Source organism: Dreissena polymorpha, chromosome 7 (assembly GCF_020536995.1).
Source record: "Dreissena polymorpha isolate Duluth1 chromosome 7, UMN_Dpol_1.0, whole genome shotgun sequence".
NCBI lineage: Eukaryota > Metazoa > Mollusca > Bivalvia > Myida > Dreissenidae > Dreissena > Dreissena polymorpha.
The window spans coordinates 84,854,378-84,926,466 of NC_068361.1; the positions used below are offsets into that span (position 1 = coordinate 84,854,378).

Consider the following 72,089-nt stretch of genomic DNA (forward strand, 5'->3'; position numbering starts at 1 on the left):
GTGAAATTCAAAATTCTACTTTAAAATAACCAATATAATTTTAGATTTGTTAACAATTTTAAGAAGATTTAATTAAGATAATTATACAATTTTATTTTACCTAAATGATAATAATAAAACACAAACTGTAATTTATGAAAAAAATTGTTTTAATTTACCAAAATTATGGTATTTACAAACAGCGAATTATATCAGACACATGCATAAATTATATTAATGATCAACCTAGACATTATTTTGATTATTCTTTTTATACATAACCTGTCATCATAGGTATTTTTTTAGTCAATACAACAATCGGCAATGATAGTCTGTATTGCATACATATTCCATTGTCCGTGATCGATTCGCTTCCTCAAACTGAACACATATTTAGGGTTTACATCGCGAAACGTAATGCATCCAGTTTCACTTTCGGTTTGGTTTGTGTTGTAAACACTGTAATTCATTTTATAAAGTGGACAATAACGTGATTAAATAATGTTGAAAAAGTAATAATTTGGATAATAGGTCAAAATGCAACACAAATGAACGTAGAAAGTGCTCTTAACATCTACGTTTCGGTAAGAAGTTTGGCGCTAGTTCAACCTTAACAGCCTTTTAACAATAGACTGATAACCTTTGTGTAGTAAAGTAATTATACAAGGCAAGATGGCGACCATTAAGCACGAGGTACAGTAGCTCTAATTGGGAACAACTCTTGAAGAAAATAGACACGGTTATATTGATAAAATATTTAAATAATAAAATTCAACTGACAGGAGCATGTTATGATATGCCGGAGTAGAGAGGTTTCTATTATTTTATCATACTAATACAATACGCTCAGTAACAATATCAGTTGAATTATGAATTTACAGCAAATACTTTTTCGTAACATTTATCCTTCTTTTGAATAAGTTTTAATAATCTTAACGAGTGTAATTTGTTTTTAATTATTATTTTGTGAAATCTTTCTGTACTGCAGTAAATTGCATTGCATTCATCTTACACTATTATTATAATTTCGAATCAAAACAAGTATGTACGGATAAATGCAGAACACACAGGTGTGCATTGATTCATTGAATGGTCATAAGAATAGAATTGCGTAAGTTCTATATAAAGCATTCGGCAGGAAACCTGAAGTCTTTACCCACGATGTATATTTATAACAATAGTGATCTAATTATAGTTAACTGGGATTCCTCGCAAAGCAAAAACGTAAACATTTGGCGCGATTAAATGTAAAGTAAACTTATCGATTTATAACGTCGTAAACATTTGATTATGGGAATTAGCTATCATTACAAAAACAGCTTTAAATGTTCAGACATCAACATCAATCGCTTGTCAATTGAACAATTAATTAATTAATCGATCGAGTGCTTAAACAAAAAAAAAAATAACACGAACGAATAAATCAATACATCAGTCAATTAACATTTTGAATGGTAATTTATATTAAATAAATATGTGTTAAATTAAAATACTGACCATTCAGCTGAAAAATACTTGCTCACCAGTATACCTAATCGGCTTTCCAACGGTTCATTTGTCAATAAAATTGCATGTATACCAATTATGTTTTGAATATGTTTTGAAATACATGTTTCGTTTAAAGCTCATGCATTCAGTTCCAAATAAGAGCTTCTGTGATTATCTGATCTCTTCGGCTGTCGCTGTACGCTGTGCGGCATCGTCGTCAACCAATACCCAGTTGCAACTCTGAAGGCCGCATGTAGATAATATCTCGGCCGAGTTCGTAAGTGGGTAACGCATTCAAAAATGAGGTCAACTGGTAAAATCTGAGGATAAGCCTACTTCTGGAACCATTCCAGAGGCCATATTTATCACTCAGTGTTGATAAATCTTGGTCCACATTTGCATCTAGAAAAAATATAAGGCTGAATCTGATTCTGGGAAAGGTGCATTTAAAAACCAGGTCACCACGTCCAATACTAGAAAATTGTTGTTACCACTCCAGAGGCAGTTAGTTGTAAGTAAGTTTTATTCATCGCGTTCATACACAAAGTCTTCCGGAAAATAAATATCCGCAACATTCGTTTCCTTTGGTTCGTCCTTTAGATCATTGTGGACTTTACTTGTTTTCAAATAGGAACACACAATCTTTTTTATAGATTAATAAGTCTCAACCAGCACGGCTTGCTGAGCGTCTCAAATGCAGAAGTCATATAATATGTGGCATCAACAATTCAAATATCGACGACATATACAGATTGTCATTAAAACAGGATTTAGTGGAGATGGGCCCATAATTATACAGTCAGTCAGTGTAGCTTCATGAATAGATAAACTTTATGCGTATGAAACAATAACATGAATACACTGTATGTTAGACCAGTTTGATATAAACCCGGCTTATGAGTTTTGTAAATGAAATTATTTTATTGTAGATGGCGAATGAATACCACTGAAAGGGTCATTACTCGAAGTCGATGTTCAAAAGAAGAATCCGACATGCACAGTAATTAACATCGTATTTATGCCTTCTCATCAACGAAATCACCACTGAGCGGTGGATGTTATTTGACCTGGATGGCCTCCAACACCAACTTTTTTACCGACAAAGAGACCAATAACTGGATCTAGGCTTCCATAGCACTCAATGTGACGAAGGAAGGACTAGCTAACTTTCTAAACACAGAATTACAGAATTTACACGCCGTTGTTGGAAGATGTTGTGGAAACTGTTCAATTCAAAAACTCATACAATGTCCAACAAACCCATATTGTAACAAGAGGAAACGGAATTATTGTCCTTTTCACAAATCACAGAAACCACAGCCATGCCCAATATGTGATAATGTAAAATTTAATCTCATATTACAGCACAGATACGGTAGTCCTTCCTGGAGAAACATTTGTGCGGAAAAGTTGGCGTCAGACTATTGGGAAATAGGCAAATGCTTCTTCCCTCCGGATGGATATAGCAACGTTTCTTCGGTCCAAGAATCAGACTTTAATGGCGTTATAAGCATCATGTTGAATTGCCTACATTTCCAGACATGTCTGTCTCCCTTATGTTTATTTCCTTCACCGCCTGATAAGCAATGTCCACTAGAAAAGGTAATATATTGTAAAAGCACGATTTAAATGATAACACAGTTGTGTATTAATTTATTAACTAAAAGTCATTTACAAAATCGGAAGCATAGTTCGTGTTATTTAATTTTCTTTAATAAGTTTGTAACACTGCATAACCGAGTATATTGTCATCATATGCAATATTTGATAACATTACCACTTGTTCATTTACCATGATATTTTCTCATAGGTACGTCAGATCGGCCGAGAGATACGTCACACAGCCAACTGCAAGATTACAGATGCTGACCTGCAGGACTATTTCCATACACTGACAACGCTACTGGCTGACCCAATCTGCTTACAGCATGATCCCTCAGCAGTGATAGCATGCACGAGACTAAGAGATGTAAGTCAAATGGACCCGTTTATATATTTTCATATTCAAAACAGTTTGTGATATCTTTAACAAATAAAAGTTAAGTGCACATTATTTCACAATATTAAGAATTAACACAGAAAAAACTAATGCGTTACAGATGTTTAATGAAATACGATTATTTACCACCAAACGGGAGGCATTATAAACTGCACTGGTCTGTTACATACGTAAGGCCGCCCCGAAGCTCTTTCTCTTTAGCTGATGATTTCACTTAAATATTTACAACTGAATGACTTAAATGTTGAGATGATCTTAAAAGACTATGTTTGGCTAAATGTCGGTCTATTGTCTACCATAACGTATATAACTAAAACAAGTTTCTACTCAAGCTCGTTTTCTCAAGGCAGTTATCGCGAAAACTTTTGCTGCAGAACGACCCGAATGTATCAGTAATCTATATGGACTGATTGTATCTGCAACACATTTTGTGATTAGGAGTTTATTGATAAATGTGTCGACGCAAAGTGATAGATGCACACAAGCAAAATGTTCACAAACAATATGTGTATTTTCTGTTAATAACACAAACTGTTATCATGTAAAATTACTATAGAGGCAACTTATCGACTTCGATCATTATTCAAATGTTCACACATTGATGTTAATGTTAAATCATATTATTGCTACATATTATTGCTACATATGTATATATTCAAATTTATATTTTTGACGTGGATTCAAATGCAAAAATGATATGAATGATAGCTGAAAAAAACGTGAACTGTATGAGACAACTAATCAAATGATTAAACGGTCTCGCATTTAACAATTAAACATCAATCAGTATCGTGAACACTATAGTTGGTCAGGACAGGAACAACACAATAACATTTTGGGTTTGCTTGCAGTTGCAGAGTGATCGTATGTCAATCACAGAGGTGGGCGATCTGTTTAAAGAGTTCAATCAAATGCTTAATCCTTCGATAAAGGCGGGTGGAAGTTTTATTGAAATGGCAGAAAGATCAGTGCCAAAAATTATAGAAAAAAATGTATATGCTTTGGGAGCAACGTCTTGAAAAGGAGACTCAGGCTGGGCAACAACGCCTTAAAAGCAAGACAAAAGTAGGGGAACATCGCCTTGAAAGGATGACGCAAATTGGAGAGCGCATGAAACAGGCAGCGAATGAAACTGCACAAGCAGAATACGAGCGAGATGAAGCAGGTTCGTAAATAGATTTGGTTTGCTACAGACTTGTCTCAATATAAAAAATACCCTATATGCATGTTCATTCTACAATTTAAAAAACACAACGAACCCTTTTAAGACTCAAAGTTTGACAAATTATCTTCAGTGTATGTATACAAAGGCGTGTCTCGTTACATAATAAAGCTTATGTGATTTGCTTTAGCAAAACTTTTCACATGTTCCTCATCGTTATGTTCTGGTAAAGTTTGTTTTGTTTGTAAAAAATGAATATGTATGCAGCTACTGATGGTATACCTTTTGAACTTAACATATGCCCATTTGTTAGGTAATTTAAAAAGGGTCATACATCCGTTTTGCAATTAAGCAGAATTGTAACCTTTTTTAAACCGAGTTAACACTGATAAACTGTTTTGGCAAAAAGTTTATATCGCTGTATGTAGGTGTACCAAATACAAAAATACTTTGTTGCAGCTTGCATCCTATTGTGTGTTATTTTTGTTAAAGATCACCAACCAAATACCATACCATATTGGAGAATTGAGTCCTTGTTCTGTTAATATATAGGCTACATGTTCAATATTAAGTTCGCAACTTATCAATGGGCATGAAATTAATCAATACTTTTTGTACATATTAATTTGGCTTTTCACATCTTGAAGACTACCAATGGAAACTTCATTCTTTTTACTTTAAGATGTAAGTTCGATCACAAAACAAGTGCAATCTATTTTTAATAAGTCAACATAATAATATATGAGCCTGTTTCATAGGAATCACTTAATGTCCGACAATTTTAACCTTGAATATTCATCGATGCGTGCAAGCTGTACGCCCGTCGGTGAAATACTATGGTTGAGGTTTGCATCCAACAACTCCATATCTCTGCAAATAATGCATGTATTTAATTCAGACTAAGCACCTTTTCTCTGTTTTGTAGCTTTTACACTTATATTATTATTGTTTATATCAACAATGAAATCCCAACATTTCGTGTTTTATTAGTTCATGTGCGCTTATTAACAGCCTTTTAAACTACTATTTAAGTTTTGTAATGGTCATATCACGGGCAATAGAGATCTAGCCACGCACTAGCTTGTTCCGCTTAAATTAGTCTTTTCAATTGATGCACCCAATATCTTTATGACATACAAATCTATATTTAAGGTACACGTGACCTTGCTCTCTTTCTTTTTTTAAAACTTTGTATCTCATTTTAAAATTGCATTTGATGACCCATTTAACTATTCTTCCACATGCCTATTCTGGTGAAATTCTAAGTTTTTTTTCTCATTTGGGGCATGCACTCTACATTTGATACTTGATATTTTATTTAATTGTGGTTTGTATTTATCAGAATAAGTTCATAATACGTTGGTGTTTTTATATCAGGATCTGTTCACTGAAGGAGTAAAATGTCACGTCTTTATAAGGGGAATCAGTAAAGGAGGCGAGAAGGCATATCTTAGGCTAAAATAATTTTTTCATGAAAAATATGTGTTTCAAATAGTAATGAGCAAGATCTTTTTATCGAAAACAGTATACTTCAAAATAAAATATTGCTGGTAGATATATTGTTTAATAATAATTTAAAAACCTACATGTATTTATAACTCTTTAAATAAAATCCATCGCTATAAATCATTCAGTTTGAAACGTAGATATAGACGACGTTTGTATGTACGATCAGAGAAAATCTCTCAAAATAGTAGATGCTGGGAAAATGAAGCCGTTAAACGGGCCCGAATTCAAAAAAACTTGATCATGTTAAAATATTATCTAGTTTTATCTTTTACAAAACAAGCTTTCAAGATGCTGCGAATTAACCATTAAGTAAACATTTAGTTAATTGAGAGGTTGTTTGTTCGAAAGTCATTTAGTCTAGTCAAGATGTTGTTTCAATTTCACGTGTGCTTGTATATCGCGAGTACCATATTTGTTTAGATGCTATTGCATATGTTATTTCAATACAATAGTTCCAATTATGGAACTATCTGCATATCGATACTATTAAATGTCAATTGCATGCAAATCGTAGTTGAATGGACAAACTGCAAATCTTTAATTAGAACATTATGGTATTACGCAGAATTCTAAAGAAAGTTAGCGTTAATGGATTGTTTACGAATGCTATGTTTGCTTCTTTCATGTATTTACATTCATCTGGTTCATTTTAGAACAGAGACCAAAAACGACATGCACTCATACGGAAGTTGAACACGAAATCAAAAAGATAGACAAACATATTCATGATGGCAGGCTTGTCAAGCTAAGTCCAGCATATGTTGAGCATGTGAAAGACTGCTTGAGTGACCCGGGCTCTATCGAAAAAGGGGGATATGGAACTGTTTATATATGTGAGTTGTTCATACAGATTTCAAATAGTTTAGAAAAAGTACATTTGCTGAGTGCCACTTATTGCATACCATGATGATCTCAATAAAGGGTAAATAAGCATCAGTTTTACATATAACATTATGCTTTAAAATAGATACCATGTATATGTTTCTTATCCACTTGAAATGCATTGTATTACTCATTGAGTAGTTTGTTTATCAATTTGTTTTTCTTTTAAAGAAAGTACTACTTCATTGCACCATATCTTGAGAAAGGTGATTTGTATGCAGCAATCCAATCTGACAGAAAATTGTTAGTAAAAAGCGCCCATGTTGCTGAGTACATACCTGTACTTCATTGGAAGCACAGACTGAAAATAATGTACCAGATTGCTTGCGCTATTGACTATCTTCACACTGGGAATTCATTCCGGTACGTTTCCTTTTCCTTTACTTTGTTATTAGCTCGTCTATGTTTTGATTTTTTTTATGAGGTTTTGTAATAACCTGAGTGTCGGCGTCTGCGTCGGCGTTCGGTTAAGTTTTGTGTTTCGCTCCATTTTTCTCATTAAGTATCAAAGCTATTGCATTCAAACTTGGTACACTTGCTTACTATCATGAGGGGTCTGGGCAAGCAAAGTACGAAAACTCTGGATGGCAATTTGACAGAATTATGTGCCCTTTTATACCTAGAAAATTGAAAATTTGGTTAAGGTTTGTGTTTAGGTCCACTTTATTCCTAAAGTATCAAAGCTATTGCTTTCATACTTGTAACACTTACTAACTTTCATAAGGGGAATGTGCAGGCAAAGTTATGTAACTCTGACTGGTATTTTGACAGAATTATGGCTCCTTTATACTTAAAAAATTGAAAATTTCGTTAATTTTTGTGTTTTGGTCCACTTTACTCCTAATGTATCATAGCTATTGCTTTCAGACTTGAAACACTCGCTTACTACCATATAATGCGACTATACAGAACAAGTTGCATAACTCTGGTTGGCATTTTGACGGAATTATGGCCCTTTTTTGACTTAGTAACGTTGAATATTTGGTTAAATTTTGTGTTCAACTCCACTTAACTTCTAAAGTATCAAGGCTATTGCTTTCAAACTTCAAATATTTTCATACTATCATAAAGGTACTGTTCCTGGCAAGTTGAATTTGACCTTGACCTTTGAATGTCCTTGACTCTCAAGGTCAAATTATTAAATTTTGCTAAAGTTGCTATAACTTCTTTACTTTTGATCAGATTTGATTCATACTGTGACAAAACAACAATTACCTTACATAACTCAATAAACTCCGCCCAAACCATCCCCCCACGCGTCACCCCAGAATCCCCCCACCAAAAATAAATAATAAAAAATCTTTATTTAAAAAATAATAATATTTTTTTGAAACACGGTTAAAAACACACAAATATTTTTTTGTATTTTTTTTAAAAAACCATCCAACCATCCCACCCAAGAATTCCCCCGTCAAAAATTGTTTTTTATTTCATTTTTTTGTCATTTTTGAAAGATAATGTAATAAATGACCACACCATCGCGCTAAACACCCCTTTTCACCCCACCCCTTTCCCCTTTTTGATTGAAGTTTTGAGATAGGTTAATTCATCTTTAAAAGAAAAATAGATGAGCGGTCTGCACCCGCTAGACGGTGCTCTTGTTTTAAAATTATAATTATAGTCAGATGAATTATGTAACGTTTAAACAAAATGATCTGAACTCACGCAGACCATTCGTTTTTCTTTGGCTAAACCAGATCGCATGATGTTGTTTTCCGTATTAGGTCATTAGCTTTTTTATATTAGGTCAGTAACGTTAAGTTATGTCACTGCAGTAAACAAGATGATCTTATTAAAAACAGTAGGGGTATCGTTCTCTCATTGTTATGTTGATGCAGGAGAAAGAATGGTACTTAGTAGAATACATTTGTTAAACGGCCTTTTACAGATCCCGCTCCTCTTGATACAGGAAGATAATTTTATATTGAGCTCGATCTACGTTCTTACAAAATAGTATTATACTGACCCTGCATGAAATTGTAAAGTGTCATGTAGCAGCCGTGTAACTTATATCGCGTCTTAATAATTTTATGAGTAGGATGTTCGTGGATATTTACGACATCGGGAATATACATTTTAATAATGTCCAATGTTATGAAGATAATCGCTTGCAACCTGATGCAATTGTCAAATTGCGTTCTTTTTGTTTTACTTTGTGTGTGTGCAAAAACCTAAGAACATTGGACTTTATGTATATATTTTTACCCATCGCTCAACGCCGATCAAACAACACGATCGTTATAACACACCATAATTACACACATAGGGACATTGAGGCATGGGAGAATGGTGGTCATTTATGATATACAGCTTGTGTTTGCTAATATTTGCATCACAAAAGCTATTTGATATTCTAAAACGTATGTATTAAAATAATGTTACAAAGATCAATAACACATTCTGCTTTTATGGAAATGGAAATGATGCCGATTGACGCGAAACTGGTTGTCATTTGTATATAAATTTGTATAGAAACGTGACCTATAATATTTTCTACTCTAAAGGTCTTTTTAAAGTGTGTTTCAATCACATGCCTTGGGTCTCAGAAGAGCTTTATACGCGAAAATCATTTGAAAATCTCAAAAATATTACCCAAGTCAACAAACCAGGACCTTTTGTTAAATAATGTGTGGACACAGTCTTTTTTTGTGAAAGAGACTTTATTTACCTCGTCCATAGGTCGAGGCCATCCTGCTCCATACCGTACAACAGATTATGTGTTAGTAGCACAAATATGGGTTATTATTTTCTGACAGACATTGTTAAAATCATACCACAATAATTCATTGTATTATAAATAAATTATATGCGCAAATAACACATATCATTTTTAACAATCTTGTAGGTTTATACAGAAAAACATTGCAATTATACAAATTTGATAAAAAAATAAGAGAGATAAAAAAAAGGTGTGACACCTGTGTGCTTAAAATGTATATTAAATAGTACATATGTTGTAACATTCAATTATATTGGCTTGGGTTCATTCAACGAATATTCTTACAACTGACCAATTTGGGAATATATTATTTTGGCGAGTCGTCTGTTTTTGGATTTCCCATGATAATAGTAGAGTTCTCTTAAGTCCTGGAACATTTGGGATTGTATTTGTTCGTTTACACATAAAAAAATACCTTTTAATTTCAAGGAGCAATATATTGATAGGATTCATTTTTTCTATTCAAATTCCTAAAAGCATGTCTTGGCAAGAGAGTGTTGTCATATTGACATTATTTATATTCAATACATTTGTAACCTATTGAACAATGGTTTGGATGTGCTCACAGCTCCAGAAAAGAGTTAAAGTTTCCTCATGATTGTTACAAAATGTGCATATATATTCATCAACAATTTTCATTTTTTATAGCAAAGATTTAGTTTCTAAGATTCTATGTATTATTCTAGTATGTAACCTTGAAACTTGAAACTTGCTAATTTGATGAAACGCCTATTTATATAATTATATTCAATGGCGTTGTACAAAACATATATAAGTAAGTAAGTAAGTAAATAGTTTATTATAGTGACATGTGCATTTCGTATGGTATAAACAATAATATATACATATAAAAAACCACCCGGTCCATTGGACCTATAAGTCACCTTAGCTGTTAAGCTCAATCTACACGTAAAGCATATTTATACAGTTCTATGTCATAACAAGTGATGTACGAGTGGGACTGAGAAAACAGATAGCATATATACAGCAAATATATACAGCTTCAAGTGGTCCCGATGTCGTCAATGTTTAAAATATTATAGTTATTCATAGCAAAAGCAGCATAAAACAATTGGGTATACTGTAATATCAAAAAGCTAATATACTTTTATCAATAAGAGTTACTGCACTGATACAGATTCAAATTTACAGTGGATACATTACGGACTGCCTGAGCAAATATGCTTTAACAATGAACTTTGCAGTCTTCCTTGGGTATACATTTAATATATGACAAAACCTTTGTTCTGGGTTAAGATGGATAAAGTCGTGATTTATGAGAATATCACCAAACACGTCGTTCCTGATATTGTTATATAAATCACATACAAGTAGGAAATGTTTCTCATCTTCTACGGTCGTTAGATCACAAAACCTACATGTTCGATTATCAACTGGTTCACCAGCGTATCTTCCTGTCTCTATTCTCAGTGGTAATATTCCCGATCTAAACTGACATAGTAATGAGCGTTCATGTTTTGAGAGGTTCATCCTCACATAGTCTTCACACTTAAATTCCGATTTGAATGTTGCGTATGTTCTCAGTTTTGGCATGTTCAACACGTCTTGTGACCATTTGACTAAATAATGTTGGGTCATCAAAGATTTTGCTGCATCCAGATCGATACATGATTTAGCGTGAAACCGATCGATAATCCCTAACGTTGATAGTATCTGCTTAACGTCGCTTGACCAATTATTCACACATTTGGTATAATCAAAATTAAACACTTTTTTGGTGAGTCTATTGTCATCCATTTTAATTAGCCTATTCCAGAACCTGAGGACACATACCCATCTTCCATACAAGGTTGGTTTCCAGCCAGAGTCTTTATAAAGTGCCGGTAGTGGGGTAAATCTATGCACGCCCATGAAATATCTTAATGCTCGGTTGTGTACATTGTCAAGTGATTGATATGTCTTAGAGCCCCACACCGAAGCACTATATTCAAGAATTGGTGTAATGCATGCGGTGTATAGTTTTTCAAACGATTGGAACCGGAAGTGTTTCATGTTATGAATCTTGCTAATTAAGCTTCCAAGCGCCCGACCTGCACCCTTTGCCAACGCCTCGCAGTTCGCACTGAAGTCGTTTCGTTCATCGAAAATCACTCCAAGGTATCGGTACTGCGCTACTGTTTCCAGGATGTTTTCACCAACTCGGAATTCCTTATCCGTCCGCGATGTTCTGCCCCGCCGGAAGTGAACGGTTTTCGACTTATTGGTGTTAATTATCACGCGCCAACGTTTGCACCAGTCGTGGAGGATATTAAGCATGATTTGTAACTTTTCCTCGTTGTTTGAAACTAGCACAATATCGTCCGCATACATAAGAATGGACACGTTTGCCTCTCCCACTGAAATACCTAGGTCAAGGTGATTGATTTCTTTCACAAGGTCATTAGCAAAGATAGCGAACAAAGTCGGCGATAAACAACACCCCTGTTTGACCCCTGAATCGCAGCTGAACCAGTCTGTTAATTTATTATTTATACGTATACACGATGTGGCACTTGTGTATATATTTCGTATGGAGTTATAGACCTTTCCATCAATTCTATGTAGCAGCAATTTGTAGAGCAGCATATCGCGGTCTATAAAATCGAAGCATTTTAAATCAATAAAAGAAGCAAATACCGAGTTATTGTTCCTTATAATGCTGCTCAAAGTGTAAATGTGGTCTTCGCAAGATCTCCCAGCCCGGAAACCATTCTGCTCGTCCGCTAATATATCATCGTTATCCAGATATGTTGTAATTCTTTTGTTCAAGAAAGCACTATAAAGTTTGCTTGTGCATGTCAGTAAGCTTACTCCTCGGTAGTAAAGCGGCACACGTCTATCAGAGTTGTGGTCCTTGAGTATAGGACAAATAATGGCTTTTCTCCAGCAGGACGGAATTAAACTGCTATCAAATATCAATTGAAATAAGTGTTGCAATGTAACTATGACCGCCGGGAATTTAAGCACTTCATATGGTATGTTATCATGACCACACGCCGAACCAGACCGTGCGTGCATAATAATAGTCGTTAATTCTTCAATACTTATGTTACGGTGCATTTGTTCATTGGACACATATAGGGGGTCCTGCATGTTCATTTCCAATAGATGTTTATGAAGTTTCGCTCGGTCATAATGTTCCTCATTAAAATCGCCGTTGTTATCCCCGTTGTACAAATTACTAAAGTCCAATCTCCATCTCTCAAACACTGTTCGCTCATTTCTTATTATGTTACCATTGTCCACTATTTCTATTGGTATGGAATTGTCTTTTCTAGGCCCAAGATTTTGTATTTTTCGCCAAAACTCCGTAGGATTGTTACATGACATATCCTCTATTTCGAATGCTTGTGCCGCTCTATATACGCGTTCTGATTGTCGTAATTGTTTGTCGAACCTGTTTCTGGCATTAACATAATCTAACCGAAGTATCGATTTCTGTTGATTATTTCCCTTGTACTTCACAAACGAGCGTTCTTTGATGCTCAAAACGTCCCATAATTGCTGTAACTCGTCACACCAGTATGGCTTTGATACTTTTCGCCGTTTATTAGTCTTTTTACTGGCATTATAGGTTGGAATATGAGCCTTCATTTCGTCTGTGATGGCGTTACACAAATTGCTATATATCGAGTCTATATCTTCCTGGTTTTCTCGTGCACTTTCGATCTGTGAGATGATGGAAATAATAGCTGTTGCCACCCTTTCATTTTGCATAAAGTCTGGTGGTATGCAACGCAGTTTAAATCGCACATTATCGGTTGGAGTAGGATTACTATTGTCATTGCTATTCGTATTATAATCCCTACATTGAAACTCGGTCACGAGCGCAGAATGATCGGGTAATCTTGCTCGTTGACCTAATAATCCAAGTAGGTCATTGTCACTCGCAATCTCTTGTGCCGTTAATACCTTAAAGTCACTACATTTCGACAGTGTCTCGTGTGGAACGCATATGTAGTCCACCTACGCCCGGCCTTTGTTTGATATTGAAGTGTAATTATCATAATTGTAACGGCCATTTAGAACACAACACTTTGAGTCGTTCAAAAAGTCTATCAGCTCTTGACCATGGCGATTACCTGTATTGTCAAGTGTTCTGCGCGCGGGAATAGTATCGCATTGATATATAGTATCTGATAACGTTCCAATTCTTGCATTAAAGTCCGCGCCGATAAACAGGTCATCGCAATCATTGTGTGTATATAGCTGCGTTAAGAGATGTGCGAAGAAAGATTGGGCGTCTCGACCTCGTGTTGAATTTTCTGGCGGCAAGTAACAGGAATAAACTATGAAGTCCGACCCTGTATAACTATGCTCAAAACGTAAGCCAAGTATTCCCTCAAAAGATTTATCCACAATTGTTATATTATACTGATCACTGAGTCCATTTCTCACTAAAATGCCTACTCCTCCAGACGCCTTTGGAGCTTCCCGGTGAATATTTGTTCGATTAAAACCGAACCACGAATAACCGTCTATATTTACACAATCATCGGTTTTCAAATGTGTTTCACACAACGTAATTATATCCGCATCTAGCGCATTAATAATTCCAGTTCGAAGCTTGTGATTTTCACGTGTCCAACCGCATACGTTAATATGCGCTATCCGAATAATTCCAAAGGGTCGGGATGACTCCTAGTTCACATTACCTCGGTTGTCATGTTGTTGACGCGGTTGAATTCTGCCATTAGCATCAACCCGGAAGTTCTTTCCGTCGGGCATCTGGCGCAGTAAAGCACGTGCGTTCATTTCAATCAGTCTTTCCGCGTGCGATTTACAACTTTTTACATATACGTCACTATATTGCTGTAAGTCTTTTCAACACATCTTGCTTCTGAGAACTTTGATTTTTTCTTGAACATTACGGAAGGTTATTTTCACTGGCCCTGGTTTATCCTGTATTCGTGCTCGGAATCTTACTACTTTCATTATTCTGACCTGTGTTTTGACTTCATGGCCTAGGGCGTCGATCAAATTCTGAGCTTTCTGAAGTAAGTCCTCGCCGTTATCATATGGTAAACCACTTGCAATAACGGATATGTCCGTATCATCTAATCGAGCGCTTGGGTTAAATGTCCGCTGACCTTGATCTTGTATACCGTTATTGGTTTCCATTTGATCGCCTGAGGGTACACTTGTATTTGCAGTCTGTGATTGCTCTATTGTGGCGACACGATCCTTCAATGACTGAATAGTAGACATTACCTCATCAATTCGACAGCCTTGTTTCTGTACGTCCGATGCAATGTCCTTGCGTAGGGATGCCAACTGATCATTAATGTTCTTTAACATTTCATCTTTAAATCTATCCAATTTAATGTCGAACATTTTCGTCATTTCATCTTGTCCTTGTTTCAGTCCCTGCATCATGTTCATAAGCATCGCAAACTGATTACTGCCCATACCACCGCTGCCTACTTGTGGCGCACCGCTCCCTTGTTGAGCGCTCGGCGTATACCCCGTTGCCATGTTTTTCCGCGACCTGTTCTGTATTCTTGGACGTGTGAGGGGAGAATACAGAGTTTAAGTCCTTCGATAAGTCTAGTTCAGCGTCGTCGCAATCGCCCAATAACTCAAACTTATTGTAGGTATACTCACTGTCATATAATAGCTCGTTTGTCTCGTTGAGTACCTGGCTCAAATCGACGTCCACTATCGATTCGTACTGTGCTCGGGCGCCTTGTTTAAAGGGTTTTCTTAGTGATTTTGTTTCTGAGTCCGATTCACTGCTCTTTTTACGTTTCGGTTTCCGATTAACTCGACCCATATGGCTGATAAACGTATTTCACTCACGAGTCACCGATATAGCCATTCACAGTATGTCCATGTTCCGTAGAGCTATGTTTCGTATAAAGTGTGCCGCACTAGAGCGTGACGATTTTTCAATCATGTGTGGTCTTATAATACCGTCCTGAGCGAAAAAAATTCTCAATGGCCGAAGGACGTATTTTAGTATGGACTTAAATCTATACAGTGGTGTTAAGTCTCAATATAGCAACAATATGGATGATGTGTAATAATACCAGTTCTATATCCTCGGGTAATATAATCCGATATAATCCTATATCACTATATCACTATAACACTGTACCGATCGTATCTATTGTCAATATATTCGAGCTCGAGTGATTTTAATCCGATTCACTGGTAATTGATACAATCACGCTAAAACGTACACTGACAGGAGTTCACGAAAATTGTCCAGATCATACAGGATCTACTTCAGATTTACAAAATTTGCATCGCGAAAATAGAAGAACAATTTGTTTTCATACCAATATTGTCATCAGCTTTAACACTTCAAATGTACTTTTTTGTGGAATTTTCCTGATAATTGTTATGTCCACCAGTAACTCAATTTTCAGTCACGTAGCTATATTAATTATATTTATAAATCCCAGAAACTTAGGAGCACAAAAAACACGTCCACTTGCACCACTTGTTCATATATGTACATGAAATTGATATAAAATAAGAGGTGTTGATAATATTATGCAGCATTAATTAAAGGATTAATGATCTTTAAATGTGTGATATAGATAATAATGCTGTAATGAACTTAAGCAATAAAACAATACCGGCTACACTATTAAAACACAGTAAAAGTAAAATATTATGTTATAAATTGATATAACTAGAGCTAATACAATAATTATAATGATAATATGAGCAAATATTTGGCAACATAAAGACACTGTTTTTCATTAACTAAAAGGATACGTAAAAGGATATTTCTTCACTCTGGCTGTCGGATCCCACAGCTACCGGTTACTTGTCATACTTAAGGAAACTTCTTTTGGGTTTTAACCTTATTTGAACTATCGTGACTACAAGTCACAAATAGACTGATCAAGTGTGACTACAAGACACAACTTGAAGGTTAAAATTACAGTGTGACTATAAGACACAACTAGAAGTCCTAAGCATGACTTAAAAACAGCTGGTTGATGTAATTCAATCATTGAGCAAAGAAGCCCTAATGATTCTTGGTTACCAGTCACTTGTACAATAAATATCCTTTTTGAGCAAAGAAGCCCGCACAATTCTTTAATTGCTTGGTCATATGAGTCCTAGTGACAAATAAGCCCGTACAACTGAGTCTCGATTATTTTTTAAATCACAGGTATTCAAATTAAAATAGGTTGTAAAAGTCTCTGAAGAGAAACGTTTTCAAATTCCTTTTGAACATGTTTATTGATGCGGAAGTCCGGATGCTTGATGGAAGGTCATTCCACAGTTTCGGACCAACAACTCCGAAACTCCTGTCCATGAAAGTTTTTCTCTTTGTGCGTTTCACATCATAACATCCGTCATACGAGACGGTAAATCGTAGGTTACGTGCTGGTACTTTTTTCTTTTAAAAGTTCTGTAAGGTATTTTGGCGCGTTACCAACAGAACAATTATACATGAAGTTCAGTACTTTGAATGTTATCCTAGCCTTTACTGGTAGCCAGTGTAGTTCATACAAGGCATCTTTTGAACTGTCATATTTCTGTCGGCCGAGTACCAATTTGGCACACATGATTTGGATACGTTGCATTTTGTTTATTTCGCATTGAGCTGTTCCATACAAGATGAGATTACAATAATCCAGATGGGATATTACCAAAGACAAAACGAGTATTTCTGTTGTTTCTTTTGTTAAGTATTTCCTTACGTTTTTGATTTTAAGGTAGTTGTACATGGCTGTACGGCACTTAATTTTGATGTGTTCTTTAAAATTTAGTGTTTCGTCTAAATATGCACCCAAATACCGTATGCATTTTTCTGCTTTAACAGTGTCACCAGCAATATCTATTTCTTTAGATTGACATTTATTTAATTGGGGTCTACTACCGAACATGATGAATTCCGTTTTTGATGCGTTCATTTTCAGTTTATTCTCGTTCATCCAGTTGTTAATAACGAGTGCACAACTTTCAAGTTCTTGAATGGCAGTTCTTTCAACAGAAGAAGATGTAGGTTTGAATCGCTTGTTTGCGGTGTGGTCGTCTGCAAAACCGTAGACTGTGATGGAGGGAGGAACGACATCAAACAGTGTTCCAGCGTACGTCAGGTAGAGCCATGGACCAAGACAACTACCCTGGGGGACACTACACTCCAAAGAACGTGCCGCCGATAAAGCTGAATTAACACTTATGCAACAGCTTCTTGGACGAAGATACGAGTCTATCCAGTTTAGTGCCGTGCCACATGCACCGTATTGTTTTTGCAACACGTCTAGTAGAATGTCATGATCGACTGTATCGCAGGCAGCACTCAAATCAATGGCGATAAGTGCTGTAACCTCTTGTTCCTCCATACCTTCGAGTATATCATTCACTAGTCTAAGTAAAGCAGATTCACAAGAATGGAATTGTTTGTAGGCTGACTGATTTTTTGGAAGGAGATTGTTTTCATTTACGTGTATATTGAGTCTAAACAGAGCAGCCTTTTCAATCACTTTCGATAGAAATGATAAGTTGCTCACTGTTCTATAGTTGGCATAACTCAGGTCTAGTCCGATTTTCTTAAGAAGTGGTCTTACTATTGCCTGTTTAAATTTTGAAGGAAAAACTCCTTGACTCAGAGGCAGAATAACCAATTTTGTCACGAACGGTAGTAACTCGTTTAAAAATGATTTAAGTACTTTTGTTGGCAATGCATCTAGTTCACATGATTTTGTTCGTAGATGATTGATGATCTTTTTCACTTCATCTTGGGTTAGCTCCTCGAACATACCGAACCATTGGTACTTCCTTGTGATCGGGTGTGAATTTTTCAAAACTTGCAAGGGCATCTCGAATTGTATTAATTTTATCCAGGAAGTGATCGGCAAAATTTTCAGCTATCGCGGTGTCGCTTTCACCTTCCAGCATAGAGTTATCAGTATTTTTTCCTGTAAATTCTGATACAAACTTGTAGAGTTTTTTTAGAATCTCCGTGAAAATCAATTACTTTTTGACTAAGCGATCGTTGCTTCTCTGCATTCAACTCGAAAGTGTATTTATTTCTGGCATTTTTGAAAAGTTCATATTGGTCTGGTTGTTTGTATTTTCTCCACATGCGTTCCAGTTTGCGTGTTTTACGTTTTAGTTCAAGAATGTTTTCATTAAACCATGGTTTTGGTGCACGACAGATTTTGTTTTTCTCAATGTATGGAGCGTGTTTATCAAGAATTCTACATATTTCATCTTCAAATTGCTCTACAAAGAGTCTACTTTGTCTGCTGTAATTGACATTTCATTGACGTCGTTAGTAAATGCTGAGTGGTCTATGTTTTTAAAATTTCGAAATTTTATTGTTTGACTCTTGATATTTTTTTTGTACTTTGGTAACGACTTTAACTACAAAATGGTCCGAAAAGAAAGGGCCTGGTTCACACGAATAGATTTCAATACCATTTGTAGCCTCAGAGATTACTAGGTCGAGTGTATTTCCCTCTGTGTGTGTGCTGAAATTAACATGTTGTTCCAAACCCATTGCTACAAGAGAATTCTTAAATTCAGTCACAACAATGTTAGTTTTGTTGACATGCAAGTTAAAATCTCCAAGAATCATAAGATTTGAATAGTTGGGAACAATGTCCTCCATGAATTCGAAAAATTCTGTTAAAAATTGATGTTCAGTCCGTAATGAACCATAGTATATAAGTATCTCTGGATATTTTTAAAACAAAACTATGCACATACTTCCAGTTTATATTACTAAATATTCCATTCCATTTATTTTCACTTATAGGTGTTTCAGTATTTGAAATGAAAGTTTCATATACTTGTTTATTGTGCTTCTGGGTAAAAACAACCGAATTAAGGTAACAAGAAAGAAAAGGTCCATTATTGGTTGTTGTTTTTACAGACTCAAAACCTCAGTTTTTAATGAACTCTGCTACAGATCTTTTGAGACCTTCGTTAAATAAAAATATGATTTGTTTACCTGTACAATTTTCAATTTCTTGCTTAGACTTTAATTTTCCAGTGGTACATAACATGTCTCTTATATATTGTATGCCACGTTCATACATGCTTGTATTAAAAATACAATTAAAACCAATCTTTAGGTTGCTGTTATAAAAAAGTGGCATGTCAAGTATATCATCAGATTTACTTATTTTGATTTTATTAATGTAGATTCCATAATATATAAGCACATCCTTCCAAAAACAATTTGTTATTTTTTTGACAATTTTGTCGATATATGCATTTCCCATATTAATCATTTTTTAAACATCGAATAGTGAATACACAAGTTGGAAACATTTCCCATTACATTTTACTAATTTCTTTATCCATGTGAGCTTCATACTTTTTTCAAATGAGTTTACGTCGATCATATTAAGACCTCCGTGTTCATAAGATTTGATAAGTATATTATGCTTTATTTTTATAGGTCCATTCCATATGAAGTTGTTAAAACAATTTTGTATTTGTTTCAATACACTTGATCCTGGGCTAGTGAGAGCAATACATAAGTGTGTTAAAAGGGGAAGCAACAAGGTTTTTACTATGGTTATTTTCCCCAATGGTGTTAGATTTCTTCTTTTCCAAAATTGTATTGTACTTTGTAAACTAGCTATCTTATTTTGAAAATTTAACTCGATCATTTTTTTCTAAATCTACATCAAATATGATGCCTAACAGTTTAACATTTGTTCTGCCCCAGTGGAGTTTGTACTTAGTTTAATTGAGTGTATGCTATATTTTTAGAACCTATCCATATCAGATTTGTTTTGTCGCAGTTTATTTTCAATCCAGACTCTAGAGCAAATTTATGTAATAACTGCATAACAGTGTTAAGAGAGATGTCAGAGCCATCCAACAAAAGAGAGGAGTCATCTGCAAATTAAGATATCTTGTATTCAACATTTTCTATTTTTATGCCTTTAATGTTTTTTGTGTTTCGTATTAGAATAGCCAAGATTTATGCGCTTAAAATAAAGATATACGAGCTGATTGGGTCACCGTGACGGCACCCTCTTTCGATTCTTATGAAATCCGATAAAAATCCATTGATCTGAATAGTCGCCATGGTGTTATATAAGAAAAGACGGACCCAACTTCTGAGCATAATACCAAAATTAAAATGCATTAAGGTTTTTTCAATAAAATCGAAGGAGAGTGTATCTAAGGCCTTTTCAAAATCTAATGTCATTAAAAGTCCAGGTATTTTATTATCCTCCGTGTATTTTAAAATATCATGTAGTAGTCTTGTGTTTTCTTCTATATATCTTCCTTTTATAAAGCCAGTTTGGTCTTTGGTGATTAGTTTATCTAGGACGGTTTTTAATCTATTTGCAATTGTACCTGAGGCTATCTTATAAACAACGTTTAAAAGTGTTAAGGTTCTAAGATTTTGTAAGAATTGTCTTGGTTTGTTTTCTTTTGGTATGCATGTGATGATTCCCTGTTTTTGAGTAATTGACAAGGATCCTGAGATAAAAGCATAATTTAGACTTCTAAGAATAAAATATTTAAGATCCTTCCAGAACATTTTGGAAAATTCTGTAGTGAAGCCATCTGAGCCTGGGCTTTTATCATTTTTCATATTTTTAGTGTAGCAGAGATTTCTTCCATTGTCAGCAAGTCTTCTAATGATTAAGATTCATCATTACTTAGTTTAACATTTTGTATTTGTTCTAGCTCTTCAAATATGTCAGAATTTCTATTAGTTTCATTTTTTATTGTTTCTGTGTATAAAGTCATGTAATATTTAGCAGCTTCAGTTAACATTTCTTTTTGATCACATATACTTTGGCCATCTTTGTTTATAATATAAGGTATCGTTTTACTGGATGAATGTTGTTATTCCAAATTACAAAAATATTTTGTTGGTTTTTCACCTTCATCTATCCATTTGGCTCTTGACCTTAGAAATGATCCCTTTAATTTTGTTTCACGTATATTTGAGAGTTCCTGTTGCAATAAGTTAAGCTCATGAATGTTTGTTTCGTTAATAGTTTTTTCTAGTGTTTCAATTTGTTTTATAAGAAAAAATTCCCTATCCTTCCTCTGTTTGGACTTGTAAGATGAAAAAGATATTGTTTTGCCTCTTATTTCCATTAATAGAGTTTCCAAAAACAGCTGGACTTCGTCTGAAATCGATACCAAAGAAATTTTATTTAATTTGTTATTGTTTGCTGCAATCAAATTTTTGTTGTAAATAGAGAAGTTCTTACACACGATCACTGTACATCATTTAGCAAACTAAAAGAAGAAACAAATGAGTACAAATTACTATGGAGGTTATACCTGCTTTTGAAATGCGCATTTACTTAAACTGTTTTACAGTTATAATTTTAATGGTCATCATTATGTTGCAGTTAGAACACAAAATAGTAATCAAGCAGAGGTTATATATGTACTTAAAATCTCCTTGTAATTTTATTCGCCCGTCTTTAGACAGGACGTATTTTGGGAATACCCTTGTTGGATGTACGATTGAGCGAATTGGACTTTGGTCGTGCAGTCTTAAGCATTCATTTAACGTCCATTTCTTAACGGTTTTTATAGAATCGTCATCAAACGTCCTTGAACTATTTGACATAAAATGGAGACTAAGTATGATTACCATCCGACGCGCACCATTCACATATTTATTTCTGTGTGTTTATAAAAAAAAACTAAATGCGAAAGTCGCCGTCTTCGGTTTTTACCCATACAATTTTTATAGAATCTTCACCAAACGTCTGCATATGTTTATTGAGATAAAATGATGGCAATGGTCGATAATTATGGAACGCCAATGCTACCTTCTGATGGCATTGGTCTTCATGTTCTGTGTATTTACTAAGTTGTTTTGTGTAAACTTCATTTTGTCCCGTAGAAACATCATTTTGTTCCGTACATTTTTCATTATGCTATGTGCATTTGCAATATCGTTTTATACTAATGACATTTTGTTAGGTGCATACATCATTTCGTTCTGTGCATTCGTCATTATGTTGTGTGCATTTACCAACCCGTTTTGTACTAACAACATTTTGTTAGGCGCATGCATCATTTCGTTCAGTGCATTTGTCATTATGTTTTGTGCATTTACTAACTCGTTCTGTACTAACGACATTTCATTTAGTGCATACATCATTTCGTTCTGTGCATTTGTCATTACGTTGTGTGCATTTGTCATAATGTTGTGTGCATTTGTCATTATGTTGTGTGCACTTGTCATTATGTTGTGTGCATTTGTATTTATGTTGTGTGCAATTGTCATTATGTTGTGTGCATTTGTCATTATGTTGTGTGCATTTGTCATTATGTTGTGTGCATTTGTCATTATGTTATGTGCATTTGTCATTATGTTGTGTGCATTTGTCAATATGTTGTGTGCATTTGGCATTATGATGTGTGCATTTGTCATTATGTTCTGTGCATTTGTCGTTATGCTATGTGCATTAAGTAACTGTACTAACGACAGTTCGTTCTGTGAATTTGTCATTTTGTTATGTGCATTTACTAATGACAAATACACACAACATAATGACAAATGCACACAACATAATTACAAATGCACACAACATGATGACAAATGCACACAACATAATGACACATGCACACAACAAAATGACAAATGCACACAACATAACGACTTATGCACACAACATAATGACAAATGCACACAGCATAATGACATATTCACACAACATAATGACATATGCACACAACATAATGACAAATGCACACAACATAATGACAAATGCACACAACATAATGACAAATTCACACAACATAATGACTGACAAATGCACACAACATAGTGACAAATGCACAGAACGAAATGATGTATGCACTAAATGAAATGTCGTTAATACAGAACGAGTTAGTAAATGCACACAGCATAATGACAAATGCACAGAACGAAATGATGTATTCACCTAACAAAATCTCGTTAGTACAAAACGGTTTGGTAAATGCACACAACATAATGACGAATGCACAGAACGAAATGATGAATGCACCTAACAATATGTCGTTAGTACAAAACGATATTGCAAATGCACTTAGCATAATGAAAAAATGTACAGAACAAAATGATGTTTCTACAGGACAAAATGAAGTTTACACAAAACAACTTAGTAAATGCACAGAACATAAAGACCAGTGTCATCAGAAGGTAGCATTCGCGTTCCATAGATAATTATCCTAATTTCGCCAGGAACTTCGTACTGATTGCCATTTGTCCATGCAATAATCTCGAGTTCTCTATTTAGCTCTCTTAACTCATTCACTGTTTGTCGGATCTTTACACAACTTAGTCGAAATGGCGTCTATTTGTTTTCCAAATATGTGCATATATCTGTTCTTGACCTTGTTGATGACTTATACAATGTTGGGGTTTTTTGTTGTTTGATTTAGACATATAATCCACGCAATTCCGAACGGAAAGCGTTTGTCCTTGCGCTCAGAAATCCGGAAAATGTGCGGATTATGTGTCAAATATAAACAATGCGAAACTCCAGTTTAACCAGCTTGAGGCAAGAGAGAAATCTTTTGATCATCACGATAAATTGTTTTTGGGAGTTTACCAAATGCTTAACAATAAGCAATAAACGTTACAAAATTACTCTAAAAACACAGCAGCGCACACACGTTACAAATACAATGAATAAAACCGAGGGTCACCGCATTGAAACTTTATATGCAAATCATTAGGGTTTTTAAAAAGCTGTTAGTGAGCGCTTACCTGTCAAGAAATATTAACCACATAGCAACACATTTTAAATTGAACAGTAATATGTGCAACATATATGTGTTAAAATGAAATATAGGGTGTACTTGTTCAATCTTAACTGCGACTTACCACAGTAGGGAAAAAATAGCACCCAACGCATCATATCCAGCAAGTTGTAATACTCATTTTGTTGACATTCCGAAATAACAAACAGTAATTAATCACGAAGGCCAAGATAAATTGCACATGAACAGCATCAGTTTATAAGAATATTGTGCGTTAAGTTAACGAGAATGTCGATACACACATTTAATATACATATAGAGGACATGCAGACGGAAAGATTGTAGTAGTAAAACCTGTTCTACGAGGATATAATACTCGTTTTCAATTGTATTGAACGTTGACTTCAAAAATGATGCATCTTACAACGTATGTTATGTAAAGCTTGTTTGCTAGTGTAACTCACGATAAAAAAGAAAATACTATTCACCAGCTCCACATTATGAAAGTCTCATTTAACTTAATTATTATTTTTATCGGACGAAATTAAATGCATGGTATATATTCGAATCGCATACGCGATGTATTTTGCAGCCTAATTACGAAATAACATTTCTTTCTGGATCGAATGCAATTGTTGAAAGCAATACCACATTTTGTTCTCAAAATTTGATCGATTACACAGAAAATTGTTATGCTAAAATTACGAGCAGTATTAATAAAAAAGACCAATTTAATAACTTGCTTTTATGAGTTTCGAATGTTTATGTACATATTTTATATAATTTTACTAAAGAGTTCATTGACAACTTATATATTGGGATGATATGCCATCTTACAGAGCTATACAATTTTAACAGAGGTACTATCCTGCATATGGACATAAAATCCAAGAACGTTGTAATTGACTCGGAACTGAACGCACGGCTGATTGATTTTGGTCTTGCAAGAGAGGTGAAGGAAGGAGAAGAATTGCAGACTGCGACTCCTGTATACGGTACAGAGGGCTATTTTCCAACAGTTCAACATAAAAGACTTACACCAGAACACGATTATCATAATTTTGGAATAGGTAAGATGCTATTTTTCAGCATATATAGACTTATTATGAATAAATGAGTTTACGGTAAGGGTTTTCAATCAATATTGATATTTACCAATAAATCAAACGCATTCTTGTAAAGTATACCATATTTCATTCAAATGAAGTAATGTTTGTCTGGGAACATTAGACCTAAACTAACTGATAACAGAACATGTGAGATTGCATTAGCATACACATAAAAATATATATAATTGAAAATTATTTGGAAACATCCCAGATTGACATTTGATAAAAGATTTATATTACCAACTATACTATTTTCCGTTAATTTTTATTATGAGCATATGACTATATCTTATTATGAAGATTTTTAATAGTATGGTTTTAATCCTTACAATTCAATTCAATTATCAAAAGCTTTGCTGCAAACTTATTAAATATTCGACATTTAAAAGAACAAACAACAACAAACAGCCTCATCCCTAAATTCTATACGAACTAAAATGAATGACACTTTGTCTATATGAATGATATGCAACACACATTTCGTAAGCTCATGTGTCTGCCTTACAAACAAAGGTTAAGAACTGCCTTAAAATGTTCACAAATGTGAAACAAATAAAGTGTTCAGAAGTTATATCTTTTGATTAGTTTTTATATCTGAAAAATTACTTAATAATTATGTGTCTGTCTCTATAATTAAATTAATTGTTTATCTTGAAATATGTTAGTAATAAGCTATTGCTTTTAAAATGTGTTGATATAATTCAATTGATAAATATGGATAATAATTATTTCTAGGTACACATATTCTTTTGCTTACATTATTCTTTATATACAGTTATCAGAGAATTACTGACAGGCGTTGATCCAACGGAGTATGAGAAGGACAATAACAGACAACTGCGCAAATGGGACAGTATAAGTGTTGAGAATAGTACACATGTACGTATATTTAAAACAGTTACTGTAGATTTTTATCAATGAATTTATTATTTTGATGTTCGTTTAAAACTTATGGAAATAGCTATGAAAATGTCTATTTTTCCCAGTTTATTTTCAATATAATTCTCCGAACAAAGTTCGTATGATCAATATACATATAATCCCGTTAACTTAAAGACAGGATAAATGTTTGTCTTAATCTTTATACACAAACTTCACGAGTAGAGTGAACCAATCTTAATATTGAGCCGTATACGACATAGAGAATACTAGGTTAGCGTTGAATACAGAGAAGTTTATGTTGCGAGGCTTAGAACGCCGGAAGCGCGAGCCTTGGCGAGCGCTTTCGGTGTTCGAGCCGAGCAACATAAACTTCTCTGTATTCAACGCTAATCCTAGTATTCTATTTATCCCATTTGATTTTTTCAACATGACATTTAACAAAAATAGATCTAATGGCCTTAACAATAATTTTAATTAAGTCATAAAAGCGCTTAAAATCTAACAAATGTAACCATGCGTAGTGATATACATGTATTTGTTCTGGTACGCAAAATAGTCTTTAAAAAATTCACACACAAACTGTAAAACAAGTAAATATATCACCATATGCCTGCATTCAATTTTACGCAGTATGCGAATTTTAACACATTACGACCGCGAAAAGAAGATTTTACTTTACCATAATTCATTTTATTTTCGAAAGAAAATGATCAAAATCCAATATGGCGGCGATTGCTCCTGACAAAATGCTGTCGATGTCAACATACATGTACACCATCGACGACCTAGTTCTGGCTACCATAACTTTAAATGTCGCTTTTTATGATTTTTGACTGGCGCGACTTTGTACAGGTCTGTCAATACAAATAAACTGTCGCTGAAGTTTCTTTAGCTATCGAAGACCTTGACAAATTTGACGAGTAGACAAAACAATTGCAGCGACTGACACTTTATTTGACAAAATATACAGGGCAATACGTTTTCCGACTTCGAACGACGAATTTAAGGACGCGCAGAACGTGTTTTTTTATATAATGTTATGGGTATCCGGTATGCCGTGTGTGATCCGATGCATCAATGGCGCCCATGTTATAATCATTTACCCGAGAACAGGGAACGACACAAGTACAAACAAAAATCAAAACACGTAAGAACTAGTATCTTACCTTTAATTATCCTTTAAAATTCATCTTATAATCCATTTAACTCAATAATTGAAGATTTTGCATCTAGGGTCTTTAATAATTATTTTAGCATAGTTAAATAAAGACCCTTATGTCATTCTATCACTTTATTCAAATGAGTTTATGAACGCGATAAACTTTCTTCTTCGTCACACGCTACGTCATGTACTCTACATTACTGCTGTTCAAATGAACCGGAGCAGTTTATCTAATAATAGCCGTTGGTAAACTCGGTTGCATTTGCAGATTTCTGCATACAAACATAATTATGTTTAAACTTGCACAATGTTTTATTTATCTATGGTATATGCCCTTATTGTACGAGAAAATAATTTAATATATAAATACACAAAGAATGGAAAACATTCCAGTACACAACAGATAAATGAGTAGAAAATACCCGTGTACAAAATGGGACGTTCCCAATTCCAGTGTGGTGCTATTTTTACCAGCTTATACTTTACACAGCTCTATGCCTAACGTGAATTAAATAGGAAAGCAAACATAGCAGATTATTCATGAACTGTGCGATATGTGTATGGCTTGTTGTACGTTCTTAATATTTAAGTTAAATGTCAAAAGTATATGCTTTGGTTATAAACAATGCACATTACACGCAATAAGGAAAATGTGATCAATTGACAATTCAGATATGTCGACATACAGTACATGTAGAAAACATGTGAAATAGGTCGCGTTTATAATAAATCGTCAAAAAAAATGGGGGAAATGACGCAATAAGTATGTCATTTTATGACGCCATCAATCAGCTGATTCATTATACGGATGGCGAAAAATTATGTCATATGACTAGATTTAAAGGTTGAAGGTCGTATAATTTTGAAGCTTAAGTTTTGTCGACTTTGTTTCTTATGAAAAATCATTCAGTGGTAAAGTAAATATAAATAAAAAAATAACAAAACAAAAATCGTGTAATTTTATATTTTATTTCAACAGTTCTTTTGGTGAATATGTCATATATATATTTTTCTGCAAAATATGCACATTTTCTTCTAATGGGTGACCTTAAAATTCGATCAATGAACCAAACAATATCGACCTAATTTTAGCGCATATCGCATGACGTCATTTAAAAAGTAGTCCGTGCACGCGACAGGTATATTCCACAGTGTTGAATACAAGCAAGTATATTCCACAACGTGTTATACCGTCAATGTCGCGGTGAAAATGGGATACAATTTTATCCCATTTTCACCGCGACATTGACGGTATAACACGTTGTGGAATATACTTGCTTGTATTCAACACTGTGGAATATACCTGTCGCGTGCACGGACTACTTTCTAAATGACGTCATGCGATATGCGCTAAAATTAGGTCGATATTGTTTGGTTCATTGATCGAATTTTAAGGTCACCCATTAAAAGAAAATGTGCATATTTTGCAGAAAAAAATATATATGACATATTCACCAAAAGAAATGTTGAAATAAAATATAAAATTACACGATTTTTGTTTTGTTATTTTATATTTATATTTACTTTACCACTGAATCATTTTTCATAAGAAACAAAGTCGACAAAACTTGAGCTTCAAAATTATACGACATTATTTAGTGTAATGTGCATTGTTTATAACCAAAGCATATACTTTTGACATTTAACTTAAATATTAAGAATGTACAACAAGCCATACACATATCGCACAGTTCATAAATAATCTGCTATGTTTGCTTTCCTATTTAATTCACGTTAGGCATAGAACTGTGTAAAGTATAAGATGGTAAAAATAGCACCACACTGGAATTGGGAACGTCCCATTTTTTACACGGGTATTTTCTACTCATTTATCTGTTGTGTACTGGAATCTTTTCCATTCTTTGTGTATTTATATATTAAATTATTTTCTCGTACAATAAGTGTATTTACCATAGATAAATAAAACATTGTGCAAGTTTAAACATAATTATGTTTGTATGCAGAAATCTGCAAATGCAACCGAGTTTACCAACGGCTATTATTAGATAAACTGCTCCGGTTCATTTGAACAGCAGAAATGTAGAGTACATGACGTAGCGTGTGACGAAGAAGAAAGTTTATCGCGTTCATAAACTCATTTGAATAAAGTGATAGAATGACATAAGGGTCTTTATTTAACTATGCTAAAATAATTATTAATGACCCTAGATGCAAAATCGTCAATTATTGAGTTAAATGGATTATTAGATGGATTTTAAAGGATAACTAAAGGTAAGATACTAGTTCTTACGTGTTTTGATTTTTGTTTGTACTTTTGTCGTTCCCTGTTCTCGGGGAAATGATTTTAACATAGGCGCCATTGATGCATCGGATCACACACGGCATACCCATAACATTATATAAAAAACACGTTCTGCGCGTCCTTAAATTCATCGTCCGAAGTCGGAAAACGTATTGCCCTGTATATTTTGTCAAATAAAGTGTCAGTCGCTGCAATTGTCTGTTTACTCGTCAAAATTGTCAAGGTCTTCGATAGCTAAAGAAACTTCAGCGTACAGTTTATTTAGTATTGACAGACCTGTACAAAGTCGCGCCAGTCAAAAATCATAAAAAGCGACATTTAAAGTTATGGTAGCCAGAACTAGGTCGTCGATGGTGTACATGTATGTTGACATCGACAGCATTTTGTCAGGAGCAATCGCCGCCATATTGGATTTTGATCATTTTCTTTCGAAAATAAAATAAATTATAGTAAAGTAAAATCTTCTTTTCGCGGTCGTAATGTGTTAAAATTCGCATACTGCGTAAAATAGAATATAGGCATATGGTGATATTTTTACTTGTTTTACAGTTTGTGTGTGAATTTTTTAAAGACTATTTTGCGTACCAGAACAAATACATGTATATCACTACGCATGGTTACATTTGTTAGATTTTAAGCGCTTTTATGACTGAATTAAAATTATTGTTAAGGTTATTAGATCTATTTATGTTAAATGTCACGTTGAAAAAATCAAATGGGATAAATAGAATACTAGGATTAGCGTTGAATACAGAGAAGTTTATGTTGCTCGGCTCGAACACCGAAAGCGCTCGCCAAGGCTCGCGCTTCCGGCGTTCTAAGCCTCGCAACATAAACTTCTCTGTATCCAACGCTAACCTAGTATTCTCTATAGATATGAGCATCAGCTTTAAACGCCATTAGTGACAGTGTTTCGGTGTTAGATATGAGCATCAGCTTTAAACGCCATTAGTGACAGTGTTTCGGTGTTAGATATGAGCATCAGCTTTAAACGCCATTAGTGACAGTGTTTCGGTGTTAGATATGAGCATCAGCTTTAAACGCCATTAGTGACAGTGTTTCGGTGTTAGATATGAGCATCAGCTTTAAACGCCATTAGTGACAGTGTTTCGGTGTTAGATATGAGCATCAGCTTTAAACGCCATTAGTTACAGTGTTTCGGTGTTAGACCAACTTTAAACGCCATTAGTGACAGTGTTTCGGTGTTAGATATGAGCATCAGCTTTAAACGCCATTAGTGACAGTGTTTCGGTGTTAGACCAACTTTAAACGCCATTAGTGACAGTGTTTCGGTGTTAGACCAACTTTAAACGCCATTAGTGACAGTGTTTCGGTGTTAGACCAACTTTAAACGCCATTAGTGACAGTGTTTCGGTGTTAGACCAACTTTAAACGCCATTAGTGACAGTGTTTCGGTGTTAGACCAACTTTAAACGCCATTAGTGACAGTGTTTCGGTGTTAGACCAACTTTAAACGCCATTAGTGACAGTGTTTCGGTGTTAGACCAACTTTAAACGCCATTAGTGACAGTGTTTCGGTGTTAGACCAACTTTAAACGCCATTAGTGACAGTGTTTCGGTGTTAGACCAACTTTAAACGCCATTAGTGACAGTGTTTCGGTGTTAGACCAACTTTAAACGCCATTAGTGACAGTGTGTAATAGCTGGTGTTAGACCAACTTTAAACGCCATTAGTGACAGTGTTTCGGTGTAGACCAACTTTAAACGCCATTAGTGACAGTGTTTCGGTGTTAGACCAACTTTAAACGCCATTAGTGACAGTGTTTCGGTGTTTAGACCAACTTTAAACGCCATTAGTGACAGTGTTTCGGTGTTAGACCAACTTTAAAACGCCATTAGTGACAGTGTTTCGGTGTTAGACCAACTTTAAAACGCCAATAGTGACAGTGGTTTCGGTGTTAGACCAACTTTAAACGCCAATAGTGACAGTGTTTCGGTGTTAGACCAACTTTAAACGCCATTAGTGACAGTGTTTCGGTGTTAGACCAACTTTAAACGCCATTAGTGACAGTGTTTCGGTGTTAGACCAGCCATTAGTGACAGTGTTTCGGTGTTAGACCAACTTTAAACGCCAATAGTGACAGTGTTTCGGTGTTGGACCAACTTTAAACGCCAATAGTGACAGTGTTTCGGTGTTAGACCAACTTTAAACGCCATTAGTGACAGTGTTTCGGTGTTAGACCAACTTTAAACGCCATTAGTGACAGTGTTTCGGTGTTAGACCAGCCATTAGTGACAGTGTTTCGGTGTTAGACCAGCCATAAGGGACAGTGTTTCGGTGTTAGACCAGCCATTAGTGACAGTGTTTCGGTGTTAGACCAACTTTAAACGCCAATAGTGACAGTGTTTCGGTGTTAGACCAACTTTAAACGCCAATAGTGACAGTGTTTCGGTGTTAGACCAACTTTAAACGCCATTAGTGACAGTGTTTCGGTGTTAGACCAACTTTAAACGCCATTAGTGACAGTGTTTCGGTGTTAGACCAACTTTAAACGCCAATAGTGACAGTGTTTCGGTGTTAGACCAACTTTAAACGCCATTAGTGACAGTGTTTCGGTGTTAGACCAACTTTAAAACGCCATTAGTGACAGTGTTTCGGTGTTAGACCAGCCATTAGTGACAGTGTTTCGGTGTTAGACCAGCCATTAGTGACAGTGTTTCGGTGTTAGACCAGCCATTAGTGACAGTGTTTCGGTGTTAGACCAACTTTAAACGCCATTAGTGACAGTGTTTCGGTGTTAGACCAACTTTAAACGCCATTAGTGACAGTGTTTCGGTGTTAGACCAACTTTAAACGCCAATAGTGACAGTGTTTCGGTGTTAGACCAACTTTAAACGCCATTAGTGACAGTGTTTCGGTGTTAGACCAACTTTAAACGCCATTAGTGACAGTGTTTCGGTGTTAGACCAGCCATTAGTGACAGTGTTTCGGTGTTAGACCAGCCATTAGTGACAGTGTTTCGGTGTTAGACCAGCCATTAGTGACAGTGTTTCGGTGTTAGACCAGCCATTAGTGACAGTGTTTCGGTGTTAGACCAGCCATTAGTGACAGTGTTTCGGTGTTAGACCAGCCATTAGTGACAGTGTTTCGGTGTTAGACCATCCATTAGTGACAGTGTTTCGGTGTTAGACCAGCCATTAGTGACAGTGTTTCGGTGTTAGACCAGCCATTAGTGACAGTGTCTCGGTGTTAGACCAGCCATTAGTGACAGTGTTTCGGTGTTAGACCAGCCATTAGTGACAGTGTTTCGGTGTTAGACCAGCCATTAGTGACAGTGTTTCGGTGTTAGACCAGCCATTAGTGACAGTGTTTCGGTGTTAGACCAGCCATTAGTGACAGTGTTTCGGTGTTAGACCAGCCATTAGTGACAGTGTTTCGGTGTTAGACCAGCCATTAGTGACAGTGTTTCGGTGTTAGACCAGCCATTAGTGACAGTGTTTCGGTGTTAGACCAGCCATTAGTGACAGTGTTTCGGTGTTAGACCAGCCATTAGTGACAGTGTTTCGGTGTTAGACCAGCCATTAGTGACAGTGTTTCGGTGTTAGACCAGCCATTAGTGACAGTGTTTCGGTGTTAGACCAGCCATTAGTGACAGTGTTTCGGTGTTAGACCAGCCATTAGTGACAGTGTTTCGGTGTTAGACCAGCCATTAGTGACAGTGTTTCGGTGTTAGACCAGCCATTAGTGACAGTGTTTCGGTGTTAGACCAGCCATTAGTGACAGTGTTTCGGTGTTAGACCAGCCATTAGTGACAGTGTTTCGGTGTTAGACCAGCCATTAGTGACAGTGTTTCGGTGTTAGACCAGCCATTAGTGACAGTGTTTCGGTGTTAGACCAGCCATTAGTGACAGTGTTTCGGTGTTAGACCAGCCATTAGTGACAGTGTTTCGGTGTTAGACCAGCCATTAGTGACAGTGTTTCGGTGTTAGACCAGCCATTAGTGACAGTGTTTCGGTGTTAGACCAGCCATTAGTGACAGTGTTTCGGTGTTAGACCAGCCATTAGTGACAGTGTTTCGGTGTTAGACCAGCCATTAGTGACAGTGTTTCGGTGTTAGACCAGCCATTAGTGACAGTGTTTCGGTGTTAGACCAGCCATTAGTGACAGTGTTTCGGTGTTAGACCAACTTTTCGATTGGTACTCATGGATGCCTGTATGCATGTAAATATTGATTATAAGCAACATCAACAAACTAATTAACGTGACAAATGAAAAATGCGAAGTCAATTTAGAAGGTTGAAATGTCTCTTATTGCATATCGTGACGTTCTACTGTGGGAATTTAAATGTGACGATACTCTGTGGAATTTTTTACTTTCGCTATACGATTAACAAACTTGTTTATTTCATATTTGTCTACAACACGATAAGCAAAACATTAACATTAGATTTGTATAGCATAAGTCATAAACTACCGAATACGTCCTTAAAAATGCTGAATATTCATGTTTATACGATTTTCATACGTATGGACTAGGATCGAGTTTGGCCAAAGGAATTCAATACAAGACAGAAAATAAGAGCTCTAGCAGATAAGTGCATCGACAGCATTAAGAAGGAAGGAACATTGAAGTCAAAAGGCATCTGTGATGAATTAAAGGTTTGTAAATTACAGAGTATAGAAGGAGCAGCAGACAAATCTTATTAAATATTCTCTAATCATCAAATAATCGAAGCCTAATCTCATATAACTTAAATGTGCACTTAATTAAGTATTATTAGACGCAACTGTGGCATAGTGGTATCCCTTATAAACTGTGCTTAGTGTATTATTATTGTTATCGTACCTATACGTTGATATCTACCTTATGAAAAGATGCCTGCTATATTTCTTTACGCCCGTTTTTCAAAACGGGACGTATTATAAGATCAGCCTTGTCGGGCGGCGGCGGCCACAGCAGTGTCCGCTCTCTAATTCAAATAGTTTTAATCCGATCTTCACCAAACTTGTTCAGAAGTTGTATCTTAATAATATCAAGGTCAAGTTCGAATATGGGTCATGCCGGGTCAAAAACTACGTCACGGGATCACTTAGTGCATTTCAATGATTTAGAATGGTGTCAACTCTCAAATTGAAGTAGTTTTCATCCGATCTTCATTAAACTTGGTCAGGAGTTGTATCTAAAAAATATCTAGGTCAAGTTTGATTATGGGTCATGCCGGGTCAAAAACTAGGTCATGGGGTCACTTAGTACATTTCAAGGAATTAGCATGGTGTCAACGCTCAAATTGAAGAAGTTTTCATCCGATCTTCACCAAACTTGGTCAGAAGTTGTGTCTAGACAATATGTAGGTCAAGTTCGAATATGGGTCCTGTCGGGTCAAATACTAGGTCACGGGGTCACTTAGTGTATTTCAATGATTTAGCATGGTGTCCGCTCTCTAATTGAAGTAGTTTTCATCTGATTTTTTCACCAAACTTGGTCAGAAGCTGTATCTAGACAATATTTAGGTCAATTTCGAATAGGGTCATGGCGGGTCAAAAACTAGGTCACGGGGTCACTTCGTGCATTTCAAACATTAAGCATGGTGTCCGCTTTCTAATTTAAGTAGTTTTCATCCGATCTTCACCAAATTCGGTCAGAAGGTGTGTCTAAATGGTATCTAGGTCAAGTTTAAATATGGGTCATGCCGGGTCATAAAAGAGGTCACAGGGTCACTTAGTGCGTTTAAAACAATCACTATTGTTTCTTTCACCCTAGTCCAAAAACTATCGTACGCACTTTGCAAAACCTTCAAACGGGCGTATCTTATGACAGTTGGGCACTCTTGTTAAGTGTCCGGTTAGTAGGTGTTCACATCAGTGAATATTTTGAGGTGCAATAAATGTGTAGAAATAAGCGATAAAGTCTTCATTTCTGATACAAATGACTCAGAAGCAGCACAACCAACAGTTTAATATAAGTTGTTTGGTACATTTTACTTTTTAAAAAGCTACACAAACCGAAAACAAGTATTTTACATACATTACCTTTAAGTAAACATAACGTCATTCTTTACTTATAAAATGTCATAAAACATGAATTCTCGCCATAAAATTCGAGGATGTAGCGATTTATTTCTTTTAAAAAGATGGCTTAGAGTTGTAATTAACAAAACAACTAGTCACTGTCTATAGCTTTTGAACATATAAGCCTTTGCACGTATTAAAAATGGCTTTGCAAGCATCGCCCATTTTTTTTTTGATATATGATATATCGAGTGCACAGTAAGCTGTTATGCTCTATATAGCCTGAATAATGTTTTAAACCTGTAATGCCTTTTTCTGTTCCACGCATAAGGATATTATGAGAACAAACGGCGTCAAAACATGGAAAGGTTGGAATGATCAACGATGTGAAATATGTATGGTGAACGAACACGATGCAAAAAGCCGTAAGTTAACATCAAGTTGTCTTTCAATAATGTGTATATCATTGAGTAAATTTATATACTCTTGATGAAATACTTGCGCTAGAAGCAATAAATATTCATAGCGATAGTGAAAGAATTCCCATATTATGTGATTTCAATTTTTTATGTCCCCGGTAGGGTGGCATATAGCAGTTAATCTGTCCGTCAGCCCGGCTGTTCGTCCGTCCGTCTCTCTGTCCGCCCGTCCGTCCGAAAACTTTTAACATTTCCCATAATTTTTGCAATATTGAAGATAGCAACTTGATATTTGGCATGCATGTGTATCTCATGGAGCTGCACATTTTTAGTGGTGAAAGGTCAAGGTAATCCTTCAAGGTCAAAGGTTAAAAAAACAAATCCAAGGGAAGTAACAATATTTAAAGGGAGATAATTTACATCAATCATTTTGCAGGTACAGATCATTTTTGCAAGGAAAGTTATATTTTTTAAAGGGATATAATACACAAATTAAAAAATATAAATCAAAGTAGCGCAGTAGGGGGAATTGTGTTTCTGACAAAACTTTCAATAGTCCGCATAAGTATGTTTTCATGACGTCGGGAAAAAAATCCGGAACTATGTTAACAAATAATTATAATTGAAATGTGGACCCATTTAATGCACGCATCAATGTTTCCAAGTTCATTGACCAACAAGTAGAATCTTAAAAACAACATTACGAAAACATTACTAATTAAGACTACATGCCAGCAACACAACCTTGTTTTGTACAAGACTGAATGCCTCAATTAACTCATCTCGTTCTGCCAAAATGTTTTCTTCAATCGTTACAGCATCAATTTAATGGGGTTTATCTACTTTTACTATATTTTCCATTATTTTCTTATAAAAGATACGTTTAAAATGGTATTCGTACATGTTTATCTCGTTTTTATAAACGCTCAGAACAATTATTTAAGATAAAAAAGTTGCCCCTTTGGACACTGTAAGCGGACTCGGGGAAAATCAATTGTGGTACTAAAATCGTTATAATTAAAATAAACATGAACTCATAATATCTGCATTTATTCAAGATATTTTCATTTCGATAATTGAATAACCTTTGGAACAACTTGTTCTGTTAAATGTTAAAGCCAATATAAATTTAACCGCACAAACGGAAACTATATTACCGCAATCGTATAATAAATACAATGCAATGACTATTACATTCGGTCAAACATGTAAACAGTTTTGAATGAAATGTGTGTGCAGTGTTCACATCCATATCGTTCGATGGATCTTAACAAAAAAACAAATGTGCATGTTGGATTAGTTATGTTGTATCTTGCAGAATGTTTCATAAATATATTGACTTTCAATATTGTTAATTTTTTATAGTTAAATAAAAACGTGTGTATATGTCATATAAATTAAATGACAATTATTCATTCTGTTTATTAGTTTGGTATCAAATGTGAATTTATTAGATCTGTATCGAGTGCATTGGCATACTTCTATACAGACATGTTCCAAAAAGGCATCGGAAGCTACCAGGCACATTCGATACTCTGTTTTCCCTTTTGACTAGGTTACACGTACATGTTTGTTAGATCAACTGTAACCCATTTGCTAAACCTAATCATCCCAAAGTTTCTTAATATATAAATAATACATGTGCAATCTATCAAAAAACACCTCTCGTTCAAGTTCCCTATGGGATACTGTTAACTAGGGCTGTAACGATACGCCGTGAGCGTACCGCGGTATATCGTCGTACGGCAACACTGTATCGCGGTACGTACCGCGATATTTTACAGAATATGTATCTGTGAAGAAAACAGCAGAATAACATGTTTTACAAACTTTATTAAACTCAATAATCAGAAAACACTGGTATCATAGTATGACTAGAAACTGTAAAAGAAACTGTAATAAACTTGATAGAAGTAGTCATTGTTATTCTTATTGTTCGCGTTTTTTTCTAAAATGTCCGCCATGTTGTTTACAATAGCTGTGACTACGATCTGTGTAAGGGCATGTTTAAAATGCGGAGTCAGCGGGCCCAGTATTGAAAATCCGTAGCGTTCTGACTCTTCCTCGACTTATTCAGAATCTTAAGATAACATGATTTGGAAGTGCCATGCTTTGAACGATCGATATACTAAAGAAAGAAAATAAGAAATAGAATAAACATCTTTTGGATAATTATGAACTTATTTGCAAAGGAAATCTATCCCAAATTCCAAAAAAGGTACGGACCCATACATCGCCGTATTTTTAACGTGAAAGTTAAACATCTACAAGTGGAATCGCTTGCTTGACCTGGATATTAACGGATTATTTATTTAGCCCTTTTAACGTGAAAGTTAAACATCTACAAGTGGAAGCGCTTGCTTGACCTGGATATTAACGGATTATTTATTTAGCCCTTTTGAATCGCTTCTACATTTTTCAAAACGATATCTATATCAAAATAATTATGCAATTTATTTATATCTGTGCTAATGTAATATTAAAAAACCGGTGCGCCAACGCCGTACCGCGGTGCGATTTTTTTCACGACATGCACCGCGATATACCGATATACCGGTTAATCGTGACAGCCCTACTGTTAACATATTCGCAAAATGTACTTTCAAAACACTAGATCGTACTTCTAAAGTTGTGGTCTATTTCATTTTTGAGACTATGCAATATCTTGGTCTTGATATTTAAATTCATATTTGTTGCTTTTTATGCCCCCCGGTATGGTGGCATTTAGTAGTTAAACTCTCCGTCAGTCCGTCTGTGCGTCCGTCCGAATACTTTAACATTGCCATAACTTTTTCAATATGGAAGATAGCAGCTTGATATTTGCCATGCATGTGTATCTCATGGAGCTGCACATTTTGAGAGGTGAACGTCAAGGTCAGGGTCATCCTTCGTGGTCAAAGGTCAAATATATGGCTTCAAAGCGGCGAAATAGGCATTGTGTTTGTGACAAACACATCTCTTTTACTGTAAACTTACATGCAAAGAAGATGTACTATGGAGTACATTATCCATCCATTTTTCTTCTATATTAATGTCAAACGCCCCTAGGAAAATGCGCCTCTTAATCTTGTTTGTTTGTTAACGTGATGATGATATTAAACCAATTCAATTTAAAATACTCACGCTTCACCTTTAATGTTATATGTAATGACGCAATTAACTTGACGTGTGAAAACCATTTTGTAACAAAAAGGATATATATTTTTCAAAAATTCGTGATTTCTTATAGAGTTCTTAATGATTGATAAATATTCATAACAATGCTGTTTGTGTTACAGCCGTGGCTGCAATAAATCATAAGGACTGCCCAGGCAAAATTAAGATATGTCCTGCCTGTATGCGCAATTCGTACTTTAATCCAATCAAATGCCACACTTGCGATAACGACATCAAAGCAGTAATTGGTAAGTGGTTCGACACTTTTAATATTAGTGTAACTTGAATACCAAAAATAGAATGAGCTGAACTGCCATATGCCAGATTTGATATATACCAAAAACAACCAGTAGAAAAGAGGGTAATATATATCTCATCGTCGTCAGTCTGTTGGTATTTTTTTCTGAAAACTTGTCCAGACTCTATCCAAACACGTATTAACGAATTACGCGGCAATTCTAAGATTGTTTACACTTTTTATTTAATATTTGTTGGTAATTTGCGAAATCCATATATTGCTGATTTGAAATTGAAATAAAATCTGGGGTTACCAGTGTTGGTAAACAACATGACTATATAAGCGTTTCACGAATATGCCATAACGGTCAAAATTGAGTAAAAAGGTAAAACAAACTGAGGAATTTAAACCTCTATACATGTAAATATACGTTTAAATGTATGAACATTTTGTAACAATAATATTTTATATAATAAAACATCAATTAAAACATTGTTTAAGTCTTTATGGATCAACTAAAGAAACAACAGTTTTCTCAGTTTCACAAAAAATACTTAAATAGATATAAATCAGATTGTTCGTATATTAATCAAATTGTTCGTATTCGTTACATTTTGGTACATTGTTTTCGTTCAAACTTTGCCAAATGGCATGGCTTATCACAAATTAAGAGGACAAAGCGAAAAGAAAAGGTCCACAGAGTCGTTAGCTCACAATTACAGTTCAACTGCACATGGCAGAATACGATAAAACTTGTAGTCAAACATTATCCTCATTTTTTACAGAGTTAATCACAAATGAAAAGGCACTTAATACATAGTCATGTCTGGTAACTCAGTGGCTATTTCTATGTTTATTGTTAGGTGCATATATCTCATCGGGAATCCATGATGTACTAGTATTTTGAATTACGATGTTTCTCCATTCTTTATGATATACGCCATACATGCATTCAATATAACTATTCAAGAGCACAAACAAATATTGTTCATATATAAGCTCTTAATGTATATTGCAGGGGATGGTTGGGGTGCAGTGTTGATCGCCGGATATGACGAGCACGAAGCAAACTTGTTTAAAAAAGATGTGACAGCATTTGGAGATGCTATCACTAGTACAGTATTACCGACAATGTGTATCAGGTAATATCCGTTATACGTATTATCGTTGGTATAACAGCTTATATAATATGTGAGTACAGCTAGAACGTATCATCATTATGTACTTTCAACCCATGTGTAAACGATATCATACACAAGATATTTAATGATGAATATGACGACCAAAAGTATAACGATCCTTTACTGCCTTTGAAAAGTACTACACACATATACTTTCTTAACCATAATGCACACTATTATTCGTAATAAGCGATTCTAAATAGTGTTTTCCCAACAGCAGTGTTTGGCATTGTAGGTATAGTATTTGTGATATAATTTGTAACTTTGTTAGAGGGCCACTTTCCATTTCACATTTACGTACTTTTGTTCACTCACTACATGTTAATGCTCATTATTTGTTAATTTCAAACGCGACATATTATGAGCACCTTTTAAAATATAAAAATAATGTTTTTTGTTGACGTTTTTTCTCACGTTTCACAACAACCTTTATTAATGACATGAGTAATAACCGTGTATATTCGCGTTCTCTTTATAGGAATTGACACATTATAGTTACTGTTTTGATGCATATATAATGATGTAAAAGATATATATACATAATATGTTTATACGTTTATACCTACACATGTTTTTATACGTATATAAGATAGACAAATATTAATTGACATAATTACTGGTTTTGTCGTGCAATATTAAAGTTACATTATGCGCATCTAACACTGTTGAATTGAGTTGAGCAGAATTAACAGGTCAAATGAGTTAGTTAAAATGTAGTAAGTGACCAATTATCTGCAACTCATCTTGCTCCCAGTTGTTTATAAAATATATATTAAATTCGATATTTTACATGACTGTCCCAGTCCTCTAAGCCGAGCGGAACCGTCTTTGTATTAGGATCGGAGTAAGTGTTCGTGTGTCGTATGAATAGATATCGTTGCAGGAAATTAAAATGTTCCGTAAAAAATGTGTCTTTGCGTCGTATGAACGAATCCGCACTAAAACTAAATTTAGATACACATCGTACATGCATGATCAGTTGTCAAACGAAAGTACGGTTGATATTGAAATGCATTATTTTTCTCTTTCTGGGATATTGTTTTAGAATGTTGATGCTGCATTAACACATTTAAGAGTATATGAAGTGAAAACACCAAAAATTAACAACGGTTGTGATAGACACCTATAAACATAGCATATACTGTAAGATGCGATTAATGTCACTTTAAGGTAAAAAACACTAATACATTCCCAATATGATAAACCTACTGGCAAAGTAAAATGTTAAAACAAAATACTATCGGAGGTGGTTGTTACCATGACCGTATTGTACATAAATTGGACATCGATTACATTTTGCATTGAAATATTACTTATGCTGTGCTTTTATGTCGCCGGGTGGTGCAAAGTGTGCAGCCAGTCCGGGACTCGAACCCGAGACACCTCGCTTAAAGGGCGAGTGCTCTCCCGTCTGTGCTAACCGGGCCGCCACACATCTTTCCACCAATCCCGCTTTAGTTCGGTACCGTGCCATTCTTCCCTGCCAAGGTGGAATTCGTCCTCGAATTCGAGACAGAGAACAGTGAATTACTGATCTCGACGAACCCACGGGCAAGTTCTATGGAGAACTGTACCCGCCACGGTCCCCCGTTGGGCGCAATTGTCGCCGGGTGGTGCAATATATGCAGTCAGTCCGGGACTCGAATCCGAGACACCTCACTTACAGCGCGAGTGATCTCCCGACTGAGCTTACCGGGCCGCCACACATCTTTCCACCAATCCCGCTTTAGATTAGAACCGTGACATTAACATGCGAAGTGATGTAAACGTCTTTTTACAATGTCCATAATAAACATGCATATTGTGTTTCATTGCAGCAAATCCAACTTAGTTGTTGTTGACTGCAATGCAAAAAGCAAGGAAAGTGCATCTTCCAGGATTGAAAAGGCATTTAAAATACTCGAGTCAAAACACGTACATACGTTGGTTTTTCTGTACTCAGGACATAATTGCAACTTTGGATTTCAAATTGGAAGAACATCAACTCAAGATGAAAATTCTGAATATTTGTTCTTTAATATAGACGAATTATGTAAATGCATTGAAGAGATCAACGGTTTGGAAAAAGTGATAGTATTTTTGGACTGCTGTTACGCAAAACCTCTTAATGTCCCTGATCATATTTGTCTCATACAGTTCAAGGCTATTGGTCCCCACGACCAAACTAAAGTCATTGGTGCAAAAGGGAGTATATTTACACGATACTTGGTACAAGCCTTTACGATGAAGGCGTCAGGTGAAAAGTGTAAACTTCAGGATTGTGACTGTTCCATTACTAGTGACTTCATAACACTTGGGTCGTTGTGGGATTACATATTGCGTCATAGCCAACATGATGGCATAGAGAAAATGATACCATATCAGAATACAAAGAATGTTCGTTGGGATACAATGTTTTTGGCATATAATTATAATTTCAAGGTGAAATTTTGCTTTGATGTAAGAGTTCCGGATGCAAACATCAATCAAATGATTGAAGTGTTACCAAGACAACTGACAGAGTTTAAAGCTTTAAAGCCGGGGATTTTATTTCCAGCATGTTTTGGTACGTAACACTTCAGCTATGTTTAGTAATATTATAAAATCAAATAGTGATTATATTAAGTATTAAATGCAATTAACAATTTTTAAGAAATATTCCTCTGACAAGCATTGATAAAAAGTATTATTCCTATCAACGATTAGCATTTAGATTAATATATACTTTTAGATATGTTAACAAAACAAATGAACATGCAAGCGAGTGTAAGGCCAGATGTGACGAGATATGCAGATATCTTGGCGATCGAGGTTGATGGTGGTCCCAAGCAAACCCAGGAGATAGACAACATGGAAAAGCTTTTGCTGGCGTGGAATTCAAAACTGTTGTTCCGATGCCGATTCCGTCAGTGTAATGAGATAGATAACGGGCGACCAGTTGGGTTTGTTTTGAAGAATGACAATATTGTATGCAAAATATTGTCGCGTCTTAATCCAGAACAGGTAGTTCTAGAATGTCAGTTAATACAAGTCATACGATAGATAATTTATTATCGGGCTTCGTACTGTACGTCACACTTAGAGATTTGTAATATTACTTATAAACAGTAAATTACAATATTATATTAATATTAACCGTTTACAATTATCCTTTGTCTTAAAATGCCGTTCGTATGCAGACGAACGTATCCAAGACCATATATTCAATGTTGTCAGATTTCAGTCTTCAGAGCCTTCCCGCAGTATAGCTTATCTGTGTTAGTGGATGAAACATGTTGATGATCTTTCCTATACCTAGATTGCTTAAAAATGTTCTGTAAATACAGTGCGAACTAAATAGATTAATTTCTTATTAATGCTTATCATTGACCGTTCCAATGCGATAATCCCAGATTAAATCATTTTAAACAAGAATTTCCCTCCTGATAAAGTTTCTGAAGTTTCGTGGTTTGAGCTATATTCAGTCAATAATACTTCCTAACTTACTTTTATTGTGATGCTCAGCACCCTCTTGATATAGACGGTTTGGAGGAATTGATGACGGCCTTAAACACTGAGGAAGACAACATAAAACATACAGAATTGGTCAAGCCGTTGAAACTGTTTAACGACAAACTGTCCGCACTTCTGCATGCCGCAAAGGATAATAAGGTACCCAAGTTAGATTGTTTATTGAAACAAATACGTAAGAAGCTTGTGGAGTGTCTTAGATGTCATGTCAGGACGCCATTTTCTTATTAGTTATCTAAAAGAGTATGTTTGTACACATCAACTTTAGTTTTTTTTTGTCAAAACCATCTTAATAATGTATAATCGGGGCATTTGCGGACTGAACATACTTATTTCGAAGCATAACTTTGTCAGACGTCAATAAATGAATTCAATAAACCTTGAAAAAATGTTATAACCATTCTGGTACATAATCCCAAATACAAGAGCTAGTGTTTTACGTATTTTAGAAGGAGTATAGTAGACCTTGCTCCTAGAGTCAATTTTAAAATAAGCAGAAGTGATGTATTGCAAATGTATTGTTACTTAGAACAATCAGGTTCCTAGTCCGAATATCAATGTCAAAGTTTGAGGTCAAATAATAGAATCAGCCCCTGACAAATGGACAGAGCATCACTTAATAATGGATACTTTGTTTAAATAACTTAGCAGGAGTGAATAGCATTGGTCAGAGGTAAAGTATAAGAAATCTATGAACAGTGTTTTATTCCTTACAACAAAAACACTTTATAACATCGTTTCATCCATTACTGCGTAGGGGAGGATAGCAATTGTTAAAACAAACATTGTTAAGATACTTTTGGAAAGGAGTTAATTTAACAAATAATATCCTATTTCGGAAATTCTAAATGATGTATACAACAATTCGTTAAGTTTGATTGAACAGCTATGACAAAAAACTAAACAAGGTTTCATAGTTCTCATCTTCGAATTAGTAATATTAAAAACAAGCGTGTAGTAATAATTGAAATTAAACATCATTATATCAAACATATTTATAATAATAATTTAATCTTTTTATAGTGTCAGATTAAGACGTCTGCACGTAGGCGAAGCTTATTTATATCGCATGTATGTTTCCAGAGTAATTAATGTTTAAGTGGTCAAAGTGAAATGTTTTTGTTATCAACTTCCGGTTGACATTTATCAAAGAATGTATCTGGCGTTAAAACTGACCATCACCTTGTGCGGGGTATAATGGATGATCAATAAAAATGTTTTGTTGTTTTGCACATTGTTATGTAGGACCAGCTTATGGTCGTCAATCAAAATTATTAAAAAACAGAAACAACGACAACAAACAAACAAACTTTCGTCGTTGCCAGAACTCTCAAAAATCATCATGGTCTGATATAACATTGTGTATTTCTTTAACATTTAGATAAAAATATAATAAATTCTCTTCCTGAAACGCTGAAAGTCGAGCAAATATTGTGGAGATCATACCTCTTAGGTTAGTCTAATGTCAGCCATTCCATAATTTAATGCATATGGGCAGTTAACAATATGGTGGACAAGTGATTTGTAACATTTTACTTTTTAATATGTAACGCGATGGCTTTGTTGTCATTTCAAAAAATATATTTACCTTTTAATATCTTAGGCTGAAATATGTAATAATTCCTGATTTTTGACCCAAATGTATCCAAAGTGTGTGTTGGTATAGTATTGTCTTACGATGATCAATTAAAAAAAAGATACGCGTTAACTACTGAGTTTTCGCGATTTTTGTAACTTCTTATTTATCGCAGTATGTACATGTTTGTGTACAATTAGATACCATTAACGAAAAATTTTATTATAGCCGACTGCCTAATTACTGATTGTGATTAATATGAAAATTAAGTGGTATTACCCTCGAAGCTTTATTGTATGATTTTAAGGCGGAACACATTCAAAATGCAATTTTGTTTTTCAAAATAGACTATTAGATCGAGAATAAGGAAAAAACATAAACTCCCAAATTTACAAATTCAAAGTTTTAGCACATAAGCAGCAAACCTTTTAGTACAGTAACGCGCATGACAAACTCAATTATTCCTTGTTGCTTAAAAGGTATAACTTTAATTATGTCAGAAAAAAACAAAAAGCGTACCTTTAAAGTGCTTCACTGACACAAATGAATTCAATTTGATACTTTTCAACATAAGTAACATGGATAAATTGAGTTAAACCAATTATGCCGTAGGAGATCTTTTTATGCCAGACTTAACTACATTATTATAAGTAAAGATCGGCTACCGGAATACATCTTTCATTTGTTATTCAAACCTTATATACATTGATAATAGATATATATAATATAATAGATTGACGTCTTCCTTGAGGTAACAATCAAAGCTAACTTATCAGTAAAACATTTATAAAACTGATTTTCCTATCATGGAAATATATTTTACCAGCAAGCTCAGTTTCTAGAGCGTTTTACTAAAAATCCAAGGATCGGAGGTTCGATCCCCGGCCCGACCACATACCTTGTCTGGGCATTGGTCTTGAGGTGTTGAAATTCATTCTACGTCCATTATCCTCCAATCTCTGATTAAAATGTGCAGTTCGTTGCTACTGGCATAAGTGTGTGATAGTTACTGATTGATCAGAAATGCCAAGAAAATGTGATTTGATTTACTGACCGAAGTGTTATGACTGACATGCTGTTGAAAAGGCGAAATAGCTAACAAAACAAACAATTACTCAATACGAAACCAATAGGTGTAATGAAATCTGCATAACTTCATAAAAATCGTATATTCCGTAATTGCAAACAACGCTGACCCATTAAATCCTTCTAATAAGAACTGTTAATACGGTTTATGATTTTAAAGGAATTAACATGTGTTAGCTTTTTTGCACCCACATAAACGTGGATTTTAAAAACTCTATCCTATTACGAAGTATGTCTCTTGTATCCCAAAGAGGTCAGTTTGTGCATGTTCCTTGTGCTAGGTAAATTGTTCAAAAATAGCTGTCAGTCTTGATTTAACAAGCGTATTCAATTTCCAATATTTGCTAAATTTGTAACGTTTTGGGATGAAAACAATCAAATTGATGTTGGGTAAAACATCAATAATATTGGATTTTTTTTAATTTATGTTTTGAAATCCTATTGTTTCCCAACCAGTTATTTCAAACTCAATAAAACGACTCAGTTGTATTACTCATAACTATTTCGTTATTAGCCTATTAGGAACAACGGTTTATGTCAAACGAAAGCCATATTTTTAATTTCGTACACGACACCTGATGTATTGCTTTGTTTATACCAATACATAATAGATTTGGGTCATTGTGTTTTAATCAAGTTTAATTGTTACTCTAACAGTATAACCATCATTTGAATTGTTCAGTGAATTACTGCAATTGAAACCTAGAGCATTTGGAATATTATGATTTCTTGTTTTGATGACCTACATCTAATTCTAACTTGTGAAATGTTCAACAAGTATGAACATGTTGTAAGATTTGCGATTTGATAAGTTGTTTATGGAAAAGCAATACTGCGGTGTAGGTAAAGCGTAGAACTTTATACAGCATTTATACGTTCAGTTTCATATGTTTGTATCGCTATTATAACAATCTATGTACGGTTTCTCTTTTAGTTGAAAAACAGAAAGTTGACAATCAACTGCATGGACGTCTTCGAGGACGGATCGGTCACGCTGGTGTATATGGAGTTAACAAGCCCTGAAGAACAACTGGACAATTGACGCTATGTTCAATTAAACTTCGTCTACGAATTGAAGGTTTGAGTTTAAAACAGATCATTTTAGGTGTTCCAAATAAAATAATATACAGATTGTTTTTTTACGAAATCTACAAAAATAGTCAAGAAAAACCACTTCATCAAGTTGCAGATTTAAATATAGTTTATATCAATACATTTCTACCAGTATGCTTATGAAAAATGACACATAATAACTTACAGAGAATAATTACTTTAATTTCTCAAATCATACAAGCAATTAAAGTGCAAGAAACATATATACACCGACAAAATTATTGTAAGAATTGCTACCGAAATGACAGTACTAATTGAATTATTTTAACAGTTTGCGCAGGCATCAATTTGAAGCAACAATCGATTAATAACTTACTGTTATAAAAGGCACGTAGTTAGAATGTAAATACCAAGATGTAAATGTTTTGAAATGTTATGTTTAATCAATAATTGCAATCAGTCCATATCACGTCAAAAGCAGTCTTAAAGGATATTGACCTGTCACACATTGGGTTTATTACTATTACAAGGCAAATGAAGTTCATGATATTGAATTATTTCGTACTTTTATGAGTAAACCCTTTACGTTATGAAATGCAATTATTTGATAGCAGTCGTTCTTGTGTTTTCATGAACTCGGAATGGAAAAACGCTTTGCATTAACATTTATTTTTTTTATTAAAAAAAGCGTTTGACTATCTTAATTATTGTTATTCGCAATTTATACATGTATAATATTTGTTTGAAAAGTCGTTTTTTCGTTTTGCAAAAGAAAGAGTACACAGTAGGCTGATGATGTCGGCATTCACCGCATGGTGCATTCAAGTGTAAACGGCTTCGTTTGGCACAGTCCGGTTTACCTCGTGTTCCTGTAAAAATGTCGTTTATTCTAAACTACAGGTATACTAAGTGGTGTATTGATTGCTGGTTATTTAAAAGTGGGAAATTATACTGTTACATACAAATGAAGAACAAAGCCCGAACGTTGTGTATTAAATAGCCAACTGTATATAAGATTACTTGCATAATAGTATTACTTTCTTCTTGAACATTTAGTATGACATTCCACTGATTATAACCGCATGAATGTGTATTTACGCAAACAATACTTGCATTTTTAATCTAATGTGTTATACGTATATTTATGTTCCTATTGTCATGGTTTATGGAGTGTTGATGATTATTCGGATAATTAACTGAAGTATAATGTGACTACGGGCCAATAGCAATTAATTCAGAAGATCGTTTCAGTGTTGTTATTGTCGAATATGTACAAATTATATTACGCTTAATAAACAATAACTATTGTGACCTTTTTACTTTCTTGCGTTCACATGGCGCGATAATTCATTGACTATTGTTAAGAACTTATACGATTGTTATGTTCCTTAATTAGTATTATATGAGCTAAGTAAGGACAAACACCCTTTGTGTATTTTTTATATGATGTTTGCTGCAGTTACAAGTTAACATTACGTTGAGTCACCTTAAATTATTTTTTTACTTAAAATATACAGTTGCAATAATTTTATATTGTATTATTATAGTTATATATGAATTGTATTAATTTAATCAAGAATATATGTATACATTTGGGGTACCGACATATAATTTTTGAATCAGAAAAACTGAGTGAATTGTTTTATCTTTATTAAAATCAACAATGTAATGTTTTGAATAATACCGTCACACATTTGTAAGATATATCAACTGAAAATATAACAGTGTAGACATGTATTTGTTAACTGTGCGATCAAATATTTGTGTTAGCCCTTTTCATGTATTAATATGTTACATATAAGTAAGAGATTTCAATATTGCACAACCTGTTTATTGGTTCCGAGAGAGACCTCTTTGTTGCTATGAGAAAAGTATATTTACATTTTTTAATAAGCGACAGGGACTAATGATTGTATTGTTCATGTTTTGTAATCCTCAATGTTTATTGAATTAAAATAGCCAGGCAGAACATATATTCACACATGTGAGTGATTTTTATTACTTTTCATAGCCCAGTGATCAACCAATTTATATAAGAATTGCAAACCGGTTTATTAAAATTTAACAACTTTTTTATTTGACGGTAAAAGAATAAATTTTAATACTTAGTATCAAAAAAATTGCTGATGGCAGAAATTTTAAATTTATGAAGGTTTGAAACAGCTATTTTTATGGAAACATTACTTTAAATGTACATGTATAGGTATTCGTCGTGTGATAAATGCAGGCGTCAGTTAGAACCCTTCGCATTTCTCATATAAAAACTTAATGCGTTAGCTTCGATTGAAACAATGTTTGGCAGCTTTATATTACATTTCTTAAATTTAATTTTTTAATATTCAAAATGTTTTTAATAGTTTTGATACGCATGGCTGTCATTCAGCTATCCGTGTATATTCTCGCCAGCACGTTGTACATTCATCTGCCAAATAGCTTATTAAAATATATTTTCAAGGAAGAAGTGGTGATAACTCTGAGAAATGTGTGTGATTTTCCAAAGGGATATGGATCTTGCATGTGCCTAACTGCCTGATAACAATGTACACTCAACATAAGTTTCTCGTAGAGATTTTAATATGAGTGTTACTTTTGTAATTAACGTGTTTTATTTTTATATGTTTTTTACAATAAAAATTTTGTATAATATTGATTGACTGAAAAATAAATTGTATACGCAATTATATTATTGTGCTAATTTTAAACCTATTTATTTAAGCTTGATTTAATCGAAAGCATCGCGCTTATTGCAAAACTCGAGTCATTATTCTGGGTAGAACCATAACTTAAGGAACGCTCACTTATGGGGATCGAACAAGAGACTTCGTGATCGCTACGCGGACATCATATCCACAACGCCGTCGCAACTTTTGTACTTAATATAACTTTACCAGACATTATCATGTTCTCTTTCACGGTGCACTATTTGGAATTTTTATCTTACCCCTGGGTCAAAAGTAATTGGTAAATAAATGGGTAAAATAGGTTTTAAAAAACCTCATTTTACTAACAACATGCGAAGCACACGATAACCCAAGGGTCAGATCAAAATTCCAAATAGTGAACCGTCGCACATATGCTCATAGCTACCATGTGTAGAAGTTTCAAGGTTCTAGTGCTAAAAGTGTAGGAGAAGAAAGTGTCCGATCACGCGCACCCAAAATTTTGTTTTAACATAACTTCTTCATTTATTCAACAAATGAATTCAAATAAATACTGAACATCTCTTATGAAAAAACGGTCTATCTCGACCATCCATGTCCACATTACACACCCCAGGGCCATTGAAAAAGGTAAATGCAGCTTGGTTCCCGTGCTCTTTCAAATTTATCGAGAGGTCCACGGGTACTACTTCCCCGTACCCCATGCCACCATTTTTTTTGTACCCAACGTTTTTCTTACCTAATTTATTTTCGTACCCAATTTTTTTCGTACCCAATTTTTTTTCGTACCCTTATTTTTTTTAACCCAATTTTTTTTGTACCCTTTTTTTTTCGTACCTAAATTTTGTTTCGTTCCCAAATTGTTTTCGTACCCACATTTTTTTTCGTATCCATTTTTTTTTTTGGCATAATTTTTTCGTACCTAAAATGTTCGTACCCAAATTTTTTCGTACCCAAAATTTTGTTTTAACATAACTTCTTCATTTATTTACCAATTGACTTCAAATTAATACTGAACATCTCTTATGACAACACGGTCTATCTCGACCATCTATGTCCACATTACCCACCCCGGGGCTCAACCAACATAGGCCTTGCACACCCAAAATTGCCTTTCAATATTACATCTATGCGGCATGGAGATACGCGTCGGCCTCTGCCGCAACACTTCTAGTTTCATATTGTCACTTGTGTTTGTATAAACATTGACTATCGGTGTTTAATTTCCCCAAATACATGTAGTTAAAAAAATGAAGCTTGTATTCAATAATATTAATGCTTCCACGAGTATAGTGCGTTAAGGAGATAGGAATGATTGGACACTTACATTTTAATTTTATATGCAATCGTTAGCCTCAGGCGTGCACGGCACTCGTTAACTTTAACATGTATAGACTCTTTTCTGTCAATTTTAATAAACATTTGTTATACAGATACAAAACCATACCACTTACATGGTCTAAGCACACTCAAATATCGTCGTAGCTGGCTGGGTAAAGATCAGATCTGCCATTAATCACCAGCTATTTTTCTGTTCAAGCCTGCGATAGCACTTTCGTAGTTTCCCGTTGATGACTACTTGCTTTTGGTAGACGATACACTGGTTTGTCCTTTTCTCCGTCATCTCTATTTGAACAACCTTATACTGCGAATAACGCATTTGTTGATGATAGTTTGACACAAAAATTTCGTCTTTGTTTCTTGATTTAACGCGTAAGCAGTGTGCCTTTGTTCTGATTACCAAGATTGCAGCTAGCAATGCTCGTGGCGTTAGGCGAATGCGCTCTATTTGCCTGCTTTACAACCCCTCTTTAATGCATTCTGGCAGACTGTAAACTACATGTGTGAACATTTTGAAAACACCGGTTGGTCCATGAAACATAAAACACCAACATACTCCAAAGCTATAAAGTTTTTTGCAGAAATGACACATATGCAACGTGTAGATCACGTTCTAGTAAAAATACATGTGAAATTTCAGCAAACGTGTTAGAGCCGTTTTCACATTAAATTTCAGCAAACGTGTTAGAGCCGTTTTCATATTAGTTAAATCACGGTGTATAGCTGCTGGTTTCGGAAACTTAGCAAGCTTAGCTAGTTAAATGAGTTAAATGATTGAACAGAATAGACATTATGTCAAAATTTCACTTATTCCAGATGTAGTTCAAATTAGTTAGTAACGAATATTAACGTGTAATTCCTCAAAATGATACTATATTTTTTATCCTGTTGTACTTCATTATGTTACATGGACACACCACCTGTATGTTGCAGTTTAAGTTTTTAATAAATGTAAATATACACTTGAATCATACGGATGATATCATATCAAGTTATTTTTAATTACATTGATTATACTAATTAAATATTTGTGTGTGTGAAATACGAATATAGAAGTTTTTTCCATTAATACTTTTTTCAAATAGATTTGTTTTTGAAATGTTTACAGAATAGTATTTGTGTAAAGCTATATTGTGATATTCAATAAATTATAAGACTGCATTGTTCATAGTAATCCCAGATAAATAAATGTTTAAATAACAAATACAATGTTTTCAGGAAAAAAAAAACAAACATATTCCCAATACAAATACTAAGCCGCTATCGTCCAAAGCTGTCAGTATAATTTTGAAGTTGCTTTCACTTCGTATAACATGCAGTCAGAAACGCGCCGTTAAACCAATGCATATTAAGTTGGTTCCTTTTTCTATTCCCCTGTTATTTATTCGAATAAGGAATAAGAATATTCCCGTACTCCTTATTCAAGCTTAACATATTTCATATAAAAGCATTTTAAGAAAAATAATATATATACCATTATTGAAGTAAATCAAAACATAAAAAAACTAAAACACAATTAATCTTATGAATTCACGATACATGTTTATTTCTCGCGCTTGAATATGAATTCTTTTTTAAGCAGAACTGGCATTTTCTACTACGAATACTAACTTTACATCAACCAAACCTTAAAGCTATAAATTCATTCTACATGAATCTGATATAAAATGAAATGTATAGCATTTCAACATATTTCTTTCCAGTTCCTTTTTTATCGCGGCTGAATAGGAAAAAGAAACAACTGCCTTATTTGTTAGTTTAGGCGTACGATATGCTCAGGAACGTCTTCACAACGGACGTGAACACTCTTCGGAGTTAGCCATTTCTTGTATCTGCAATGACGTCATAAGCGTCCATCACTTTTGTGGATTTCCAGTGAATCACAATTTTATTGAACTGCACAGACAACATGGTAAATACTTGTCAATTCTTTTTCAAATAATTCATATTAGTATCATCGCTTTAATTTAGGTCGCCATGATATATATTAGCAATATTACCCGTACAAACAATTTACCTACATTAGAACTCATGTGCACTTGTACATGTTTGGAAGTGCCATTATCTTCTTTATAATTAAGGTGACTGAGTTGATTACCTGAGCATCCAAACGAAGAAACTGTTACAGCTAGAAAATCGTCAAACTTTTGCAATAAACAAACATAAATAAAAATAATAGGGCGAAAAGTAAATGTTTGTATTGTATATCTCATTTGGCAATCGCCCCAGAAAGTTTTATAGTTGGGAAACGGGAGATAGTGCGAGATACAGTAGACGTCATGTTCCTACGACGACAATTTGTCGTCAGTACCCGGTTTTGAACAATGAACACTGAGCACCTTGAACACTGCACCCTGGTTTGACGTCTAAAGACTCGTGAACATAGTCACGAGTCTCAGCTGCAAACAGGTTATACAGGTCATGTATCAGTATTTATGTAAATGTTGCATTATACTTGTAAAGCGGAAAATTAACACAATTCTCTGTCGTTCTTATTCCAGAATTCTTAAACTGCGCTTAACTTAAAGTTTCTTTAGTCATTGTTTTTCCGTGTGTGTATATTTATAGTCATAGCAATGCGGTGAACCCTACGAATGCTAGTTATAGTATATATCTAAGAGAAATAATAAATACTTCAACTAGAGATACTGTTATCTCAACTGTCTTTATTTCATAATGCAACTATATTAAAATAATAAATCCTCAAAAAACCATAACAGTAAGTAATAATAAACACTTCGAAATAAAATTGATACCCTTTCATTGAGCGCTTTAATAATAAAAATACGATTCAGTAACACTAATAAAGATAATTCATTGGTTGCTAAATGGACGTTTTGTGTTATAAGTGTAATTAAAAATAACTCGATTTTCTTAGACCTTATTAAAACACAAATTGCAGCAGTATCAACATATGTCCATAAGGCATAACTGTTTTTTAAAATAGAGGATTTATTGCACGTCTTTACCAACAAACACGAGAAATATCTTATTTGCGTCCTACGATAGATTATAATTACATAAATTGTCATATTGAACTTTAAGAAAAACTATTTTTATTTTGAAGCTTCTACATAAACAAAGTTAATGTTGAAGTGATATTATAAATCATACTCTATACATTTGGCGGACTATTAAGCTGTCATTTTCAAGTAATATTACACAATAAAGTTCTATACAATAGGTTTTCAAACCACAAAGTCCCATTCTTTTGATCTTCTGTATGTTAGAATAGAAAGTGGTCTTATACAAAGTTTGTTCAAGTTAAGACGATAGTATTCCTTAAATATGTCAACTATAAAACCGTCAAAGGGTTAATATTTGGCGTTTATTATTTGATATTGGTTTGCAAGGAATAATAAAATCACTCTGGTGTCAAAATTGGCTTCGTCCCAGGATTCACAATGTATATCAAATAAACATTTCTTCGTTGTAATTACAATACTCACAGCATTAATATTTGGTATGAGGCATCAATTGGCCTCTACAACGTGAGCTTAAATCATGACATGGAGTAAACACTGACAACGCCCTAGTGTCACATTATTAATATGTACTTACTTAGTGAAATACACGTGACTTTTTTATCCTGAAAATCTTTCCTGCAAGTCATAATAGGCTACCAACATTTGCCAGTTATCTATAAATAACACTGTGTGACTTGAATTTTAAATCGGAAATTATCGTAGTTTGATGTTCCATTTTCAACGCTTTGAGAGTTTTAAAGACCCGCGTCATGCGAAAATGGGTCGAATGCAATATGCTGACAGCGTAGCTCCAGTCCAGCATGCGCATCTGCGTAGTCTTGTCAGGAACTGAATACTGAGAATGAAACTGAGGGGATACCACCAAACCTTGCGTATTTCTTTAAGAATAAAGCGTTAATCCATTACAAGATTGCGCAAGTGATGTGATCTCACATAGTAAAACGTGTATCTACAAAAAATATTATGTAGTTTAATATACGTGCATTTCATGAGAAACATTTCATCCGGTAGATGACTATTGAGTGAAAAAAAAGCATAACAATACTTCAACCTTTGTTAAAAATTTTATCAACTTTAAAACGTAAATGTTCAACCTTTATTTTTCGAAGTCAGGATAAACGCAAAATATCCTTTTTAAAGATATTTCTTGTTTGAATATTTATATGTGAATCATCGCGCCCATGCTTAATAAATTTATCAATAGGGTGTAAGTAGTTTGACGTGTGTGATGAGTTAACGACACAATCGATACGCTGTTTGTGGTGTAAGTAGTTTGACGTGTGTGGAGAGTAAACAAACGACACATTCGATAAGCTGTTTCTGTTGTAAGTAGTTTGACGTGTGTGGTGAGTAAACAAACGACACATTCGATACGCTGTTTCTGTTGTAAGTAGTTTGACGTGTGTGGTGAGTTTATAAATGACACATTCGATACGCTGTTTCTGGTGTAAGTAGTTTGACGTGTGTGGTGTGTAAACAAACGACACAATCGATACGCTGTCTGTGGTGCAAGTAGTTTGACGACGTGTGTGGTGAGGAAACAAATGACAAATCACAAGCGATATTTCTGGTTTTCTTAGTTTATCGTTTGTTGAGTGAACAAACATCTATAATTCGAGGTTTCTAGTTAACATATTTTGTTACGGCTAAGTGGTCTGCTCTACGCATAATTACAACATCAGGTATGAATTGGTATATGCGGGATGCAAGGTGTTAAAAGACCATACGTATTTGTTCCATTTTAATAACGCAATATAGATTGATGATGTCAACTACATATAGAAAGAACAAAGCAACAACAGAACATAATATTTAACAATAATAACTACGAGTTAAATGGAATATAACACTCATTGCAAATACGTGATGTTAATTAAGATTCGTGGTGAAGCACGAGAAACAATTTTACCATAATAAAAACAAGATGAGTTGAATATAACATTCATTTATATTTCATAATACAAAGTGATACACTATAAATGAAAACAAATATTTCTTCAAAACCCTGAACCGAAATTGTGGACTTACATCCTCTAAACTGTCGTGGGAATGCTAGTTAGACAGTATCGGAGCAATAAATTACTATTAAAAGACGTAATGAAAGCAATCATGAATGGACGCTTACAAAATAGAACAGACATTCCGTAAAAGGGAATTGGCATTCAAAACAAGGGATTTAATAACCTTACAGTTGTCAACCGTCTTGAGAGGGGCTGTTTTACCGACAATCATTTTATGATAACTATATGGATCTTTAATTGCATATACGATTTATAGGTTTACTGAGTAAAGATAGATTGAAATTCGGCTATTAGTAAATTCAATCCGTTACTACTGAGTTATGTTTTAGCTGTAGCCAATTCGTCACTCTAAATTAGGCGATACAGTAGACAACAGCTTCAAACTAGAAAACGTGCTCGAAATTGTATGATACACAATATCTTTTTGGTTGAAATTCATCAATATAAATGCTTTAGTGAGATTTATATGATGATGGAGCCGCTTATAACAATTCTTAACAACATTGTCTTTCAAACTTTGTTGAAGCACCAAATGAAACGAATGATAATCGATGAAACATCAAATTAATAAAACAAAACAATTAACAATAAATATAATTTCTCGAATTATTTGGTAAAGTTCTGTGCCGACATTTTGTTTTTTTTTCAGTTTTTGAATATCTGCAGTATGAACATAACGTCCGAGAACATTTGCTTCCAAAATAACCACTGCCGGACACGCAAGGACGCCAAACTTTTGAACATCAACTACACACACACCGCACGGATTGTTTGTATTTTCTTCTGGGCTAGTGTTCAAACGAACAGTTAAGGTTTTGTGGACAATGCCGTCAGTGGTGTTCAATTCAGGATTTAATAATATGGTTTCAGGTGGTGAAATTAATAAACTGCGAACAAGTTGTTAAGCATTCGGTAAACGTCCGTCGTTTCTGAGTAATAGGAGGTGGTATAATGCCACGTTAGCCGTGTCAAGCGACGTGTTTATCTCCATGCAATTTAAGAGGTTATGGTATTGTTTTGCTAACTATAGTAGACCAAGGCCAACTTCACCGTTGATGAGCTCGACTTTGGAACATTTTACGATGCAGACGTAGTTATTTCAAACCCAATGTCCAGCTTTATAATAATTGCTTTCATACGCACATACAATATTTGACGACCTGTGCCGAATACGACACTTTGGCCATGTGGGCAGTATAGGATTGTGCAATCTCTCTGGAAAATAGAGTTGTTTATCAATTAATGTTATGACTAAATTTTTTTTTGTAGAACAAGAAGGACGCACTGTTTTCTTGACGGCATCTCTAAGTGACTAGCAAAGCAGCTGCACATTTTTATGTGGACCGAAGTTGTTGAACATGTTAATTATTTTAAAGCCATTTAATGCATTGTCAATTCATAGAGTGCACATATGTTATACGTGCATTATTTTGACATAGGCATTAATGAGCTTTGATGGGAAAGCCAAATAACACTATTAGCGCTATCGCACAGGTCTATTATATTAAAATATACTTTAACGCAACTGAAAATGGTATGTTTAGCGGTTAAATTTATCTTTAAATCGCGTGCATGCTGCGTGTGACATGGCTATATTCGGGATTTAATATGAATGGATATTTATGAATGGACATTCATAAAAACATAGCATATTAATCCAACGTCAGACGAATAAACCGGTGAGCAATATTAGTTGAAGTCAAACTTATACAGAAAGAATAAACCTTACCCTGATATGATCCACCGTCTGATTTCCGCCGCAGCTTGTGTGTGTGCTGTGCCCCGATCTTGTGGAAAGTAGTTCAGAAAATACGAAACGTAAAATGCGCATGCTCATTTACCTGACCTGATGGATCAACAATTCGTCCCAAATACCCATTATTGATAAGTTCAAAGATTTGTGCGTCACATCCAAGACAAAAAGGGTTAAAATGGCGATTCCGAAAATCTTTGTCAACAAGTTGTACAGTGTATGAGAACGGTAAATCTATATCACACGCATCTGCAATCGGAATAGTCGTGCCAGGAATGACAGTCGTTGAATTAAAATACATGCCACATTTCATCTTTGTGTTTTTGTGTCACATTTTTATTGAACGTCACCTATTTATCGTTCATAACTGCATCTGGGCAGAAATTGTCGTTTTGATAGCAGTCATCAGAACATTGGCATGTCTCACCAACTGGAAAGAAGCCTTACGTAATCTCCTGAAGAAATGAAATGACGGACACACTATTTTGAGTCATTGTTTAGAACTGGTTTTACTCATACATATACTCTGCCTTTAATGTCGTTATAGACTCGTCTATGAAAACTGTTATGATAAAAAGATAAAACGAACCTACCATGAAAATGTATATTAGTCGGTGGCGTGTTAAAGCAACCGTAAAGACGTCATATACAATGATCAACGGTATAATGAAACAAGTAGTGTTTCAGATGTGTCATTCAATACGACTTTACTACAACGTCTTACCTTCACAGACTGTCGGGTACAGAACGTGTTGTACGGGCAGATGTATTGTAATACTGTCATGTAGTCGTCGAACGTAACATTGACACCATAGGCGATGGTACGCACGAGGGCCACTAGACACAGTCTTCTGAGATCCATAGTTAAGCGAATGCTATTTCAGATTATGTATCAGAAGAAAGCAATACAACTTAGTAAGGCATTATTTATGTTCACTTTCACACACCATCTCGAATATGTGTGACAAGATATAAGCTGCTTTTGAAGTCGCCTTTATATACAACTATACCCTCGTTGAAATCAAATGGTTGCCAGATCAGCTCATTGTTCGATAATTGTCATACTAAAACATCTTATGTGCATGCACGTTAAACAAATTAAAATCATTAAATTGCGAAAATGGAGTGCTTATATCTTATTCCCACAAAGGTAACAATCATATAACAGTTACCACGGCCGTCATAGCATTTCAGCTTATAAAATATTATCAATTATGTGCATTAAATGCAAATCATTTTAAATTTCTTTAATTTAAAATATAAATAAATTGGACCTTAAATCATTTCAGCTTAAATAATATAAGCCGTTATGTTAATTAAATTAAATTCATTTTAAATTTCTTTAATTTAAATTTTAAAATTGGACCTTATATCATTTGAAGTCAATAATGGAACGAAGAAAGCACATAACTAATTAAAACATTAAAACTTGTTGAAAACATGCATTTATTGCCGCCAGTTGTTTTATGAAAATAATGATTAAAATCATGCTGTGCTTGGGGAGAATGGATATCTGCGCGTTAAGTTTCATCTGAAATTGATTTGAAAGGTGGAACCAATTCAATATCTGCGAACAAGTTGTATATAGAGTGACTTGAAGTGAAACTAATTAAGAGTGAAAAAACAAAATTAATCACGACATGTGTACAGAATATTATATTGTGTCGTTTTCATACACAAGGCTTCTTATGTTAGCTTTTATTTCAATACTTCTGACATGTTATTAAGCTGCAAGTGTGTAGAATCTGATAAATAGCATATATACAGTAATGTATTAGCTGTAGAACTGCCACAGTTATCCAAGTAGGAAAGTACGATCTAAGAAACCAAAACTGATTTAATGAGCCATTAGCAGTCTCGAGGTGTGGATGTGTGTACTTGGCCATGCATAGCTTAGACTTTGAGACAGGCATATTACTACTGGTAGAACAAACCAGATAGCTACTAAAACGAGATAGCTCTCGCGTTAACGAGGGACCAGAGGCTTTTTAACAACTTTCTCTCAATTAGAAATTTAGACTTGGTGTACGTTTTGTTTTCTGGATTTAGTTTTAACACTGTAACATTCCTAAATTTGAACTGAAAGTTCTTCAAAATAATATTTGATTTTATATTCTTCTAGAAAAATGTGTGAAAATAGATTGGCATTCGATAAAATACTGGAGTTGGTGACTGGAGGTTGTTAATTAAATGAGAATAGGTACCCATGTAAACTATAATATTTTGTGCGACAGTGCATGTATTTTTTAACTTGCATGAATACTGCTTATACCATACTTCATGACATCATCATTTTTTTCATCTGCCGTTTCTCTGAATTCATAAAAGAAGATGCGGTAATGTCAGAAAGTACTCAACGAATCTGCATATAGAAGTCGCTTCCCCTTTGGTCTCAAATTATCGAAAGCATACTAACACATGTACACAATATTTGAGCATAATCTATTGCGGTATCACATACATTATATAAGGTTTTATAAAAACATTCTTTAGTTTGTACACCTTAATACAGTATACCTAAAACAGTGTAAATTACAGTTTCTATTACATTGTCTGAGTTTTCCAAGGTTTTATCCATAAAGGAACATACGTTGAATATCTTCCCGATCGACAGAAAAAGAGACAAGCTGGTTTCCTTTGCCGTAAGTGCACCACATGTTACGAGGAATGGAAGGTAACAAAGGTCGTGTTTGTCATAAGTTGTATGCAGCCTCTTGCAACTCAGCTGATAGAGTGTCTCTACAACTTTCTCGGAGTATACGACAGGGGGACATTTTAATATTGGTATTTCTACTTAGCACACGACACCACTATTTGAAGTGCCTACTAGTAAATACGCAAGAGTGAAAAATGTAACTATATAGTAACGCATATATGTGTATGTCTAGACGTAGCTCAATATAACGTGCGTTGAGGCGTACATACGCATTTGATGTTACAGAAACGACTTTGATTGAAAATGCGTGCGAAAAAATACGTATTTAGAAATAAAATAATATCATGTATTTGAAACTGCGCACAAGACAATACATGTAACATAATCAAATGTTGATATACTCATTTCCTTTAATCGTTCAGGCACCCATTTCAGCTCGCAGCACAATTCTTTGGAAATCATACCGTCACTTGTACAGCTGGTTATTTTTGGAATATGAAAACTCATTCAACACGGTATTACAGACTTACAGGACACGGCTGGTGATTGCATTTAAAGGGACTGTCAACCGCGATTGACAAAAAAAATAAAAGTTTTAAAATACCGTATCTTTTTTACAATTATTAGTTTATATTGATTAAAATATCACGACTGGTATATTACATTACCTGACAAAAGTTGTTAAGTTTTCATATTTTCAGTATATTTGGTAATCAATTTTACTGGGTACAGGAACCAGGTAAACTACCAGCTAACTATAAATAACGCAAGTCGATTGATCATCATTGTCACGTGATCAACCCAGGAATGCAAATTGTGCATGCGTAGTGAATTGTATATATTTTAGATATAAAATATAATCAATCTACTTGCGTTACTTATAGTGTGTATATCATTATGTCACCTATTTGCGCGATGTACTTTCGATTTCACATCGCGAAATTTTATCACCGAATATACTGAAAATATGAACTTTTTTCAAGTAATGTAATATACCAGTCGTGATATTTTAATCAATATAAACTAATAATTGTCAAAAAATACGGTATTTTTAGAACTTTTCTTTTTTCGTCAATCGCGGTTGACAGTCCCTTTAAGATTTTGATTGGCGTTTAATATTAAAGGGAACAGTGATTTATTTGTCAAAAATGTAATTGTATATTTCTGTTAGAAAATAAACCATATAATGGCTGTAAGATTCAGAAGTTAAGTTTTAGAGGAATATAACATTATTGCGCATTTTCAACCTTTAGATCTTTTTTGATTGTTTATAAATAAGTAATTGAATAATAATACTAAAAAATATTGGTTTGCACAACAGACTTAACAAAATTGAACTTTAATTAAGATGTAGAAATATGTGTTAATATTAAGAATGGTAATTGGTGAGACTTTCGTTTGATGCAATTATAAGTTGAACAATAAATTATATGTTATCTGATTGGAAGACGGCACGAGATATAACCCTTATAGTTGTTTAGGTATACAAACATGAATAATGGCATACAGAAATAATGTTTTCATTTAATATCATAACTGATGTCATTCTGTCATAGAGCTTAAAGACATAAATGATCGCCTTTAGAAAAGGTTAATATTCTTGTGTGGACACATTTAATTTTTAATGGAAACTTAGATAAAAATAGACCGCTTGTCTTTATAAATGGTTAAATGCATGTTGTACATATATAAACTTTAAACATTATTTTGTAAGCAGTAGTTTCCGTCTAGTTCAACCATATTGACATTTCAGGCAATTTCGAAGTCTTTGTTGTAATCACAAAATCCGATCTAGTGGTAGAAAAAGGACGAAATTTGTCTACATTTTACCCACAGAAACAAATTACCATGTCACATTTTCTGGAATATAAACGTATAGCGGCAAATCATTTCAGCATCTCGAAGCACATCTGCTGGGGGAGCTACGTGTACGGTTATAGCGAAGAAAAACCATTCATCGAGAATATCTCTCCTGAATTCGTGATACAGATGATGCAGTCTGGCCAAAATAGTCCTCGAGTGGAAAACGAACCTTTGCCTGGTGGTGCTTAAATAGCCGAGAACACGAGTAGCTTCATTGGAGACATTGCCGTGGGTTTGATTTACATTGGTGTTATATGGGGCATAACCTTGATTCTCCAGCGCCTATAATCTGTTCAAAATGAATGTGGTTTTTCGTCAAAAACAGACATGCAACTGGACTTGGGCTGTTAAGATATTTTCATTTTAAAATTTAAAACGTAGTGTAATAATGCGAAAGAAATTGGTTTGAAACAGGGTTTGTTGACGAAAAAGTGAAATTATATTACTTCTTTGTGACATTGAAATGGAAATGTCACTTATGTATACCTATCAAAGATGCTATTGACCGATAACAATAAAATTATAATGAGATATACATTGGCATTTAAGGTCAAACTATCAAATTTATGTTCATTAAAAGGCAGTGTGACATGTATTTTTTCATTACTTCTGTATAAAGCATGGGTTACATTTGTATCTAGTCTGCATTTAATGAACTGCTTTCTACTGTATTTCGATTTATTTTACTATACTTTCTTTTCGTATGTACTTGTTATGTGTCATCTGTAAAAATATTGGCCTTTGAAGTCAATTTGATTATTTCTGTCCATATTTACCCTTTTAAAGCTTTAGTGCACATACGTTTAGATAGATAACACAATTGCAGTTATTGGCTGTGACCATGTTTTCGAACAATATACACAAACACAAATCAATTAAACACAAAGTGTAGTATTCCATACTAAAATGTTTTTTAAAAAAAGCCATTATAACGCATACGTTTGAAATGTTAAGACTTTATTTACTCATCCTGATTACTATCTGATTAGATTACATGCAAAAAATGCTGTGAGGTTATTTATGTGTCATACATCACTTTAAACATTTCTATTACCAGTAACGTGTGTCTACCTATCTTATTTACAAGATGTTTAACACGTTTGTTGTATTTACATTGTAAATGACAAATACTTAAAACCATGTATTATACTTGTAGTCGTCGTTACAGCTGCTGTTAATTCTCGGGAAGATTTACGTAAGTTTTAGTAAGTTTGTATAAATTATTTTTTTTACAATTATTTATAAGTACATTTGTCTTAATATTTTTTTTCCGTATGGGTTGCATACTGACTTGATGGCATAATTGGTGTTATAAACAGATACTAGTTGTTGAAATTTCTATCAACATATTGTTCATTTAAGGAGTCCTTACAATCTTATACCTGAATGTATTTTGCTATATGGAGTGAATATAAACGGCAACTAGGTACACAACTATCTGAATTATCTGAGACATCTTTTTATTAACAATGAAATTAGATTTTGATTTCACGAACATTTTGATGTATGTACACAATTTTGCAGTAGACAGACGTGTAATGACACGCATTTTTTTTGTCCAATGGTTTACAGTTACACATGTAATCGATAAGATAATGCAATCACGTGCTTTTATTTACCACAAAATAATGAACCCATGATTGATCAACTCAAAAATTGACAAGTTTGACAGCTGTATACTGGTCGATTGATTTATACATTTAGTTGATAAGTTATCACTTATAGCCCCCCCTTGTGGAATTGAACTCATGGTTTCATATGTTTAAAAAAATCTATTTACGGAACATAGCTATAAGTTGTTTTTTTTCGTTTAAACTGATCATTCTACTGTTAATGCAATCGTTTACTTTGATCTCTTAAATTATATACATAGGAAACTAGTTTTAGCCTAAAATATACGAGTAGCGGTAGATATTATAATAAAATATTCAAAAAGAGATTTCAAACGAAAGGAAGAAATTCTTAAAACTAATGAGGTCTACTGAACAAATGATGGCTTGTTGCACCGGGATTTTAATACTTGTTATTCGGAACTCAATGAAAATCAATTGTTCCGCCAATTTACATGAGGTACACGAATATTATATGGGATATCAACTTCAAAGTTAATAGTAGATAGGCAAATGTCATTGAGGGAAGTGGCAGCGGACATGAACTATAACGTGTGCTTTAAGAGTTGTGTGTGTGTGTGTGTGTGTGTGTGTGGTTTGTTCCTTTTGGATATTTTCTCCATTTTTTCCGGGACCTTTCTGAAAAGAAATTAAAGATATCAACTTAAAACTTCAAAGCTCGATAGCAAACATTATGTGAAAGTGCAGTTTATGCAGGGCATATCTGGATAAATATGAAAGGTATCAACTTGAAACTTTATATGTAGACAGGTGGTCGTATTTATGGAAAGCGCAGTGTATGAACGATAACTTTTGTGTACATATTTTGGGAGTTGTTTCCCTTATCCACGTATCGCATTGATCTGAAATGCTGTGCTTAAGAGCTATAACTTTTCTTTTCATGTTTTTGTTTTTTTATCTGTCTTATGGTAATAATTACCTTTGGATTTTGCCCGGAATGTATATACAAAAATGTACGAGGTAAATTATTGACACCATATAACACGTCCGTCTTCAACATTTGCTTTATTTACACTTTAGAGGCCAAAGTTATTATCAAATATTTATGAAACTGGGTCAAAAGATTCATCCAAATGATATATCGGCCGAGTTCTATACTAGATCGTGAGAGGTCAAAAACTAGGTCATACGGTCGAATTAAAAAGAAAGATTGTTAACACTCTATAAGTCACATTTATAGTCAAATCTTCAGTAAGCAAAGTCAAATCATCTAGACTGAGTTCGACAATGGTTCCGGTTCATCGAAGGCTAGAAGCCGATCTAGCAAGGAATTGCACTTTCGGGCTGTAGGCTACACGTCATTGGTGCTTAAAATAGAAAAACCGGTTTCCGCTCAATGTATGCAGTTGGGGTGGAGGCATTGTGCTGTAATTAAGTGCTAAATAGCTTCAATGCGTTCATTGCCTTCAAATTTACTTATTAAATTCAATTTTAAACAAAATAAAATTCTACTAAATTAATTAGTAAATAGTTTCTTGGCATTCTAACGTTTTGTTTTAATAACTTTATGTTCACAAAATATTCATATACTATATAACTACTACATATATTTAAATTTATATTATGTAATCGTGATCAGAGCGCACGAATAGTCGGGCGCGCTTTCTTTGAACTGGTGTTATTGAATTAATATACTTATATTTATATATAATTATCATCAAAACAATTAAAATGGGGCTTCGTTGATGATTGTTTGGGAATCACATATGTATGGACTAAACATACCTTAACAATAACTTATACTGTGAGTTATTTTTATTATAAATTGTTACATTTTAAATTGTAATTATATACCCTTATTTTCATTATGGTTGTTTGTAATCGCCGTTCTCCCATCGTTCGTTGTCAACATTTATTTCATAAACATTATACCATGTCTGTACAGGAAATATCGAGGACATAACATTGTTGCTACGCGCAACGATAAGAACTACGTGTGTAGGGTTGTCTATTTATCTGTGTTGTGTAGTTATGCATTGTTAAGTGGGAATGCAAGTCTGTTAATTTGTATAAGACCTTGTTAGGCTGTTTATACTAGTGTATATGGTACATGTATACAAAAAAAGCAGTTCGATATCTTACTTTTTTTACAAACTGGCGAGCTTGATTACTCACACTTGCGCGTGTATTATCACGTCCGATTGAGTTTCTTGTTGTAATTTATTTTTATATCAGCTTTAAATTATATATACTTCATAACTACTACAGATGTTTGCATCAGGTTACCGACAGCAAGTGTACATTACATTTTCAAAGCGGAAGAAAAAATCGACCCTGCTGTTTTTTTCACGTCGTTCAGCATTTGTTGAAAGCGGAATTTAAAGTAAACACCAATAAAGAAAATTGCGTGCATTTAGATCTTTGTTTCAGAACCTTTGAAGTTATAATCGTTTTTAATTTGAGACAGTTGACTTTTATTTAATGACGAATAGTTTCATGGCGACACACATTGGATACTTTACTGTGATTTCGTGCGCTGCTGGTAGTGAAGGTAAATGTTTTGTAACGTAAACTAGGGCTCTGATTCAAGTTATTCAGTGTATCGCGTGCTGTGTGGTTCTATAATCGCCATTTCTTATTGATATTTATTCTTAAGGAAGATACATTTATTTTTAAGGAAGATGTACGTATTCGTTCCTTAGGAACAATTCAATCTCACGATTTCGTGACTTTTTGCAATAGTGGTATTATTCCGACACAATTCAAATTCTTCCTAAATATTTCGTTTTTTATAAGGAATATGTATAGCCTGTTTATTTACCAATCCTCAGCCGATGAGGAATTCTTCTTTTGTTTTCACAGCAAATCTTGATACACTTAAATTGGTAGATATTTAGGTATAAAAAAACTGGATCGAAGTCATTCGAACACATATACATCAATAAAATAATACAGTGTAATAAATAATACAGTGTAATGCCGCTTCTCGGCACGTTTGAGACAAGTTGCCGAAGATGAATAATTGTGAGAATAATTATAAGTAAATCCTCTTTTTTTATTGCAATAACCCCATGCCAAAAGCCGGTTAAAAGTACTAGTTTTAAAAAGAAAAATTCATATAGAGTAAACATGTCAAATGACACCATTTAAAGATGTATAATATAAAATATATAAACATGTATCACTTTTCACGTAATACATTACTATACCATTTTATACAGCTTATAGGAATTATGCATGCTGGTTTGTGTTTGTAAAAGTTGTATTTCAGAGAATGTATACATGTTTACTTTTAAGTAATTAATATTTAGTCTGTTGGAAAGAAACACTGTCTGCAAGCTGAAAACTATATTTCTGTTATGGCATTTGATATATATATAATTTGGTATATGTAATATTATGATGATCGAGTGTTTCATTTTTGGGTGTATCAGGCTGGAGTTGTAAGTAGGTTGAATGTCAAACCTCCAAACTACTTCACAAGACAGCTTATAGATTTATTCGCATATTGACTTTGGAGCCATTTTTACTACGCTATTTATGAATAGTCAATCCTGTATATTTTTGATGATGACAATAATGTTAATTGAAGAAATCTGTATATATTCAATATGCTTCAAATAACACTGAACTAAAGGTTTTTTGAAATTAAAATTTCTTAATTACAATTTATATATATTTGGTATATTTTTTCCAATTCTGTATTCATCATCTCTTTCAAATATGATATATGATAAAGAACATTTTAGTACATAACACCCTTTACAGTGGTTCATATTTTTAACAATTTGACAGCTGTATTTTAGTGTTATATTTATGTTTATAGCCAGTTCATATGATTTGGATTTTAACGACATGTTAATGTCAACTTACTATTAATCATTCAGTTTTGTAGTGTTCATTAAGATATTTTATTTTAACAAGCATTTGAAATTTATATTGGTCATTGCTTGAGCATTTGCTTTTATTTATTTATGTATTTATGTATACATTTATTTTTTATTTATTTTGTAATTTTTTATTATATTTTATTTTATTTGAATAAAATCGACGGAAAGCTATACAACTCTATAAAGAATATATACTCAAGCACCGTATCAACTATACGCATCAACAATAAACTTACCGACTGGTTTGATGGTGCAACTGGCGTAAAACAAGGCTGCAACCTGTCGCCGACCTTCTTTGCAATTTTCGCGAACGACCTTGTTGAAGAGGTAAATAATCTTGAAATTGGTATGAAGGTTGAAGAACTTAAACTGTCAATTTTGATGTATGCAGATGATATGGTGCTGATTAGCGACTCGGAAGAAATACTTCAAACTATGCTTGACACAGTGCATAATTGGTGTAAGCGTTGGAGAGTGTAAATACACAGCAACAAATCCAAATGCATGCATTTTCGTCAAGGTAGAACACAAAGAACTACGTTTACCTTCAAAATAGGAGACACTATTCTTGAAACAGTCGACAAATACAGATATCTTGGTATACTGTTCCACGAGAAAAATGACTATACCCATAATTGTGACACCCTAGGTAAAGAAGCTGGACGCGCATTAGGTGGCATTATTAATAAAGTGCACCATCTAAAGGACTTGTGTTTCAAAATGTTTGATAAACTATACAGCTCTTGTGTCATACCGATTATTGATAACTGCTCTTCAGTTTGGGGATATAAACAGTATCAACCAATTGACAACGCCCAACACAGAGCCATGCGATATTTTCTCGGCGTTCACCGTTTCACGCAAGTTCTCGGAATGATCGGAGACACCGGATGGATAATAAGTGTATACCGACGCTGGCTTTCCATGCTACGGTACTGGAACAAGCTCATACAGATGGACGATCACAGAATCACCAAGAAAGTGTTTATTGCTGACTATAATAGTCACACAGAAAAAAACAACTGGACACAAGATTTGAAAAAGATCCTCAGTACGATCGGTCTCGCAAACAATTTTGAAAATAAAACAGTGGTAAATCCTTCACAAGCAAAAGATCAGATTCATCTTTATTATGCCAATAAATGGAGCCAGGATATTCAGCATGTTCCTATATTAAGGACTTTCAGACTTTTTAAGAGTACATTCAAGACAGAGGAATACATTTAACTTAACCTAAAAAAGAATGAACGATCAATGATGTGCCAATTAAGAAGGGGTATACTGCCATAACGAGTTGAAACTGGGCGATTTGTAGGAGAACATTTAGAACAGAGGACGTGTAGATTGTGCCACGCTGATAGTATGGAAGATGAAGTGCACTTTTCGTTTGAATGTGATACTTACAATGATTTACGGCACATACACTTGGCAGCTATATCACCTGAGCTGACGAACCACAATTCTATTAGTAAACTTAATATACTTATGTCTTTATGTCCGCGAAAACTGGCTAAATTTATTGTAAAAGCATATTTAAAACGACGAACTGTTATCTACGCATAGTCCTTAATGAGTATACCATCGACATTAATTCATGTACACAAGTTTTCGTATATATTCATATTCGTTGAATATTATCCATATGCACCAGTGCATGTGCAGCTATAGTACTTATTTTGAAATATTCTTTCTTACTACTCTGTTTTCTGATAACTTCTGTTTTGGTGACTTATAGACCTAATATAGATCGGGTCGGGTGCAAAGCATATTTGTATATATATTAATATGATGTTTTGTTATATTGCACATGTCACGATAATAAACAACTTACTTACTTACTTATGTTATGTATTTATTTATTTATTTGTTTATTAATGTATTTATTATATTTACAATTGTTGTTAAAAACTGAGAATTCAATTTTTTAATAACGTGAAAAGAAACACTGCTTGATTTGTATTTCGAATTGTTCTGTTACCCGCAGGTAATATGCTGATTAAAAGTGTGTTAATGTTAATATCAACAACGCGCTGTTTTCATTATTCCTATATAAAACTCATATCTGTCAAAAAAAAGAAATTAATCCTACAACAACTGTATGTTTTAGAGATATGGTAATAAAAACTTCCCATGTGACCATAAACCTATAATTGGTAATTTGTCTACTTCTTTCACAAAAAACATATATGTTCAATATAAATTTTATTTCGATACTTTTGTTCGTTAGGTCATTATGATTGAGGTTCAGTTTTATGCACAAGAGTGCGTCAAACCAATGTTTCAAAGTTTGTTTCTCCAACGTTCTTGATCTGTTTCCCTAGCTCACAGGTCAAGGTCGTTTTAGTTTTTGCAGTGATGCGTTTCTTAAATAATATTGATCAATCAATGGTACTGATGTTAATTTTTCGTGATAAAGTATTTTATTAGCTTTCGATAACAACCGGTGTGTAGTTTATTCGTTAACAATTGGTTGAGGTACATGGTTTACAGTAAAGATGGTGTAGTTTTACGGCAAATTAAGTAAGTGCACTCCTTGTTTCTATTATAGCAAACTTGTGTGTATTTCGAACTTAACGATGTCCTTACGCGCTTGGAGCAGCATCATGTCTGTACACAGTGTGTGTCACAGCATTCTAGCTAATAATTTCCAACTTTGTGTCTAACGTATAGATCATTAATACGATACACATACATCACGAAAAAAGCATTGACATTAGTTCATCTTGGTTTATTGCTTTGTAATGGAAAATGAAAAGCATTGGGCGTTTACAGTTAACAGTTGCGTCCAACCACACACAAAGCCAAACATTAATTACTAATACAAAACCACAAATATATATAACAAAATAACGTTGGGCACTGGATGTTGCTTTGTTCTATTTGATCATTTAATTCCCATTCCTGTCGTGATGAATTATTTTCATAGGCCTGTCAAAAATATTCCAGGTAAAAACTAATTAGGCAATAGATACACATATGATAAAACAAATGAAAAATAAATAATGTAAGTTAAAGTTCCACTGACACATGACAGAGAGATATGTTTTCATCATCACAATTTTGTTTATGGAGTTGTTTTCTTTGCCCCAGATTCCCATGGTTATTTCAAAATAGTGTTCGATTTACAAGTGCAATAAACACAACGGAAACATTGAAGCAAATACGTTATTGATTTTAGTATATTCCATCCCGGGTGTTTTTCTTTCGATTTCTTAATATCAAAAACAATTTATAAATTATACACTGCCAAATGTTCTTATCATGTTTGACCAGTTTCGGATTACCCATAAGGCAAGGAAGGCAAATGCCTATGGGCCCCGCGACACTTAGGAGCTCAATGAGATCGTCAGGAAATATTTATTACTC

The 72,089-nt window shown here is 34.2% G+C and overlaps 1 protein-coding gene and 1 long non-coding RNA gene across 2 annotated transcripts; both read left to right on the plus strand.

The window, feature by feature from the left end:
- The first annotated feature begins 649 nt into the window (after window positions 1-649).
- Window positions 650-6,964, plus strand: LOC127837612 (uncharacterized). The gene is made up of 5 exons (XR_008029367.1): window positions 650-791; window positions 2,397-3,069; window positions 3,278-3,436; window positions 4,318-4,631; window positions 6,791-6,964. It is a non-coding gene; the product is annotated as an uncharacterized LOC127837612 (long non-coding RNA).
- Window positions 6,965-7,027: 63 nt separating this feature from the next.
- On the plus strand, window positions 7,028-50,659 carry LOC127837567 (uncharacterized). The gene is made up of 13 exons (XM_052364774.1): window positions 7,028-7,059; window positions 7,191-7,382; window positions 25,255-25,466; window positions 26,281-26,384; window positions 34,311-34,433; window positions 36,115-36,208; window positions 39,481-39,606; window positions 40,615-40,738; window positions 42,595-43,322; window positions 43,488-43,759; window positions 44,261-44,407; window positions 47,863-48,006; window positions 48,754-50,659. The coding sequence occupies exons 2-12, from the start codon at window positions 7,330-7,332 to the stop codon at window positions 47,968-47,970; spliced, it is 2,091 nt and encodes a 696-aa protein (XP_052220734.1). The 5' UTR covers window positions 7,028-7,059; window positions 7,191-7,329; the 3' UTR covers window positions 47,971-48,006; window positions 48,754-50,659.
- Window positions 50,660-72,089: the final 21,430 nt, after the last annotated feature.

What these genes read in the sequence shown, in the direction of transcription:
- LOC127837567 (XM_052364774.1), top strand. Translation starts at nt 7,330, where the DNA reads ATGTACCAGATTGCTTGCGCTATTGACTATCTTCACACTGGGAATTCA. An exon ending in CGCGTCTTAATCCAGAACAG is followed by an intron (nt 43,760 to 44,260) that starts GTAGTTCTAGAA and finishes TGTGATGCTCAG; the next exon opens with CACCCTCTTGATATAGACGG. An exon ending in ATGCCGCAAAGGATAATAAG is followed by an intron (nt 44,408 to 47,862) that starts GTACCCAAGTTA and finishes TTTCTCTTTTAG; the next exon opens with TTGAAAAACAGAAAGTTGAC.